At 41.7% G+C, this 72,089-nt stretch overlaps 2 protein-coding genes across 2 annotated transcripts; one reads left to right on the top strand and one right to left on the bottom strand.

Moving 5' to 3' along the window:
- Nucleotides 1-29,905: 29,905 nt before the first annotated feature.
- nmd3 (NMD3 ribosome export adaptor) lies at nucleotides 29,906-53,492 on the bottom strand. Its single transcript, XM_081369796.1, has 16 exons — nucleotides 53,313-53,492; nucleotides 53,061-53,109; nucleotides 52,719-52,853; nucleotides 51,635-51,731; nucleotides 51,475-51,555; nucleotides 49,878-50,006; nucleotides 47,755-47,845; nucleotides 47,597-47,675; nucleotides 46,358-46,454; nucleotides 40,046-40,163; nucleotides 38,399-38,544; nucleotides 33,014-33,126; nucleotides 32,860-32,932; nucleotides 31,142-31,248; nucleotides 30,258-30,328; nucleotides 29,906-30,174 (listed from the first exon to the last, which is right to left on the bottom strand). Exons 2-16 carry the CDS (start codon nucleotides 53,102-53,104, stop codon nucleotides 30,038-30,040), a joined length of 1,518 nt encoding a protein of 505 aa, XP_081225922.1. The 5' UTR covers nucleotides 53,105-53,109; nucleotides 53,313-53,492; the 3' UTR covers nucleotides 29,906-30,037.
- Nucleotides 53,493-55,523: 2,031 nt separating this feature from the next.
- On the top strand, nucleotides 55,524-57,122 carry LOC308693854 (SCAN domain-containing protein 3-like; the record flags this gene model as incomplete). The annotated part of the gene is made up of 1 exon (XM_081370946.1): nucleotides 55,524-57,122. One exon carries the CDS (start codon nucleotides 55,524-55,526, stop codon nucleotides 57,120-57,122), a length of 1,599 nt encoding a protein of 532 aa, XP_081227072.1.
- Nucleotides 57,123-72,089: the final 14,967 nt, after the last annotated feature.

The following is a 72,089-nucleotide window of genomic DNA, read 5'->3' as shown; positions in this document are numbered from 1 at the left end:
CAGAAAATTAATTCAAACTTTCCACTTCCTGCCGAACAAAGGGGAAGATTTGGTCAGGACTTCGTATCCTCATCAATCTTGTCATGGGGTCCAGGCACCACCGGTCTGACTAATTAAAAGAGTCCCCAGCACTAACGAAATAACTGGTCAATGCTAGCTTTGTTGCCAAAACACTGACTCGTTAAGAGAAAGACAGAGACCAAGGTCCCACACAGAGTTCTCACATTCCAGGCTCAAATCACCCAGGCTCCAGAGAGTCTGCAACCAAAGACTTTTATTGGTTAACTTTAAGGAAGAACGTTGTCAACGTTTGATGGTTTTTAAAAGAATGATCGGTTCAGAGAATGGTACTGCTCAGGGCCCTAACAAGAGGTCACATGACCCCTGCGACTAACAGACCCCGTCTTTCTTAAGGACCAAGGAGATGAACAAAACAGACGTCAGCAGGAACTATACATGACCTCAGAATGGAATTTCTTAAACCCCATAAACTTTACACACCAACACACTTTACATATCAAAATAAATAAAATCATCTCAGAACAAGTTTCGATGAACATCATGCAACTACATAATCCTGTGTTGTTTTCTACCACATATGTGCATTTTTAATAAGTTTAAATCCCATGTAAGTCATTTAATGGTTATAACTGTTAGATGTTTGAATGGTTATAACTGTTAGATGTTTGAATGAAAGTGTGTTGTGTTTCATATCAGTATGATCGTATGCTCGGGATTCAAAAGATGGCTTGATTGAAATCTGTGTAAAATGTTTTGTATTCTTATAATAGTAATGATGTCTAAACTGTGGCCTCTGTACTCTCTGCTAGAGCTTGGAAAGTAAGGAGATCCCAGATAACGCATGATTTACGATGAGACAAATAAAGCCAGTGTCTAATTGGTCCGATCTCTTCAGAAGGTGGGACAAACTTTTGAGTTTAAAATCTTAGACCCGAAACAAAGCTCTCTCTCTATCTCCGTGCTCTCTATCTCTATGCTCTCGCTCTCTGGGTTCACCCTCAAGAAACGCTCTGCTATCACTCTCAAGAGAGTTGGGCAGAAAAAGATGAAGATCTCAACCAGACTAGCAACCATGTAGACCGCAGAGACAAAGAACCCAAATTAAGATCAGAAGAACGGGTTCAACAGCTTTATTCAAGCCATCTTACTACTCTCGTCTAGCCTGGGAAAACCCAGACTACTTCCGGCGAATTTTAATTCTCTCTTCAGGATAGTCTGGAGAAGAGCCCATTCAAACTCATTACTGTGCCGCTGAAATCGCGGCACCAATCAGAAACGTTTGGGGAGGGATTTACATGCAACGCATTCTCATCCTAGGGCGTCATAATACTGACGCTTTTGAAATTTCTTTAATATCCGACGCAAAGGGCACCCTTTAGCATCAACATGTGACGCCGGTTGCCGCCGTGAAACATCACTCGTTTGAATCATAGACAGTATATAAACGAATCAATTATCGCGTCTGTTTTGAGCGATTTAAACTTACCGTTTTCGTTAAAATCGGAGCAAAGAACAACACTCGAAGCATACGTCATCCCCTTCATCGATCTGATTGGTTTTAAGACTATACAACAGCGCCCAGATGAATTTGAGCTACGTCAGTTGGTGACGCCCCTTTGGAAATGATTTGTATACATAGCTTCCCCAGACCCTATACTCAGTTTCAACTGAGAAGGGTCTGGTTTTAACCAGGCTAACTCTCATCTAAATTTTCTTTTCTTTTCTAAGTTTTCCTTTATTTTCCGTTGTGAGTCTCGGTTCTAAGTTAAGTTTTGCGACAAGATTTCGAGCCACGTTTCTTCTGCAAAGCCAGCTTCAAACAAAGACTTTCATTCCGCCAGCACACCACGTGACTGGCCGCCGCAGACCCAGGCACAAGGAGACCAGCCAACGAACCCGGGGAAACCCCATTTTATGCAACGAAGGGAATTCCCAAAAAGGAACGCAAAGACAAGCAAGTACCTCCAGACTAAAAGCTGAACTGGTGTATTGATATAAATTTAATAACCTGTCTAAGAAACGATAGAAGGGTTAAATTAATGATTGATGGTTCGTTCCAGGTCATGTCTTATAAGTGCATATAGAAACTTGGGATTTCATCATCTCACTCTTAAAACTTAATCTTTCCTCTCTCTCTCTTTCTCTCTGCAACTCGTGTGTATGCGTGTGTGTGTGTTTGTGTTAGATATTAGCTTTATGTGTTAGTAGATAATCAATAAAGTATTGTTTGTATTTGAAAAGAGAAGTATTACTTGTTATGTGCGTACGAATTTATTGTCTTGAACTTCGATCTAAGTTAACTTGCTAACTATAGTGTTTCACTATAGTTCGGATATTTATATCCATTGCAGAGTTGATAGTTACAGCCAGTTCAAATGAACCGCGAACGAGTCATTTGCTCGGTTGTAATAAGTGACTCTTTCGAATTCCCTATAAATTAATTAATAATTCCTTTGAGCTAAATTGACGAACCACTACAATTACAAATATCTTACAGCGACTAAAACGTCATTTTTTCCTCTCGCGATGAGTCATTCCAAAAATCATGGCAACGGACATTGGTAAGTTTATATATATCACAGCCATGTACCGCACTAGACATTATTATTATTAATGGAAGGAAACGTAGGCGTGTTATCCAAGCATTAATGGCAAGGAAAGACCCTTACACTGTGAGCGGCACATATGAGGTGTTTCTGGGTGTTTCTCCCTCATATCTGCTTCGAGGTCTTGATTGTGGCATTTATTTGAGGTTTAGAATCCAGTATTTCTGTCATTCTTTTGTCTTTTATGAATTTAATAAAGAACTCTGTCTCGTATTCTGTCCAAACACACCGCGTCGTCTACGTCAGGTGACTGTAAATGCGCAAAAACTGTTTCCATTGCAGTTTTGCCAAATATTCCTTTTTCGAATTGCCTGAAAAACCCCCTCATGCGAGCGGAAAAACATTTTTGCGATAAATGGGAGTTTTCACGAAATTGGCGTGTTTCCATTGGGTGTATTTTCAATTCGCAATTTCAATTTGCGCAATTTGAAGGGTAATGGAAACGCGGCTAGTGTCCCTTTTAGCGCCCTCAGTACAACCACAGCCCAGAAGACCTTCAGAAGACCTTCAGCAGCCTCCCCAGTTCCTCTTGAAAAAGCCAAGCATAAAAGGAGCAAAATGAAGAGTATTGAAAATAAGTTGTAAGCCCCACAAAACCATACTCTTACTTTGTGTAATGTGAAACTGTAAAGAAATTCAGTGTCCAGAAACATTTATTATTATTATTATAATCCTAAAAAAAAAATGTCCAACACAACTGTTTTCAACATTGATAATAATAATAATAAATGACACAGTGTGTCCGTGAGCAAGGCAGTGAAGGCGCTTTACTCCAGGGGGATCGTCCCTGTAAGTGCACTGTAAGTGGCTTCGGATAAAAGCTTCTGCCAAATGCATATATAAATGTTTCTTGAGCATCAAATCCTCATATTAGAGTGATTTCTGAAGCATCATGTGACACTGAAGACTGGAGTAATGATGCTGGAAATTCAGCTTTGATCACAGGAATAAATTACATTTAAAAATATAGAAAACAGTTTTAATATTTCACAATATTACTGTTTTTGCTGTATTTTGGATCAAATAAATCCTTGGAGCCTTGGAGATCGGAAGTCTTCTTTTAAAACATTAAAAAATCTAACCGTTCTAATGATTTTGGCCACCACTGTATATACATTTTAAAACGATTATATGATTAGAAGAACCTCTCATCAAATTCCATGAACTTCTGCTGTTGTCATTACTTCAATAATGCCTGTGTTTGCCCATATTTAGGACATGGTTTGGGTGTCTTTCTATTGGTTCACACTGGTACTGGCAGAATGTGTATTCCATGAAGCTTCTTTGTAATACGTTGTAGCCACAACGACATCTGCTTTTCGCATTAAGTAGATCATGTGATGGCAAAACACATGGTCTTTGTGTTTGCTGGTTAATAATTGCCCCACGAGGACCAATTTGCCAGCGCCAGTTTGGCTGGTACACCCATGTGACTCGTATCCCCCGACTTTACAACCTCATGACCCACGCACACACACACACTCACCCCCACACACACAAAACCTCCTTGAGTACAATTTCAGGTAGAGATATGGCTCTTGAGTGTATACCTGCTGATATGTATTTGTGATTAACTTTGAGTAATAATAGAAGTGTGGTTTGCTAGAATATAGGTTGGAATCCTATAGACTTATGTTCCTTGAAAGGAATTCCTCAGTCATGTCCTGTTGTAATCCTCCCCCAGACCATAAAACTTTATGACCCAGAGCTGCATCTCATCCAGTTCCTGCAAGCCCACATTCCATACACTTCCACATAGTACATTACCAAAATGTTGATATGTATTCCTATGTTTCTCAAGTGTCTTCACATGCCGTAACGGAAACACTGACAATTTTATTGTATGTTTAATCGAGCTTTATTTGTGTGTAATGATGCATATGAACGTAACGTTATGTGTGTCCAAAGTCTACCTGTAATTCTTGGTATCTGTCTGACCGTCCTGTTTTAATTCAATCAGTCCCACCTAAGTTATATAAGTAACATCTTTAGTTCAGTATGTATAATCCTAAGATGAAATATGAATTATTTCGTTCAGGAGACATATGGTGAAAGTAGGCGTTTTCTCCTTCACACAAAGAGAATTCTCCCGCCTCAGAAAAGACAATCTGATTCGCTGTCGTTCCAAGAGAAGGCGTAAACAGATGTTTGCTTAAAAGGAAGAAACCCCCTCATCACACTCTCTTCCTGCCTCTTCCTGCCTCTTTCCGGATCTCTCTTCATCCTCTTCTCCACGGCTCCAAGAAACATCTGAAAGGCTCCGGCCTTCTCCTCGCTCGAACACATGTTCGAGCCATAGCAGCCGTTCTTTGCAACTAAGTTATATCTTGCCTCTTCCTTCACGGAAGACGAAGACGAACTTTCTCGGTAACGTTACATTTCAGTGAGCCTTTTCAAGCTTCGCGCGACACCGGAAGACGCAGCAGAACAGGACACGCGCGCCCCCTCTTCTTCAGCCAGACCAGAAAGAGCACAGAAACTTGCAAGTAGGCTACATTGTCTGATAAAAGCTGTTTTCCCGGTGTCTCGTGAACCTAGGTTTCTGTATGTAATAATTACTAGCTTTTCCCTTCTCTATATTTCTTTCTTGCTTTCTTTATTTCATTGCATTCTGATCACTTATGTTCTTGTTTGTTTAAATGTTTGTTTGTTTGTTTATTGTTTGCATTTTTACGTACGTTTTATATTCGTAGCTCATAATCTCTAGTTTTGCATTTATTAAAATTCATAAATACTTTTCACTGCCTCTGTGTTTGAAGAATCCACTTTTTATGAAGTCAATGAAATCAAAGATCTTATTTAAGCTACCAGCTCGATATTGGACTACATTCAGTAGTTTTAATTTATAAACTCAGAAAGTTGGGTGTCCGTGGCCAGGACATGAAACTCTCTTGAAGTTTGTGAATAAGTTACCTCTTCTTGACTGTAATGATTTTACATTTGTTTCGCTGGACGAATTAAATGTTGGTCAGATAGTTATAGAACAAGGTAAGCTCGATAATTGATAAAATAAATGTACATGCGACTTATGAATTATGACCATGAGTCATAAATATTAATATTCACAAGATTCCCCATATTCTTGAGCTAATTCATATTTACCCCGAGTCGTACGTTACATGTTTTGGTGGAGTTATTTTAGGCAGTTTCAAACTTTATTTGGTGGGAACAAATTCAGTTTCAGTGAATGTGTATTATTGGTATTAATAATTGTAACGTTACACGCGCGTTTTGAATTGTGAGGTAAAGTCTAAGCATTTTTAATCACTGTTAAGAGCTAAAACTGCAGTTCATGACATTACATTGTGTCTCTGTAAAGACGAAGCAAAACTCTTTACAGTTAGTACATGTAATATGATTTAAACCGACTAAATGAAGACGGAGGATCTCTTTTAGGACGAAGACGTAAATCTGATAGTTTTTCAGTCGTAATAGGCCTTATTATATATAATACGTTAACGATAAACTCCTGGTCAGAAATTGGCGTCGCGATCCAATTTCGTAAACCTACGCAAAAATCATAAAAGTGCTATTTTTGATTTAATGCTTATGGGAGAGGAGCAGATGCAATAATTCCTGTTCCTGTAATGAACAGAAGATAATACCTGTTCAGAGCTGTAGTAATAAAACAGAAGATAATGCCTGTTTGCTCACAGTTTCTAATTAATTAAAACAAGAAGTTTTAATACCTGTTTTTATTGTAAACCATTTCATATATAATGTGTAATTGGAGACCAGTTTTATGAATTAAAACAGATGATAATCCCTGTTATTATTCTAAACCGTCTCAATGTGTAATGTAAAATGTGTAATTTAATAGATGTGTAATTCCTATTAGTCACATGTTATGAAACTCGTGTAATTTTCCGCATGCAACAGAGCGCGAAATACTCGTGATCCCACAGAAAAAAATCTGCTGAATCACGCCACTGACCGACACTAGAGGGCAGCCTCTAGGTGTGTGGCAGTTCTCAAATCACGCGCCCCACACCGACGTCATCCTGCGTAAGCGTCGCTTCCCCCGGACGTCAGCCTGCACGAGCGCAACTACGCCATCTCGTGGCGTTCTAAGATAATACCTGCTTTCAATTTCTTTTTCTCTCTGCATTCATTTTCTCTCTCAAATACTTAACTGCATTCAAAGCTTAGCTTATGCTGATATTATTTGGAGTTAGACAATTCCTTTTTCTGTTTTTGACTGTCACACTTTAAGTGAAGTTCTAAAAAACTTTTTGAGTTAAAGCTTAGACAGTCTCAGTCTGCATTGGTGTCTCATTGCTACCCTCTTCGTTTGATTATTTTTATAAGCAATACTAATAACTTCAGTGTTATTGTAAGGATTATAGGAAGTCATTCTGAATTTCAGTTTTAATTATTTTAGTATTGATACATCACTGTATCATTCTAATTTTCTTTCCTTCCTTATTATTATTACTTTGGACATCTCCTTGCATGCTTAGTTGAATTTCAATCTAAACTAGTTTGAATTTGAATTTAAAATTTTGTTTACTCAACCAGGTAGACCACTGAGAGGACATACGCCCCTCACCTTTGTGGCACAAACCCACTGCCGGGGCCTATCCCTCTGCCTGCGTCTCAAGCCTGTGTTGTTTATTCAAAATTTATTTCATTGATAATTATTTTTTTTTTCTCTTCTCCAGTCTCTCCAAGGGGGGGTAGGTTATTCTGATAAATCACTATCAGTTATCATAATTTCCCTTTTTGTTGTATCACTATTTTATTTTTATTTTATTTTTTTTTCTTTGTAAAGCCTTTACCTCTGACTCCTGCATACATAGTTACTCAATTTGATGAAACCAGAAAGCCTTAATTTACATTGAGTCTAACCTCGTAATCCCTTATTGTGTATCTATTGGCAGGACTCAGTCAGTGTTTATAGGCTTAGGCCTCTTTATTTTTATTTTATAACACTCCCCGTGTTATTGTTTGTGACATTTCATTGCAGACCAATTCACTTCCTTGTGTTGTGTTTCCCTTTTCTTCCCTACCTCTAACTTTGCCTTTCTCCATTCTGTTGTGATTTGTTTCTCTCATTTCACTCACAGACAGAACCTAAGAGAGACCCCAGGAAAGCGAATAGAGTAACGATCAGAGCCGGCGTCATTAGACGACCCCCAGGCTACCGCCTGTCAAAATCTCTATTGTGGGTTTATCCATACCCACAAAATTGGCTCCGCTAACTGTCGGCATCAGTTAGCCCCGAAATTCTCATAGACGGCATAGCCGTATGAGTATAGCTCATTTGACCCTAAAACAAACTTGCATTTTGTCTCTTTTTTTTTGTGTGCTGTGCTTCTCTCACCACAGTAAGCAGAGATGTCGAGCTCACCCAGTTCCACAGAAGACCTGGAGGACCGAGCACACACACAGAACCGTCTAGACCAGCTACTCTTCCTGACCGAGGAAGAGGACGAGACGGACACGACGCTGCAACAGGAAGTTGAAAGACTTCAAAATGCCCTAGATGATCTTCATCGGCACACAGAACAAAGGCAGCAGTCGGAGGAACTCACCCGGAAGGAACTCAACGAAAGGCTCCAACAGGCTGAAGCTCTCCTTGAGAGAGCAGAGACTAAAATCCATCAGCTCACTCAGCAGAGACACGAGCTCCAAGATGAACTTGACACTGTTCATGCAGAACTAAAACATGCTTACAGACTGCAGAGTGTCTGGAATGGAGAAACACACATCACAGAGTTTCTCCCGGTCAGCCAAACACCAAAAGCTGAGGGGGGCGGAGCTGTAAAGGGTCAGAATCCTCTCCAGACGGATTGGGCCCCCAGCAACAGCTCTCCTCCCAAAAGCCTTGATAAACTAGCCCGCAACATCCCTACGTTTGCCGGAGACCACAGTGTCAATTCGTACCTTCAAGACATTGACTTTCACCTGCAAACTGTCGCCAACCTGACAGCTTGGGACAAATTCTACCTGTTACGAATCACCGCAAGTAGAGATGTGCGTAGTTTTCTGGACCGCCAACCACAGGCGGTCAAAGCAGATTACAAGCAACTGCGACAAGCTTTGATCCGCGAATTCTCTGATCCAGAGGCAGACCAAGGGTTTATCGCGGCCTTTGACGTAAAGCAGGGCCGACTTGAGCCCCCACACTCCTATTATGACCGACTCCGACAAACGTTCTTCGGAGCAACCAACTCCCCAGGTATGGAAGAGGATGTGAATTTCAGAACATTGTTTCTGCGAAATCTACATAGCAGCGTGAGTGGACATCTTGACGTGCTTGTCTGCCCACGAACAATGTCCACTCGAAAACTCAGAGACTTAGTCCACAAGGCTTACACCAAGCAAAGGGCTATGGATGAAAAGACTGTAAAAACACACACAATCTACTCCGTCTCTGAACACTGCTCCGAGCCAGACAGCAGGTGGCAGCACGACTGTGACGGTACTCGTCCAAAGCGTCGGACCCAGCGCTCCGAAAGATTCTGGAACCAGCATCACCCGCCGTCCAGAACTCCAAGCCCTGACCGTCAAACCTGTAGCCACTCTCTCCAGAACCCTGATGAGCCTGAGTCGTCTTACACAACAGATGAAGACAGTGCAGCCACGTCTGACACCGACACAGAAAACGAACACTGACCCCTACTGCTTCGAGGTCATCTCTGACCTGCAGTGAGTAACCAGACTGATGTCTGCGCCACATACATACCACCATCACGATTGCAGTGATTACACAGCACGAACAAACTTTACCAACTACACTGCACGCCTCAGAGCCGCTTACGACACCTCAGCTGTGTACAAAGAAGGTCATGCGGGCCTCTGATGAACAGACCTTTCCTATGCCAACAATGATGCCCCAACGCCACTCGTGAGACATCGAAGCATGTGGCATACCAACCTCAGCGAAGCAACAAGACTGTCCTAGTCAACCAAGGACATCCATCGCTGAAATTTTTCCTCCCTTTCTCTCTCTCTCTCTTTTTCCTCCAACAGGATGCTGTGGTGGTTCGTGAGGAAGCAGCCACAATCGGACATCACCAGGCCCGGCATCCGGCATCGCATTAAGAGAGAACACCCCCGGCTCCTGATCCCCAAGGCAGGACTCACAGTCAGGAAGTCTAACACTGTGATGGGCATCTCCACGGTCATCGACCACCTCAACCTCACTTGAGCTGAGTCATCAGCCTAACAACCACCTGCTAGTTTTCCATCATGATCCACCTGCCATCCATTGTGCCTATTTGTTGTTCAACGAATTCCATCCTGAATTTCTTTTAACAAAAAGGGGGACTGTAGCCACAACGACATCTGCTTTTCGCATTAAGTAGATCATGTGATGGCAAAACACATGGTCTTTGTGTTTGCTGGTTAATAATTGCCCCACGAGGACCAATTTGCCAGCGCCAGTTTGGCTGGTACACCCATGTGACTCGTATCCCCCGACTTTACAACCTCATGACCCACGCACACACACACACTCACCCCCACACACACAAAACCTCCTTGAGTACAATTTCAGGTAGAGATATGGCTCTTGAGTGTATACCTGCTGATATGTATTTGTGATTAACTTTGAGTAATAATAGAAGTGTGGTTTGCTAGAATATAGGTTGGAATCCTATAGACTTATGTTCCTTGAAAGGAATTCCTCAGTCATGTCCTGTTGTAATCCTCCCCCAGACCATAAAACTTTATGACCCAGAGCTGCATCTCATCCAGTTCCTGCAAGCCCACATTCCATACACTTCCACATAGTACATTACCAAAATGTTGATATGTATTCCTATGTTTCTCAAGTGTCTTCACATGCCGTAACGGAAACACTGACAATTTTATTGTATGTTTAATCGAGCTTTATTTGTGTGTAATGATGCATATGAACGTAACGTTATGTGTGTCCAAAGTCTACCTGTAATTCTTGGTATCTGTCTGACCGTCCTGTTTTAATTCAATCAGTCCCACCTAAGTTATATAAGTAACATCTTTAGTTCAGTATGTATAATCCTAAGATGAAATATGAATTATTTCGTTCAGGAGACATATGGTGAAAGTAGGCGTTTTCTCCTTCACACAAAGAGAATTCTCCCGCCTCAGAAAAGACAATCTGATTCGCTGTCGTTCCAAGAGAAGGCGTAAACAGATGTTTGCTTAAAAGGAAGAAACCCCCTCATCACACTCTCTTCCTGCCTCTTCCTGCCTCTTTCCGGATCTCTCTTCATCCTCTTCTCCACGGCTCCAAGAAACATCTGAAAGGCTCCGGCCTTCTCCTCGCTCGAACACATGTTCGAGCCATAGCAGCCGTTCTTTGCAACTAAGTTATATCTTGCCTCTTCCTTCACGGAAGACGAAGACGAACTTTCTCGGTAACGTTACATTTCAGTGAGCCTTTTCAAGCTTCGCGCGACACCGGAAGACGCAGCAGAACAGGACACGCGCGCCCCCTCTTCTTCAGCCAGACCAGAAAGAGCACAGAAACTTGCAAGTAGGCTACATTGTCTGATAAAAGCTGTTTTCCCGGTGTCTCGTGAACCTAGGTTTCTGTATGTAATAATTACTAGCTTTTCCCTTCTCTATATTTCTTTCTTGCTTTCTTTATTTCATTGCATTCTGATCACTTATGTTCTTGTTTGTTTAAATGTTTGTTTGTTTGTTTATTGTTTGCATTTTTACGTACGTTTTATATTCGTAGCTCATAATCTCTAGTTTTGCATTTATTAAAATTCATAAATACTTTTCACTGCCTCTGTGTTTGAAGAATCCACTTTTTATGAAGTCAATGAAATCAAAGATCTTATTTAAGCTACCAGCTCGATATTGGACTACATTCAGTAGTTTTAATTTATAAACTCAGAAAGTTGGGTGTCCGTGGCCAGGACATGAAACTCTCTTGAAGTTTGTGAATAAGTTACCTCTTCTTGACTGTAATGATTTTACATTTGTTTCGCTGGACGAATTAAATGTTGGTCAGATAGTTATAGAACAAGGTAAGCTCGATAATTGATAAAATAAATGTACATGCGACTTATGAATTATGACCATGAGTCATAAATATTAATATTCACAAGATTCCCCATATTCTTGAGCTAATTCATATTTACCCCGAGTCGTACGTTACAACGTCTCCATGTATTTTCCCAGCCTGTCCATTCGATTAGTAGAGTAAAATGAATATTCTCTCATCTCTACTTGAGGCAACTTTGATCTACACTGATCTTACCTTTCCAAAGAGACAGGTCCTCCTCTCCAACATCCGCAGAAAACCTTGTCTCGATAAACCTGGTGCAACAGTTTTCATGTCTTCAAATGAGCTGAAGACATCTACGGAAACAGTGTGTCAGCATTCACAGATGCTGGACAATACCCACTGCTTATTGGGTCGCTCATGTCAGGTGTCCAATGTGCCAGACAACAAGCAAGTTTGGCAAGTGCAAATCATACCGACCTAAAATCAAAACGTAGAGCATAGTAACACACAAAGGGACAAGAATAATTTAAAAATATAAACCATAATTCATACCATTTATGCAAACCAAAATGATTGCTCTGCCAGCGGATTCTGTGACATTTGAAGGGTCGCAAGTGCATAACTGGACAGGTCTCACTGTAGGCAATAAACATAATGTCTATGGTGATACCGGGTTGGGTAATCAGACATCGCAGTTTTTAAACTTGGATCCTCCACACATTCGTGACTATTTTTCATGAGGTAACGCATACATGCACAACTACACTGTGCTATACAGGCCTATGTATAAATAAATAAATACAAATAAATATAACAGTATACAAACACACAATATAAAAACAAAATTGTATTTAAAAAGAACGAAACATTTTATAATAACAATATACATAAAGTATAGGCTACTAACAATTTAATGTTGACAGATTTATATTTCAATATTAATAGAAGGATTTATACATTGGAATGTTTTTAATTTGCAAAAGAATAAAATAATAATTTCTTTGACAAACTTTCAATGAGGCTAAGTAACGCTTGCCCTTGCTGTTGCTGAAGTAGCATAGCCTGCATTTGCTGTTGCTGCATTAGTTGCATCATGTCACTCATCTGCTTTTGAGTCTGTTGTGCTGCCTTTTCTTGCTCTTCAACCTGTATTTTTTTCAATTCCAATTAATTTTCCCTTAGAACCCTCTCAGTCTCAGAAATGGACTCTTGGACATGGATTATCGTGATGATAACCATAGATATCATATAATAAAGGCTAGATGTCTCGTCTGCGCTGCTGGCCAATGGAGGTCGACGTCCACACACGGCGGCCATCTTGCCACAGGGAGCTCGCTCACTCGTAACATTGTGTTTTAATGGTGCATGTACTTTTAAATAACCATAACTTGCTACATTTTTAACCGATTTTCAAATGGTTTGGTTTGTTATAAACGTCAGAGATATAGTTAAGACACTGCAGGGCTCGAGACTAACGGCGTCCTATCGTCCTGGGGATGATAGAAAATGTGTTTAGGACGAACAGAAATATTCTCCAGGACGCCTTCAGGACGAAAGACATTTTTGTATGCGTGTTCATTTATTACTAGCCTATTAGGGTAACGTTAACTTACTTAGAAAATGCCAAAATTAACCGACCAAGTGCTGACTACAACGGAGCGCGTCTTCTCATGCTGTTACTAGACTACTCACCCGGACACTTGTTTCGCGGTACATCTATCACATGGCTTATTTTCACAGACGAAAATGAGACGATAACTAAATAAAAACTAGTTTTGAATGACAAAAACTATGACGAAAATCTATTGACATTTTCGTCAACGAATAAAAACTAGACAAAAATGTTAGATAGTGACGATTTGTGAAGCGATCCAGTCAGAACGGATGTCCTGCGTTTGTGGTAGATGTGCACATTTGTACTGTAACGTGCTGATCTACCCAGCGGCACACGGGTTGACATGCGCTGCATGTGTCATAAAACGTTAAAAAATGTAAACGACTGGGAGAATGAGTAGAGCAGACATAGTAGGGCTGGGCGATATATCGCATGACATTGTTAGGCGCATCTCGCCAGTAAAGCCAGTTCCTTGATTAGTAGTAAATCGCCATCACCTGTCTTCAGATGGAGCGGCATTTACTACACATTTACTACAGCCGTAGTTCACTGACAAGCTGAGCCATATCGCATTAATTATTGTGGACGCATCGGCTGCGATAATTAATACAATATGGCTCAGCTTGTCAGTTAACTACGGCTCTGTGTAGTAAATGCCGCTCCATCTGAAGACAGGAGATGGCGATTTACTACTTATCAAGGAACCGGCTTTACTGGCGAGATGCGCCTAGTATAGATGCTATATATGCGACATATAGATCTGAATAAGAGTGACGGCGCAAAAAAAGAGCTCTATTCGGTACAGTTTTCTGTGCGCACACACCCGACCCGAAGCGTGCAGCCATGCACATAGACACCTATACAGCGTGCGAGTACTGAATTGAGCTCTCTTTCGTGTCTGAATGGAGAAATACACACAACATTATGTCGAATTCGAAATGTCCGTTTTGGAGAGTATTAAATGATGTTTTATAAACAAAGTTCGGGAGGAGCACATTCAAATAATCAATCCAATCTACTCGTCATCAAACAATTATGTCTACCCTAATCAGCATGACAAGAAGTATATATATCCACTCTGTCAACTCACCTAATACTCCGTGACAGTTTTCCAGCATCCCTCCACCACCCCGACTCCTCACTCTTGGCTCAATCTTTTACAGCCAGGAATACGGGGGGAGTACTCTGGGTTCGGGCCGAATACCGAGCCCGGAGCCCTCTCCTCGGACAGCACGCCAAATACGCATCTATTTCTATCTGACTTATTTGTAAGTGTGAACTAGTGAAACAGTTTTGAGTGTATTGGATGTGCATCAGTGCAATTGGATCCGCATGTCATTGGACATGATCTGATGTCTTATGCCTGGTTCAGATTACACGATTTTATCCCGATTTTGGCACAATCCGTTTGACGTAGGGTGTCGTGGGGATTCGCAAACGACAACGGGCATCGGGACGCAAGATTCGATCGTTTCATCTCGTATAGTGTGTCATAGTGGGCGACAACCTACGTCGCGTCTGCGATGCTTCATGACATCACGACAGAAAGACTAGAATGTTTAATTTTTTAACGGTCCTCCACGACAACAGCGCGCGAGTGAGTGAGGTAGAGTGAGTGAGAGTCTGTGTTCGCGAATGAGTGAGCGAGTGTGTGACTGTGTGTGTGTGCGAAAGTGAGTGTGTGTGTGTGTGTGTGTGTGTGCGAGTGAGTGAGTGAGTGTGTATGTGCGAGTGAGTGAGCGTGTGTGTGTGTGAGTGAGTGCGTGTAGGCTATGTGAGTGAGCGTGTGTATATGTGCGAGTGAATGAGTGTGTGAGACGGCTCGCGATGTCCACGACATGACAAGATTTTTAGGAGTCAAAATCGTTTAATCTGACACAGTGACTATCGTAACAGACAAAAAAATTGTGTAATCTGAACCAGGCATTAAAGTGACAGTGGGTAATAAACCTAATGCGGCCTGTGTCCTTAATATTGATCAAACAAACAAAATAAAAAGAGAAAAGCATTCACTGCTCGTTAATAGCTTTAATAAGGATTCATATGGAGTCAATATAATGCCACATAGTTTTGCAAAAGAATAAAGTATTGCAAAAGAAAATAAAGTTTTGCTCACAAAAATAAAGTATTGAGCAAAAAAAAAAAATGTTTTGCTCACAAAAATAAAGAATGGCAAAGGGGGAAAAAAGTATTGAGAAAAAAATAATTTTTGCAAAGAAAAATTAAGATTTGCAAAATAAAATAAAGTACTGCGAAAACAAAGATATAATTAACTGCAAAAATCAATGACAGCTGTTATCCTATTTTTTCTCTGCAACATATTTTCCATGCTCACACCTACTAAGTTATTTGCAACGCTGCTTTTATTCTGCGTTTCAGTTAAGTGTGTGCTCGCAATACCATTTTTCTTTTGCGCTTCACTTTTCTGCGTTTCTTATCATGGCGCTGTTTTAACGTGGGGGTGGAGTCAAGAAACCCCTTGAAGTCACGTCATCAGCAGGAGACGCAGATCGCAACAGTTCAAGTCACCATGGCAGAGCAGAGGCATGCAGGTGGATTCCAGGTATGCACAGTTGATTGTTTCCCTTTATTTCATTAACATTAAAATGTGCATTGTTTTTTGTTTTTGTTTAACTTAATGCAATTAGTATTACCTAGGGTAACGGTTGTCAAACTGGGGTACGTGGACTGATTTCAGGGGGTACGCGAAAAAAGATCTAAGTCATATGCCTTTTCAAACGTTTTCTCTGTCCCACGGTGGTAACTTAACTTCCACATTTGCACTGCACATTAAAAACGTATTTTCTTCGCATTAACAAAATATTCGAGAGTGGAGACAGAGGGTAAAAGTAGACCTTTTATGATGATCTTTGCAGCCTGCTGCAGTGCTGATTACAGCTCTACGTCATAATAAACGCGCAAATGTCGCGCGCAAATGAAAAAAAAAATCCTGTCAGCAATCATCTCAGTTATGTCTATTTGATAAAAAAATGATTTCAATCAATGGATAAATGGCTGAAACGGGTTCAGGCCATACCCAGAACGACAACAGAAACTTCAAAGGAGTCACCTGCTGTCGGGACAAGCTTCTCAGGTCAAGACACTATCATAGCAAATCCTAACTCTGACGAGAGGCCTGATGCTAGCCAAACCATTAACATGGACAGTGATGGAGACGGGGAGACACAGACTCTTCCCTCGAGACAACAAGAAGATGGTAGGGAGGCACACTCAAAGATAAGAAGATATAACGAAGATTATATAACTCTGGGCTTCACATACACAGGCAATGCGAATTTCCCTCAGCCACAGTGTGTCATATGTGCGCAGGTTCTGTCTAATAACTCGTTGAAGCCTTCACTCTTACAAAGACATTTAGAAACGAAACATGGCAATTTGAAAAATAAGCCACGGGAGTTTTTTGAGCGACAATTGAGACTGCTTTCTAACACCAAGAAATGTCTGATCGCGCCAGATGCTGTAAATAAGGCAGTAGTAGGAGCGTCTTACATGGTCAGTTACAGAGTGGCTAAGGCAGGCAAGCCTCATACTATTGTGGAGGAACTGATTGTCCCTGCTGCTATGGACATGGCTGAGAAAATGTTGGGGGAAAAGGCTAAACATACTTTCCAGAAAATGCCTTCATCAGACAATACCGTGTCCCGACGGATCAGTGATATGTCAGCAGACGTTTTGAGACAGTTACTATGTCGCATACATGCCAGTGAATTCTATGCATTACAGCTAGATGAGTCAACAGATGTAGCAGGCCTGGCTCAGTTGTTGGTGTACGTCAGGTACATATATGGAGGGTCAATCCATGAGGACATCCTCTTTTGCAAACCGTTACCGACGAGGACAACGGGGCAGGATATTTTTGGACTCATAGACAGTTTCATACGATTACATGGAATAACCTGGACTAAATGTGTTGGTATATGCACAGATGGTGCCAAAGCAATGACGTGGAGGCACAGCGGAGTGGTCACCCGTGTACAAGCAGTGGCTCCAGATGAAACTGCTTTTCATCGACAATCCTTTTCGCTTGTCAGATAGGTTGCATGACGATGAGTGGCTCACAAGACTGGCCTATTTGGGAGATATCTTTGGTCGTCTAAATGAGCTCAATCTCGGGCTGCAAGGTCGCTCTGTGACAATATTCGATGTGTGAGACAAGGTAGAGGCCACCATTAAAAAGATGAACTTCTGGTCTGACTGTGTCAAAGACAACGACATTGGCGCATTCCCATCACTGCAGGATTTTCTGTGTGAAAACGAACTACGGCTTGCCGACAGTGTCAGATGTGACATACGGAAACACCTTGGTGACTTGGTAGCACAATTACGCAATATACCGTGAGGAAAATAAGTATTTGAACACCCTGCTATTTTGCAAGTTCTCCCACTTAGAAATCATGGAGGGGTCTGAAATTGTCATAGTAGGTGCATGTCCACTGTGAGAGACAATCTAAAAAAAAAAAAATCCAGAAATCACAATGTATGATTTTTTAACTATTTATTTGTATGATACAGCTGCAAATAAGTATTTGAACACCTGAGAAAATCATTGTTAATATTTGGTACAGTAGCCTTTGTTTGCAATTACAGAGGTCAAACGTTTCCTGTAGTTTTTCACCAGGTTTGCACACACTGCAGGAGGGATTTTGGCCCACTCCTCCACACAGATCTTCTCTAGATCAGTCAGGTTTCTGGGCTGTCGCTGAGAAACACGGAGTTTGAGCTCCCTCCAAAGATTCTCTATTGGGTTTAGGTCTGGAGACTGGCTAGGCCACGCCAGAACCTTGATATGCTTCTTACAGAGCCACTCCTTGGTTATCCTGGCTGTGTGCTTCGGGTCATTGTCATGTTGGAAGACCCAGCCTCGACCCATCTTCAATGCTCTAACTGAGGGAAGGAGGTTGTTCCCCAAAATCTCGCAATACATGGCCCCGGTCATCCTCTCCTTAATACAGTGCAGTCGCCCTGTCCCATGTGCAGAAAAACACCCCCAAAGCATGATGCTACCACCCCCATGCTTCACAGTAGGGATGGTGTTCTTGGGATGGTACTCATCATTCTTCTTCCTCCAAACACGTTTAGTGGAATTATGACCAAAAAGTTCTATTTTGGTCTCATCTGACGACATGACTTTCTCCCATGACTCCTCTGGATCATCCAAATTGTCATTGGCAAACTTAAAGGGTACATAACATGCACAGTTTCACCTAATCTCATGTTAATCTTGAGTACCTATAGAGTAGTAGTGCATCTTTAATATCTCCAAAAAGTGTTTAGTTTTATTATATTTATAAAAGAAAAATACAGCTTTCCGATTCTCTCCGGAAAAAGCCGAGGTCCTGGAGGCGGAGCTATAGAGTCAAGCGGTAGTGCTTGATTTCCAGCAAAAGACAGAAATCTGATCCAGTTGTACTTACATGAATGGGGTCTTTTATCACTGGGACTGCTCCACGTTTTAATAACAAACGAATTGCAAATCCAGCGTCGACCTGGGCATTGTTAATAAAACATTCGTCACTGAAATGACCAGAACACACAACACACTTGGTACACTCCGTTGCTGCCCCGGAAAAACAAACTGCATCCACTGTTCCAGTAACACTGGGTTCTTTGGAAAGCTAAACACGGTAAGCTTTCCCTCACATCCAAAAACACACTTTTTTGGAGACATTCTTGAACAAATCCTATGCAGCGCTGCCGATGATTTCCTGTTGAAGCGCGTTGATGTGCGCGATCTCGCTCTCCTCTGGTCGACGTGTGCGCGGGCGAGCTTTTCCGAGAGAAATGCTCATATAAGGAGTTCCACTCTGATCTACGTCATTAGATCCACGATCGAAAAAAAACAGCCGAAACTTGTACCAACTCGGAAGTAAGATTTTCGGCACAGAAATTCTCTGTTATTCGTCCAAAATATTTTTTTTAAACTTTGCCCATGTTTAGCATGAGAATCCATCTCTTTAACACTGTAAACAACTCTGAATACATGAAACACCATTGTACCCCCCCTTTAAGACGGGCCTTGACATGTGCTGGTTTAAGCAGGGGAACCTTCCGTGCCATGCATGATTTCAAACCATGACGTCTTAGTGTATTACCAACAGTAACCTTGGAAACGGTGGTCCCAGCTCTTTTCAGGTCATTGACCAGCTCCTCCCGTGTAGTTCTGGGCTGATTTCTCACCTTTCTTAGGATCATTGAGACCCCACGAGGTGAGATCTTGCATGGAGCCCCAGTCCGAGGGAGATTGACAGTCATGTTTAGCTTCTTCCATTTTCTAATGATTGCTCCAACAGTGGACCTTTTTTCACCAAGCTGCTTGGCAATTTCCCCATAGCCCTTGTGATTTTGGACAGTGTCTTTGGACAGCTCTTTGGTCTTGGCCATGTTAGTAGTTGGATTCTTACTGATTGTATGGGGTGGACAGGTGTCTTTATGCAGCTAACGACCTCAAACAGGTGCATCTAATTTAGGATAATAAATGGAGTGGAGGTGGACATTTTAAAGGCAGACTAACAGGTCTTTGAGGGTCAGAATTCTAGCTGATAAACAGGTGTTCAAATACTTATTTGCAGCTGTATCATACAAATAAATAGTTAAAAAATCATATATTGTGATTTCTTGTTTTTTTTGTTTTTTCTTAGATTATGTCTCATGCACCTACGATGACAATTTCAGACCCCTCCATGATTTCCAAGTGGGAGAACTTGCAAAATAGCAGGGTGTTCAAATACTTATTTTCCTCACTGTATTTGCGTAATTGTGCTACCAAGTCGCCAAGGTGTTGGATTCGTAATCCTTTTTCGCCACCCAACACATGCCAGCTTCCTATGCTCGAGAGAGAGCCTCATTGAAATATCCACGAACGGGTCGGTCAGAATCCAGTTCGGTCAGAAGACACTGACAGATTTCTGGATTAGTTTGCGGGCAGAGTATCCGGACCTGGCAAACCGAGCGATTAAGACGTTGATGCCATTTGCTACAACGTATTTATGTGAGACTAGATTCTCAGCTTTGGTCTGCCTTAAGACCAAGTATAGGTACAGACTGTTTGTGGAAAATGATCTAAGACTGAAACTGTCCCCAATTCGGCCTAACATCGCAGCATTATGTAAGAACATCCAGGCACATCCCTCACATTGATTAAACTGGTGATGTGGATGGAGAGGTGGTAGGACTATTCTGTGTGGTTTACTACAATTTAGTTTACTGTTTATTATTTAGTTTACTATTGTTAATATGTTCTCTTTTTTATTATTATTTTACAGCAGAGAAGTTAAGAAAATATACAATGTTATCATATGTGAAAAGCAATACTTATCAGTATGTGAAAAGTTAACAATAGCTTTAATGAGATGTTGGATATGTGTTGTAGGCCTATTGTGTGTGAGATTGGGTGCATATCTGTTTAAAATCATTATATTCAGCACATTTGTATCATATGTTGACTTTTGATAAGATTTGTATCATATGTTTATGATTCTATTCACTATTCTCGACAAAATTGATAAAAATAAATATTAATAAAAAAAAAAAACCTTGTTGTTAACAATTGGTGGTGTTGGGGGTACTCCGGAAGATCTATAATGTCTCAGGGGGTACATGCCTGTTAAAAGTTTGGGAACCACTGACCATACGTCCTCTTTTTCCCGCCCAAAATGTCCGGGATTCGGCTTTTGAATGAATGAATGACTGGCGACTGTAGAAAGCAAAAGCCGAATCCCGGATATTTTGGGCAATCTCGAAATCCGCCACAGGGTGACCATACGTCCGCTTTTTCCCGGACATGTCCGGCCGGGATTTCAATCAACTGTACATACCTGGAATCCACCTGCATGCCTCTGCTCTGCCATGGTGACTTGAACTGTTGCGATCTGCGTCTCCTGCTGATGAAGTGACTTCGCAGGGTTTCTTGACTCCACCCCCACGTTAAACAGTCCCTTCAGGATTTCACGATTTTTTTAATGTGATTTTTACGATCAAAATGACGGTGGAAATTTGTGGTGGTAATTTCCAGAAATGTGTAAAAAAAATATATTTTTATATTTTATAATTAGGACATCACATTTACCATAATAGTATTATGTCAGATGCACAACAGTCATACATGACACAAATCAGAAACATAATGCATAAAGCGCGTTTATTTTGGTCTAATCAAATTCTCATCAAATTAACTTTTAAAACAACCTATGGGCAATTTTTCTACCTGACCTATGTAAATATTAACAGCAGGTGTAGTAATTTATACTGTAGAACTGTGTGTAAATCCTGAGTTGAGGGGTCCTGAACTGCAGAAGGCAACCAGTTACTTACAGTGCGGCGTTTTGCATGGCGTCCCCACTGCGTATAGCAACGCAATACGAAGTGACCGTTCGAAAGGGAACTACTAGGTTACTATCATAACCTCAGTTCCCTGAGAGTAGGGAACGAGTATTTCGTAGCCGACCGCACTATAGTAACCTGGCAAGTTGTCGCTTCAGTCGTTAAACCTGCTAAAATGGCGTTTTTTGGGGACTAATATCATAGACAGTAAAAGAATAATATAGGCTAAGGCCGCGCCCCCTTGGCGGGCTCTGACGTGTAATGGCGTGATGCTAGCTCATTGGCGCACACCTCAGAGGCGCCCGCGCCATTGGATGTGCAGTTGCCGCAGGACAGCCAATGAGTGAGCCAGACACTCACTGTGCTAGCTGTGCAGCTGCAAAATGCGTTTTACATTATAGGCTTCAGTAAATCGAGGAAAAGGAGTTTCCCCTTTTCCCGCAACATCTGTATCCACGTAAAAATGCATTGAAACTTTAATTAAACTAGAGATATTTCAATTGGGTGATTATAATTTAATGTTTTGTGAGGTCTTTTTCATTTTTGTGATTGTTTTGCGGTTAAATTAGGAATTATGCAGGATCGCAAAAAAATGCGACATTTTGTTGATTTTGCGTTGTATTCAGCGATCGCGGAATCGTGAAAAACTGGAGGGACTGGTTAAAATAGCGCCATGAAGAGAAACGCAGAGAAAAGTGAAGCGCAAAGGAAAAACGGTATTGCGAGCACACACTTGACTGAAACGCAGAATAAAAGCAACATTTTTGCAATTAATTATATCTTTCTTTTTGCAGTACATTATTTTGCAAATCTTTTTTTTGTTTGCAAAACTTAATTGTTTTTCTCAATACTTTTTTCCCCCTTTGCCATTTTTTATTTTTGTGAGCAAAAAATATATTTTTTTTCCTCAATACTTTATTTTTGTTTTGTAAAACTTTACTTTCTTTTGCAATACTTTATTCTTTTGCAAACCTATGTGGCATTATATTGACTCCATAGATTCATTATATTTAATTCATACAAATAAATATGTCTGCTGCTTGAAAGAATAATGATGATATTTTTGATATAGGTATTTAATTGTTATTTTTTAATCCAACCAACTCAACCAACTCAAAAACGTTTTGAGCTGTATGTATTTTTCTCTTAATTTTCGTATATGTAAAAAAAGAAAAAAAAAAAAAAAAAAGAAGATTTGTTCTGCATGAATACAAAAAAGCATTTAACTCCTGTTATTTTTTATTAAATCTGTTTTTTTTTTTTTACCTGTTTACAGATAACTACTTTGAATGGAGCTAAATAAATATAATAATATATATCATAAACATTTTAATGGTGTTTTTATTATGTGACTAATAACTATAGATGATAATAACAAAGTACAGAAAATACATGTTTATTTTGGGACGGTTGACATTCACTTCAGGACGGTTCCAAGACGGAGGTGAAAAAAGTTAGTCTGGAGCCCTGCACTGCATACATATGAATAATTATAACAATAGACTTCCATATACAAGAATTATAGCCACGTTAATAACGTTTGTAATGTAGCAGTAGGGGATTTCCCTGTTTCTCTTTGCGTCATTAACCTTATATGGAAATGGGAGGATGAGGTAATTAGTACCGGTATATTTAAATGCGTAGACTGGGATCTCTAGGATGTAGGCTTCGTCATCCCCGCCCCTCTTCCGGTTTCATTAGAGTCAAGGTAAGCGACGGAGGTCATACACTGTTTCATGGAATTGCAAAGTGTTTAGAGAATGTGTTTTTATCTTTGAAGGATTCCTGTAACGTGTTTGGCAGAATGCCCTGGAGTTGCGTTAAGCGCTCATTGGAAGCGTTAAGCTGGACATTCGTGAATGTACCCTGGCTTCGTGATAACGTGATGTGTGTATGATTCTCGTCTGGTACGTATGATTAGTAGTCTAAGTGTTGTTGCGAAGTGGGTTTTATGGGGTTAGTTGAGTTTAACGGGGTTTATTGTGTTTTAGCTGGACATTCAATGAGTGCATCCTGATGTCGTGAAAGTATTATGTGTGGTTCGTGAGGTGCGTGTGTGTGATTTTCATGTGGTACGTATGATTTAGTACATGTTCTATATTCTTTGGAGTAACGTTAGACTCTGATCTAAGTGTTATGTTTTGTTTTGCAGTCTCCCGTGAACAACGCGATTAATTCAGGTCGTGCTGCTGTTTTTCATGACTCGATTAGTTTCCTTATCTTTTTGTGGACGGACCGTTCTATAATTTAATTATTGCCGTGTTTGGTTCTGTTTTTATTTTATGGTTTGGGTTATCTTTGTTGCGTTCTTATTGAGGGTGGTTTAACCGGTGTGATTTGGGCCGTCGGCCGTGGGGTGTAGCTAATTACATTACATCATATGATATCAGCGCCTCTCTAATGATCACCTGTTGAGACTATTAATTATTGCTTTGGTTAACCTTTCTCTTTGTTTGATGTGATTGTTGTGATTTTTGTATTTGTATCGTTCCCACTAATTTTTCTTATTTTTGTTTCTTTTTGTTTGAGTCAAGGCTGAGTGCGCCAAAGGGGAGGCTAGTCACCTTGGGTGAACACATTTGCTGTGAGGTTGGAGCACCAGGGTTGAGCACCTCGACTTATTTGGTTTGCCGTGCACACATAAATGGTTGAGCGCACAGTTGTTTATAGCTAGTTTGCCCCCCCCCCCCAAAGTAAACTTTAGCCTTGTTCTTATATATAATTTTTCTTATTTATTCTTTTTTTTATTATTTGGTGGAGACGATACAATTATTGGTTTCTTCTTTTTGTTTGTGATGTTTGCTGATGTGATAATTTGCTGAATCATGTACACCTGGAAGAATGTTCTTTTAGCATTGTTACAATAAAACTTGCCAGTGATTTATACTATTTAAAGATACAAATAGAGTATTTTCCTCACAAATAAAGTTATTTATTTGTTTGCTGAATTACACGACTCTGACTTTTCTCTGCACCACCGAACCTGGGTTCCTTTTTTATATTTCCTTGGGTGTAATTCCCAAGGTGGCGTAGTCAGGCTATCTGTGTAGAGTTGCATCACCAAAAATACTGCTCCGGTCACAATCTGGCGTAGTCGGCAGGGTGGTTGCACTGTAAAAGCAGAGACGTGGATTCTGTAAGCTTATATTGACCCACATTTTGTTTTGTAGTTAGTTTTCTTTGTGTATTTTTATTTTTTTTGAAAAACAGCAGCCGACTCTGACTCTGAGGTGACGCCCAAGCCCTGGACTAATAGAGGTCCCTTCTGAACGAACATCTTCCCTGAGTTTTCTGTGTAGTTTTGTTTTCTCTTGTTTTGTCCTGTTTTACAGTCATGGAGGATGAATTGATACGACTTAGAGACACTGTGCTACAACTGAAGGCTGAAAATGATCATTTGTGCCAGGGGCCGACGGCAACTGTGTCAGTGGACTTTATTCCGGCCCTCTGTGACAATACTGCAGCAAGGCCATCTACCAGTGTGGCTGCGGAAGGTGAGGCCAGGGATGAAATTAAATGTCGTTCAGATGCAGAGCGGGGAGACCCGGAAATCTTTTACAGGAAACAGCAAGAGGGGGAGAGTCTTCACGAGTTTTCTTTGGCTCGGATGTGTCTTCTGGACCTGGTGAAACGTGTTGCACCAGCGGGCATGTTGAACTTTGAGTACGATGATGCCTACCCATTGTTCTCCGTTAATGTTTTGAGTACGATGATGCCTATCCATTGTTCTCTGTAACTGCTTTGAGTACGATGATGCCTATCCATTGTTCTCCGTAAATGTTTTGAGTACGATGATGCCTATCCATTGTTCTCTGTAACTGCTTTGAGTACGATGATGCCTATCCATTGTTCTCCGTAAACGTTTTGAGTACGATGATGCCTATCCATTGTTCTCTGTAACTGCTTTGAGTACGATGATGCCTACCCATTGTTCTCCGTAGATGCTTCGAGTACGATGATGCCTATCCATTGCTCTCTGAATTTTGTAGACGATTTTAAGTATGATGTCGCTATGGTGGCTCCTGTCTAATTTTTGTCTGCCCACTTTAGGCCCTGGCACTAGCCTGGTGGCAAGAGTTGTAAAAGCTGTTTTTAATGTTCACATTTGTTGACTTATCGTCGGGGCGCCGATAAAAGAAGGGGGGGGGTGGAATGTAGCAGTAGGGGATTTCCCTGTTTCTCTTTGCGTCATTAACCTTATATGGAAATGGGAGGATGAGGTAATTAGTACCGGTATATTTAAATGCGTAGACTGGGATCTCTAGGATGTAGGCTTCGTCATCCCCGCCCCTCTTCCGGTTTCATTAGAGTCAAGGTAAGCGACGGAGGTCATACACTGTTTCATGGAATTGCAAAGTGTTTAGAGAATGTGTTTTTATCTTTGAAGGATTCCTGTAACGTGTTTGGCAGAATGCCCTGGAGTTGCGTTAAGCGCTCATTGGAAGCGTTAAGCTGGACATTCGTGAATGTACCCTGGCTTCGTGATAACGTGATGTGTGTATGATTCTCGTCTGGTACGTATGATTAGTAGTCTAAGTGTTGTTGCGAAGTGGGTTTTATGGGGTTAGTTGAGTTTAACGAGGTTTATTGTGTTTTAGCTGGACATTCAATGAGTGCATCCTGATGTCGTGAAAGTATTATGTGTGGTTCGTGAGGTGCGTGTGTGTGATTTTCATGTGGTACGTATGATTTAGTACATGTTCTATATTCTTTGGAGTAACGTTAGACTCTGATCTAAGTGTTATGTTTTGTTTTGCAGTCTCCCGTGAACAACGCGATTAATTCAGGTCGTGCTGCTGTTTTTCATGACTCGATTAGTTTCCTTATCTTTTTGTGGACGGACCGTTCTATAATTTAATTATTGCCGTGTTTGGTTCTGTTTTTATTTTATGGTTTGGGTTATCTTTGTTGCGTTCTTATTGAGGGTGGTTTAACCGGTGTGATTTGGGCCGTCGGCCGTGGGGTGTAGCTAATTACATTACATCATATGATATCAGCGCCTCTCTAATGATCACCTGTTGAGACTATTAATTATTGCTTTGGTTAACCTTTCTCTTTGTTTGATGTGATTGTTGTGATTTTTGTATTTGTATCGTTCCCACTAATTTTTCTTATTTTTGTTTCTTTTTGTTTGAGTCAAGGCTGAGTGCGCCAAAGGGGAGGCTAGTCACCTTGGGTGAACACATTTGCTGTGAGGTTGGAGCACCAGGGTTGAGCACCTCGACTTATTTGGTTTGCCGTGCACACATAAATGGTTGAGCGCACAGTTGTTTATAGCTAGTTTGCCCCCCCCCCCCCCCAAAGTAAACTTTAGCCTTGTTCTTATATATAATTTTTCTTATTTATTCTTTTTTTTATTATTTGGTGGAGACGATACAATTATTGGTTTCTTCTTTTTGTTTGTGATGTTTGCTGATGTGATAATTTGCTGAATCATGTACACCTGGAAGAATGTTCTTTTAGCATTGTTACAATAAAACTTGCCAGTGATTTATACTATTTAAAGATACAAATAGAGTATTTTCCTCACAAATAAAGTTATTTATTTGTTTGCTGAATTACACGACTCTGACTTTTCTCTGCACCACCGAACCTGGGTTCCTTTTTTATATTTCCTTGGGTGTAATTCCCAAGGTGGCGTAGTCAGGCTATCTGTGTAGAGTTGCATCACCAAAAATACTGCTCCGGTCACAGTAAGAAACCAAACCGTTTGTAAATCCGTCAAGATTTCAGGGAGATAAGAGGATTTGTGTGCGTGCTAATCACTCACCTTAATTCAGATACCACAGAGCTCGCCAGAAAGCTTCCCTGTGACAAGATGGCCGCCGGTGATGCCGTTCGAGACTCCGCCTTAAGACATCTAGCCTTATATGGATAAGACCAGGGGTCTCATTTATAAAACTTAAAGTGTACGTTGGCCCGAACATAGATATCATATAAAGGCTAGATGGCTCAAGGCGGAGTCACTTCCGGCATCACCGGCGGCCATCTTAGGACAGGGCTCTGTGAATTAAGGTGAGTGAGCAGCACGCACACAAATCCTCTTATCTCGCTGAAATCTGGACGGATTTACAAACGGTTTGGTTTCTTACAAACGTTATTAACGTGGCTATAATTCTGAATGCTTAAACATTTTGAACATAATTATTCATATGTATGCAGTATAATAGCTACATCTCTGACGTTTATAACAAACCAAACCGTTTGAAAATCGGTAGAAAATTGAGCAAGTTATGGTTATTTAAAAGTACATGCACCATGTTATGAGTGAGCGAGCACCCTGTCGTAAGATGGCCGCCGTGTGCGGATGTCGAGCTCCATTGGCCAGCAGCGCGGACGAGCCATCTAGCCTTTATATGATATCTATGCGCCCGAAAGCCAAAAAAGGCGTACGCAAAAAAATATTGAGACTTATAAAACCGTTTGTACGCCAGAAACTGCGCAGAATTCACTTTGTAAATCCCAGTCAGCGGAAGATTGTGCGCACATGCGTCTCCTCCCCGAAATAACCATATATGGAGCTTACAACGCCTAGTTTTACTATGCAGATCCTCATCTGCATATCATTTGCATATGATTATTAATCCATGTGATAACGTTTAACGGTACAAGACATATTACATTAATAAAAATCATGTAGTTGCCTATCCTTGCCTTATTTTTGAATACATAAATCAAATAGTGTATAAAATACATTTCAGAGAAAGTTTTTCTCACTCTTTCCCACTGGCCGAATTGTATTTATTGAAACATAGGCCAAACTATTTTCTCAGACAATCTGGTATTATCATGATAAGCAATTATCTCTGTGGTTAAAACAGTAAAACAGCACGCCACAGGAAAAGTGTTCAAAAACATTGCATCTGCAACAAATATTTCTATTGATTGAATTTGAATATAAAATTTTTTGTAACTTCTCAGTAATGATTTCATGTTTAAGTGTTTAACTCCATTAATTTGAATGGCATATTTAATCAAAATGTTTATATCAGAAGTAAAACATAGTTTAAATCATTATTTTATTTATTTAAACTGGTATTTGCGTCAGTTTCACTAAACGGCCGAACGCGCTCGTTGGCGCGGATATTTAAGAAGGGATGGATATTTGCTTCAAGTGTCATGCTTGGTGATTGAAAGTATATTTGTATTATCTTTCTGTTTAATGTTTAATTTTCTTTAGATTTTCTGTCTAAAAATGACCAAAAAGACACTTAACTCCAGCTCACCATCGGTGTCGCCAAACTGCTCCGTCTCCAAAACGTTCGTACGCACGGGTCAGAGTTTGCGTGCAGGTGCGCACATTTTCCCGTCAAGTTTGTTTTAATAAATCACAACTTATGCGTCGGAAGTGGCGTACGCCTCTTTCAGAGCCTGTTTTGTGCGTACGCAACGGTTATAAATGAGGCCCCTGGTCCGGGGCGGGCGGGGATAAAGGCTTTAAGCAAGCGAACATGACAGAGAGTGATGAGTGGACAGAGTGATGATGACATGACATTCAGTCAAAGTGAGCCCCCTCGTGGCTGGCTATTATGGCTACAGGTCATAAGTCCAGCACTTTTCATAAAAGTGACACTATACTCTTCAAAGACAGTTTCTCCTAACGTGTTTATTATTTTAGGTAGTTATTATCGCGATAGTAACTGAGTCCATTTCCTCGGATGAGATGGTTTTTATTCGTTATTTGACACTATAAACCATGCTATAAACACACACTGAGCTCCTCCAGATTTTATTTTGGCACTTCCGGTTACCGGCATTTTGAATTTGCATATTAGTTAAATATTTAGTTTCACCCGAAACATTTAGATTCAACATTTAGGTGTAACATTTAATATTTAGATTTAACTTTTTAAAATATCTCTAAGTTGACAAATATTGTTGTAAATGTGCTAAAAAGTGACCGTCAAAAATTCATACCAGTTTTTTAAACATTGTTTGAAGCTAAATGTGACTAAATGTTGTTGTTATAATCAGCGTGAGCCGCTTTACAAACGGCGCCCCATATACGTGCTCTCGAGTTTTGCTACTCTTTTTTTCCTTCATAATAGTCATTTGATTTTTCCCGTATCACTTTACAATAAGGTTCGTTGGTTAACATTAGTTAACTACATTAGTTAGCATGAACTAATAATGAACGGCACTTACACAGCATTTAATAAGCTTTGTTAATGTTAATTTCAACACTAACTGTAACAAATACAGTAACACATGTATTGCTCATGTTAGTTAATACATTAACCAATGTTCACTAATGAACTAAATGAACATTATTGTAAAGTGTTACCAGTTTTGAATGACAAAGTAAACAACAGCATTTTCATTTCTGGGTCAGCCATCCCTCTTATTTCTCAAGCACTGGTCATATAGACACACACACTGGGTTAAGATGTTTTATTGACTGTGGGACTTCATGACTGCGCCAGTTTATTAGGAAATGCACTTCTCTTGAAGACAGTGAGCACTGCTCCTTCACAGCCGTCTGACGTGTGGTGATGCTAGCTCATACGTTCATGAATCCGTCATCATGTCGGCCCCCTCTCCACCGGTGGCGTCACTCAGGCTCAGCTCCTCCAACATCTCGGCCAGAGAGATCCTGGGAGCGCCGTCGTCCTCCGTGTCGCTTTCCACAGGGATCTTTGAAGCATCTGTACAGGGAACATGACTGACATGAGTACAGTGAGAACATGACTTCAGGAGACGTACGCTCAGGGCTGACGGGGTTCATCACCTCTGAAGATGTTGACGTTCTTCCTCAGGATCTCGTCCTCCTCCAGGTCCTCCAGGAATTCATTGTATTGTCTATGAGAAACAAACATCATCAGGCGGGCAACAAAAGATGATCTGGAAAGAATAATGACTGAATGACACTCCTCCACGGGTTAGTGACATCACCAACCCTAAAATTTACATAAACCCCGCCCCCGGGAACACGATTTATAGATTATCAAGACAGAATATGCTAATCAATGACTAAGACGATAACTACACATCAGCAACAAAAATTCATCAACTAACCATTCAGAAATGTTGTCACTTCTTGAGTCTCTCCATCTTTGTTTGAACATGAAAGGCTAAAGTTCTTGAAATTGTCAGTGTGTGTGTGTGTGTGTGTGAGGTAATCGAAGCTGCTAAGAATGAGCTCTTGAAGCTCCGCCCCCTGTGCCGGGAGCAGCAGCTCATTTGCATTTAAAGGAACAGACACAAAAACTGTGTTTTTGCTCACCCTCAAAAAGTGACAATTTTGACGTGCTATATATAAATATCTGTGGGGTATTTTGTGCTAAAACTTCACACACACACTCTGGGGACATCAGAGACTTATTTTACATCTTGTGAAAAGGGGCATTATTCCACCGCTTTAAGGCTACATGCCAGTAAATAATTAAGTAAAATAAAAATTATTTTGTCAGTATCTTAAAGTTCCTGAAGTTATCAAGACAACAAGTGATTTTCTCTATTTCTTGTCAATACTGCAGATTAACTTTTAGGCAGTAAGGTGTCATTTGGTAATACAAGTTAATGCATAATCTAACATGAACTAACAGTGAGCGCTCTTAGCCTGATTGTGCGTGTGTTCCTGTAAATGTGTTAACCCGTGTGCCTGTGTCTGACCTCTCGTCATCTGTGTCTGCGGCGTCTCTCTCGCGCTCCAGCTCCCTCAGCTTCCACACGCGGTTCCTCGCTCTCCTCATGCGGTCGTAGCTCTTCTTTATCAGCACCTGCACACCGGCACACATGTTCATGTTCTCCTGCCGCTCAAACAGCACAGCTCAGCACACACACCAGTTCATGCAGATCTTCAATGCAACGCAACTCACTTTGGGTTAAAGCATGATAAAGTGACTGAAAACGTACGTTATGTTCAGATTTCAAGTGTGAGGTTTTTTTTTTATATTTTACAGCACATAGTGGAGGTTTCACTTCTGCTCACCAAAGCTGCATTCATTTGATCAGAAATACAGCTGTTTTCTGTGTGAATATACAGTGAATAATTTATTCCTGTGATCAAAACTGAATGTTCAGCATCATTATTCCAGTCTTCAGTGTCACATGATCCTTCAGAAATCACTCTAATATGATGATTTGATGATCAAGAAACATTTATGATTATTAGGGCTGGGTAAAAAAATATTGATTTCTCGATTTTAATTGATCCTCATTTTTACGAACCGATATCGATTCTTAAATCCCAAGAGTCGATTAGTCATCCTGTTTTCAGCTGATGAATGAATGTAACATGTAGCGCGTATCCCATCCAATAAATCGCAATAATCTTTGTGCTTCGTTATAAATGATATGAAACAAAGTCTCAGATTTCAAATTACGTCCATTTTCTTACGAAACTCAAAAACATAAATATCGTTTTGTTGCTGTGGCGTGAGATCGCTCTGGCTCAGCTCAAGAGAAGCACATGATCTTCTCTTCCGCATTAATAACACCAGTGACAGCGCGAGATAAACATGAATGAGCTTCTGGAAGTGTGTTAAAAGAGAGTACAACAATCCGTATCATGTGACATGGAGTCGCCCAATCAGTGTTTCAGCCGTGGAAAGACGTCAGTAAAACAGCTTGTAAACAATGTCATGTGACCATAAACTCGTTAGTCAGCGAGAACAATTAACTCTAGAGAGGAGCATTCTGCTGAATATATGCACCATATTACATATTCATTATAATTTTTAATGTTCTTCAATATTTAATGCATGTTTGAATAAATCTGGCAAGTTTTTATGACAGCCACCATTTAAATGTTTATATTTCATATAACTGTATTATAAAAATAAATAAATGTATTTTAAGTGTTTGTATACAAATCAGTTCATTTGTACCTTCAATATAATAGTGGGCTAATGAAGCCTGTAGGCGACAGCTGACTCCCATAGTTTACAGCATTAGTGAAGAGATTTGAAATATGCCATGTATTGTCCCTGATATCCAAAATAATCAACATTGAATCGAATCAGAATCGAAATTGAATTGAATTGCAAGCTTGTGAATCGAAATCAAATCGAATTGTGAAATTTGTGTCAATACCCAGCCCTACTGATCATTATCAGTGATGAAAACGGTTGAGCTGCTTCATAAGTTTGTGGAAACCGTCATTCATTTAATTCTTCAGGATTCTTTTATGAACAAACATTCAATAGAACAGCACTTACTTGAAATAGAATCTTTTGTACTAACATTATAAATGTCTTTACTGTCACTTTTGATACATTTAATGCATCCTTTGATGAATAAAAGTGTTAATTTCTTTCTTTTCACTTTCTGAGTTGTGATGAAGAGTTGTGATGAAGAGTTGTGATGAAGAGTTGTGAAGACTGTCTTACCACATCAGGAACATGGTGAGGGTTCATTTTGTTGAGGAACTCATCGTTGATATTGGCATTGGCAAAATCAAAGCTGAGGTATAAGAACAAAAGCGTGTTACGATCGACGCATTGGGTGTTGTGTGTGTGAAATCAGTGCAGTGTGTGTACGGACCCCATGACCAGGTCTCCGATGTTCAGCAGGTGACCCAGGAACGTCCTGCAGTGATACTGCTGACCCGAGTCCATCTCTGACGTCTTCTGGACCCAGACCTCAGCCAGCGTGTGCTGCAAACACACACACACACACACACACACACACACACACACACACACACACACACACACACACACACACACACACACACAACACACACACATCACTGCATCTTCATGCATTTTTTATTCTATTTACTAACCCAAGTCTCTAAATCTTAATCGTTTTCATATGTGAAATACTTAACAGAGGTGTGTGTGGGAGATCTCACCTTATTGAAGGTGTGTGTGGGAGATCTCACCTTATTGAAGGTGTGTGTGGGAGATCTCACCTTATTGAAGGTGTGTGTGGGAGATCTCACCTTATTGAAGGTGTGTGTGGGAGATCTCACCTTATTGAAGGTGTGTGTGGGAGATCTCACCTAATTGAAGGTGTGTGTGGGAGATCTCACCTTGTTGGAGGTGTGTGTGGGAGATCTCACCTTGTTGAAGGTGTGTGTGGGAGATCTCACCTAATTGAAGGTGTGTGTGGGAGATCTCACCTTGTTGAAGGTGTGTGTGGGAGATCTCACCTTATTGAAGGTGTGTGTGGGAGATCTCACCTTGTTGAAGGTGTGTGTGGGAGATCTCACCTTATTGAAGGTGTGTGTGGGAGATCTCACCTTATTGAAGGTGTGTGTGGGAGATCTCACCTTATTGAAGGTGTGTGTGGGAGATCTCACCTAATTGAAGGTGTGTGTGGGAGATCTCACCTTGTTGGAGGTGTGTGTGGGAGATCTCACCTTGTTGAAGGTGTGTGTGGGAGATCTCACCTTGTTGGAGGTGTGTGTGGGAGATCTCACCTTGTTGAAGGTGTGTGTGGGAGATCTCACCTTATTGAAGGTGTGTGTGGGAGATCTCACCTTGTTGGAGGTGTGTGTGGGAGATCTCACCTAATTGAAGGTGTGTGTGGGAGATCTCACCTTGTTGGAGGTGTGTGTGGGAGATCTCACCTTGTTGGAGGTGTGTGTGGGAGATCTCACCTTATTGGAGGTGTGTGTGGGAGATCTCACCTTGTTGAAGGTGTGTGTGGGAGATCTCACCTTATTGAAGGTGTGTGTGGGAGATCTCACCTTGTTGGAGGTGTGTGTGGGAGATCTCACCTAATTGAAGGTGTGTGTGGGAGATCTCACCTAATTGAAGGTGTGTGTGGGAGATCTCACCTTGTTGAAGGTGTGTGTGGGAGATCTCACCTTATTGAAGGTGTGTGTGGGAGATCTCACCTTGTTGGAGGTGTGTGTGGGAGATCTCACCTTGTTGAAGGTGTGTGTGGGAGATCTCACCTTATTGAAGGTGTGTGTGGGAGATCTCACCTTGTTGGAGGTGTGTGTGGGAGATCTCACCTTGTTGAAGGTGTGTGTGGGAGATCTCACCTAATTGAAGGTGTGTGTGGGAGATCTCACCTTGTTGGAGGTGTGTGTGGGAGATCTCACCTTGTTGGAGGTGTGTGTGGGAGATCTCACCTTATTGGAGGTGTGTGTGGGAGATCTCACCTTGTTGAAGGTGTGTGTGGGAGATCTCACCTTATTGAAGGTGTGTGTGGGAGATCTCACCTTGTTGGAGGTGTGTGTGGGAGATCTCACCTAATTGAAGGTGTGTGTGGGAGATCTCACCTTGTTGAAGGTGTGTGTGGGAGATCTCACCTTGTTGAAGGTGTGTGTGGGAGATCTCACCTAATTGAAGGTGTGTGTGGGAGATCTCACCTTGTTGGAGGTGTGTGTGGGAGATCTCACCTTGTTGGAGGTGTGTGTGGGAGATCTCACCTTGTTGAAGGTGTGTGTGGGAGATCTCACCTAATTGAAGGTGTGTGTGGGAGATCTCACCTTGTTGAAGGTGTGTGTGGGAGATCTCACCTTGTTGAAGGTGTGTGTGGGAGATCTCACCTTATTGAAGGTGTGTGTGGGAGATCTCACCTTGTTGAAGGTGTGTGTGGGAGATCTCACCTTGTTGAAGGTGTGTGTGGGAGATCTCACCTTGTTGAAGGTGTGTGTGGGAGATCTCACCTTATTGAAGGTGTGTGTGGGAGATCTCACCTTGTTGAAGGTGTGTGTGGGAGATCTCACCTTGTTGAAGGTGTGTGTGGGAGATCTCACCTTATTGGAGGTGTGTGTGGGAGATCTCACCTTGTTGAAGGTGTGTGTGGGAGATCTCACCTTATTGAAGGTGTGTGTGGGAGATCTCACCTAATTGAAGGTGTGTGTGGGAGATCTCACCTTGTTGAAGGTGTGTGTGGGAGATCTCACCTTGTTGAAGGTGTGTGTGGGAGATCTCACCTTATTGGAGGTGTGTGTGGGAGATCTCACCTTGTTGGAGGTGTGTGTGGGAGATCTCACCTTGTTGAAGGTGTGTGTGGGAGATCTCACCTTATTGAAGGTGTGTGTGGGAGATCTCACCTTGTTGGAGGTGTGTGTGGGAGATCTCACCTTATTGAAGGTGTGTGTGGGAGATCTCACCTAATTGAAGGTGTGTGTGGGAGATCTCACCTAATTGAAGGTGTGTGTGGGAGATCTCACCTTGTTGGAGGTGTGTGTGGGAGATCTCACCTTGTTGGAGGTGTGTGTGGGAGATCTCACCTTGTTGAAGGTGTGTGTGGGAGATCTCACCTTATTGAAGGTGTGTGTGGGAGATCTCACCTTGTTGGAGGTGTGTGTGGGAGATCTCACCTAATTGAAGGTGTGTGTGGGAGATCTCACCTTGTTGGAGGTGTGTGTGGGAGATCTCACCTTGTTGGAGGTGTGTGTGGGAGATCTCACCTTATTGGAGGTGTGTGTGGGAGATCTCACCTTGTTGAAGGTGTGTGTGGGAGATCTCACCTTATTGAAGGTGTGTGTGGGAGATCTCACCTTGTTGGAGGTGTGTGTGGGAGATCTCACCTTCTTGAAGGTGTGTGTGGGAGATCTCACCTAATTGAAGGTGTGTGTGGGAGATCTCACCTAATTGAAGGTGTGTGTGGGAGATCTCACCTTGTTGAAGGTGTGTGTGGGAGATCTCACCTTGTTGGAGGTGTGTGTGGGAGATCTCACCTAATTGAAGGTGTGTGTGGGAGATCTCACCTTGTTGAAGGTGTGTGTGGGAGATCTCACCTTGTTGGAGGTGTGTGTGGGAGATCTCACCTTGTTGGAGGTGTGTGTGGGAGATCTCACCTTGTTGAAGGTGTGTGTGGGAGATCTCACCTTATTGAAGGTGTGTGTGGGAGATCTCACCTTGTTGGAGGTGTGTGTGGGAGATCTCACCTAATTGAAGGTGTGTGTGGGAGATCTCACCTTGTTGGAGGTGTGTGTGGGAGATCTCACCTTGTTGGAGGTGTGTGTGGGAGATCTCACCTTATTGGAGGTGTGTGTGGGAGATCTCACCTTGTTGAAGGTGTGTGTGGGAGATCTCACCTTATTGAAGGTGTGTGTGGGAGATCTCACCTTGTTGGAGGTGTGTGTGGGAGATCTCACCTTCTTGAAGGTGTGTGTGGGAGATCTCACCTAATTGAAGGTGTGTGTGGGAGATCTCACCTAATTGAAGGTGTGTGTGGGAGATCTCACCTTGTTGGAGGTGTGTGTGGGAGATCTCACCTTGTTGGAGGTGTGTGTGGGAGATCTCACCTTGTTGAAGGTGTGTGTGGGAGATCTCACCTTATTGAAGGTGTGTGTGGGAGATCTCACCTTGTTGGAGGTGTGTGTGGGAGATCTCACCTTGTTGAAGGTGTGTGTGGGAGATCTCACCTTGTTGAAGGTGTGTGTGGGAGATCTCACCTTGTTGGAGGTGTGTGTGGGAGATCTCACCTTGTTGGAGGTGTGTGTGGGAGATCTCACCTTATTGAAGGTGTGTGTGGGAGATCTCACCTTGTTGAAGGTGTGTGTGGGAGATCTCACCTTGTTGAAGGTGTGTGTGGGAGATCTCACCTTGTTGAAGGTGTGTGTGGGAGATCTCACCTTGTTGGAGGTGTGTGTGGGAGATCTCACCTTGTTGAAGGTGTGTGTGGGAGATCTCACCTTGTTGAAGGTGTGTGTGGGAGATCTCACCTTGTTGAAGGTGTGTGTGGGAGATCTCACCTTGTTGAAGGTGTGTGTGGGAGATCTCACCTAATTGAAGGTGTGTGTGGGAGATCTCACCTTGTTGGAGGTGTGTGTGGGAGATCTCACCTTGTTGAAGGTGTGTGTGGGAGATCTCACCTTGTTGGAGGTGTGTGTGGGAGATCTCACCTTGTTGAAGGTGTGTGTGGGAGATCTCACCTTGTTGAAGGTGTGTGTGGGAGATCTCACCTAATTGAAGGTGTGTGTGGGAGATCTCACCTTGTTGAAGGTGTGTGTGGGAGATCTCACCTAATTGAAGGTGTGTGTGGGAGATCTCACCTTATTGAAGGTGTGTGTGGGAGATCTCACCTTGTTGGAGGTGTGTGTGGGAGATCTCACCTTGTTGGAGGTGTGTGTGGGAGATCTCACCTTGTTGAAGGTGTTTGTGGGAGATCTCACCTTGTTGAAGGTGTGTGTGGGAGATCTCACCTTATTGAAGGTGTGTGTGTGGGAGATCTCACCTTGTTGGAGGTGTGTGTGGGAGATCTCACCTAATTGAAGGTGTGTGTGGGAGATCTCACCTTGTTGAAGGTGTGTGTGGGAGATCTCACCTTGTTGAAGGTGTGTGTGGGAGATCTCACCTTATTGAAGGTGTGTGTGGGAGATCTCACCTTGTTGAAGGTGTGTGTGGGAGATCTCACCTTGTTGAAGGTGTGTGTGGGAGATCTCACCTAATTGAAGGTGTGTGTGGGAGATCTCACCTAATTGAAGGTGTGTGTGGGAGATCTCACCTTGTTGAAGGTGTGTGTGGGAGATCTCACCTTATTGAAGGTGTGTGTGGGAGATCTCACCTTGTTGAAGGTGTGTGTGGGAGATCTCACCTTGTTGAATGTGTGTGGGAGATCTCACCTAATTGAAGGTGTGTGTGGGAGATCTCACCTAATTGAAGGTGTGTGTGGGAGATCTCACCTTGTTGAAGGTGTGTGTGGGAGATCTCACCTTATTGAAGGTGTGTGTGTGGGAGATCTCACCTTGTTGGAGGTGTGTGTGGGAGATCTCACCTAATTGAAGGTGTGTGTGGGAGATCTCACCTTGTTGAAGGTGTGTGTGGGAGATCTCACCTTGTTGAAGGTGTGTGTGGGAGATCTCACCTTATTGAAGGTGTGTGTGGGAGATCTCACCTTGTTGAAGGTGTGTGTGGGAGATCTCACCTTGTTGAAGGTGTGTGTGGGAGATCTCACCTAATTGAAGGTGTGTGTGGGAGATCTCACCTAATTGAAGGTGTGTGTGGGAGATCTCACCTTGTTGGAGGTGAGGCCAGCGCCAGCCCCTAGCCTCTGGTCTCTGATGACGTCGATGTCCATGACGAGGAACTCCTCGAGCTGACGAGGGCTGCACAGGCTGTTGAACGGGTGACGCCAGTACGTGCTCCCGTCCACCTCGGCCACTGAAAACCACACGTCACACACTAATGAATACAGCGCATGTGACTCCATCCTCAACAGAACTGGCCATCATGCCTCAGTTTGATTACAACCATATTTCTGTCACGATCTTATATCCATTAACATGCTAAAACAATGCTAATATATCTGGTGTCGATTAGATCTGCTACACACGCTGCCGCCGCAGAGACTCTCCATACACGTAATGGGTTTCATACTGTACAAACTGTATATTCTCTCTCGTACACTAACCCTACCCATCTCAGTTTTACATGTAAAAAAAAAAAAAAAAAAGTTTAGTACGTTGTCATTTAATAACATTTTTTTTTTAATTTAAGCAATTTAATAAAAATAATAATTTAAAAACAAATTTTAAAAAAAAGTGTACGTTGTAATACCCATGTGATTATACACATTTGAGTCATTATAAACCACATATACAAGCACGCTCACATTTGCTCTGACTCACGCTCACACTCTCGTTTCCAACCGTTTAGAGTCGGGAATATTTATCTGAGTCTCTTCTGCCCACCAAGAGCTGCATTTAATTGATCAAAAATACAGTAAGAACAGTGAAATATTATTCTAATGTAAATCATCTGTTTTCTATGTGAATATACAGTAAAGTGTAATTTATTCCTGTGATCAAAGATCATTTTCAGCATCATTACTCCATCATTACGTCTTCAGTGTCACATGATCCTTCAGAAATCACATTAATATGATGATTTTAAGAAACATCATATTAATGCATCTTTGCTAAATAAAACTTAACTTTTCAAAAGAAGAAAATCGTACTGACCCCAAACTGTTGACCGATACTGCACAGATGCATTTCTGCTGCACACATATGGATACGTTAATATTTTTAACATAAATACTATAATGGGTCAAACTGAATCAAAAAGTTGCCATCTAAAGCATAACTTATTTACTCTACAGATTTATCTAGTTCACATAATCTTTCCCATATAATTAATTTTCAAATTATTTATTTCAAAATGAATAACGATGATGTAAAATTAATATAAATTTAATTTCTGCAATTTTTAGGAAGGCGATTTATTATCGCAAAGAAAAAAAAAATGAAATAGCGTGATTCACACAATCTGCTTCATATCGGCCATTCTGTTTTCTAAGATATCGGCATTGGCTATATATATAGTCGACCGCTAGTCTTGTCGATTGAACGAGTGTGTATTTTCTAACTCTAAGCATTGCTTATGTGCTCATTACTGGTGAAGTCATGAACAGGGAAGACTGGAGTGACACGCAACACAATCAACAGCGGATTCATTTACATCTGCATTTACTGTACGACGAGCATTATAATGAGACAAATATTATAATATTGACAAATCGATGTAATATGTATTTGGCTTATTTGTAAAGTACAGTAACAGTGTTATTAGTAGCATCTGTCGTTACAGAGCCCCCCCGGAGTCAGCACACTACACGAGGAGTGCTGTGAGGCGAACGGGGTGTGTGTGGGCTGGAGCTCACCCTGCAGGGTGTTGGGGTCCATCAGGTGTATGGAGCTGGAGACCCGGATACACACACACACCTGACCCATGTTACCCAGACTCTGGGCAAGCCGCGGAGACAGACACACCACACTGTCCTGCAACACACACCAAACACACTCAAGTTATGCACAACGTGTGTGTGTGTGTGTGTGTGTGTGTGTGTGTGTGTGTGTGTGTGTGTGTGTGTGTGTGTGTGTGTGTGTGTGTGTGTGTGTGTGTGTGTGTGTGTGTGTGTGTGTGTGTGTGTGTGTGTGTGTGTGTGTGTGTGTGTGTGTGTGTGTGTGTGTGTGTGTGTGTGTGTGTGTGTGTGTGTGTGTGTAGAGCTGAACCTACAGGACAGAGTAATGTGAAATATTCTAATGGCTATACTAGGGCTGTGGAACGATTAATCAAAATAAATGCAATTTATTTGCATACTGTGTGCGTACTGTGTTAGTGTATATTTAATTTGTATACATAAATACACACACATGTTTCGAATGCGCATGCGTCGCGTCTGAGCGCGTTGTTGTCTTTGGAGCTCCATCGATTGATTTATAATTCTTGTTTTCTCTTTAAACTCACTTACAACGAACATTTTCTACTTTTCCTCACCTCATAGTTATAACGCGGATTGTTGAGCAGACGCGTCTCAAGCCTTGTGATCCAACGCTGGATACTCTTATAGGTTACGTCCGTGGATCACGGCTGAACGCGTCTTCTCCGCACTCATTTAAGTTACAAACAAACATTTTTCACCTATCGTGCGTCTACTCTACACCCGTACCACTGAAAAGACGGATTATATCCAAGACTTAAGCCATAAATTAGTATTAATATTGATAGCACCACTGGTAGCGTCGTTGTAACTTAACTTACTGTCCATCTGTTAAAATGGCGAATATATCAAATGTAAGTAGTCTACCTTTTGGTGCAGGTGAGGACACATTTGAGCTGCACGCGGTGCAGTCTGAGCTGGAAGCTGTTGAGAAACAGATCCACGACCTTTTAGTAAGAAAAGCCGAGCTGATAGACCGGCGTTTGGCTCTCGAAACATCGCGCGCCGAGGCACACAAATCAGAGATTAATGTTACTAACCCGCTGACTCCGACCTCGTCTACTCCGTGCGTTCCTCAACATCGGTCCCGAACGTCGAGGTCGCGATCAGCCATGGTCTCGTTCACTCCGGCTCCAACATGCCATCACGAAGCCTGGATTTTTCCGCAGCGGAAGTCGCGAGTCAGGTCTAGACCAAGAAAACTCTCTCCGACCCTCCCGGTTTTCGAGATATCCACACAAAACCGCTTCTCCCCTCTTCGCGAAACAGAACGCGATGCTGTGATCATCGGCGATTCCATCGTTCGACACGTACACGTTACGTTAAATAAAAGTAAGGTGCATAGTCACTGCTTTCCTGGTGCTCGTGTTTCTGAAGTCGCTGCTCACGTTCCCGAGATTCTGAACGAGCGCGTCGGAACCGTTGTCCTGCACGCGGGAGGGGCCGACATCAGACTGCGCCAGACGGAAGTTTTGAAGAAAGACTTCAGGAATCTGATCGATACGGTACGCAGCACATCGCCTGATATAACGATTATTGTGTCAGGACCGCTTCCCACGTACCGACTAGGTCATGAAAAGTTTAGTAGTTTATTTGCGCTAAATGAATGGTTAATGTCATGGTGCAATGAGCAGAAACTTCTCTTTGTAAATAATTGGAATCTGTTTTGGGAGCGTCCTAGGCTTTACCGTGCTGATGGCTTACACCCAAACAGATTCGGATCGGATCTTCTGTCAGATAACATCTCCAAAATGTTAAATACCTTTTGACTAGTAAACAAAAGTCCAAATCATAGTCTCTGCTGCACCAATTTAACTGATATAAATAGTGTAGAACATTGCATAGAAACTGTGTCTATTCCTCGTTTAGTGAGATCAAATCATAAATCTACTGCAGGATCTAGAAAAAATCTAATTGTTATTAAACCAGAAAATGTTGCTATTGGTAATCAAAAACAATTTTTAAAGCTAGGTCTTCTAAACATTAGATCACTCACACCTAAGGCAGTTATTGTAAATGAAATAGTCACAGATAATAGCTTCGATGTACTTTGCCTTACTGAAACCTGGCTTAAATCAAATGATTAATTTGGTTTAAATGAGTCTACTCCTCCTGGATACTTCTATAAGCATGAGCCCCGTCTGAATGGTCGTGGCGGCGGTGTTGCAACAATCTATAGAGATTTTCTCAATGTTACTCAGAAAACGGGTTATAAGTTTATTTCATTTGAAGTACTTGTACTAAATGTTACGCTCTTAGATGATAGAAAAACATCCCTATTATCTCTAGCCTTGGCTACCGTATATAGACCGCCTGGGCCTTACGCTGATTTCCTAAAAGAGTTTGCAGATTTTCTCTCAGACCTATTAGTTAACTTCGATAAAGCATTAATTGTTGGAGACTTTAATATCCATGTAGATAATCAAAATGATGCGTTAGGGGCTGCGTTTACTGATTTATTAAACTCCTTTGGGGTCAAGCAAAACATTACCGGACCGACTCATCGATTTAATCATACACTCGATTTAATTATATCACATGGAACCGATCCAACCGATATAGATATCATTCCACAAAGTGACGATGTCACTGACCATTACATGGTAACTTGCATATTACGTACTCCTGTAATATATCATGCTGCGCCGCGTTATCGATTAGGCAGAACAATCCTTCCATCCACCATAGATAATTTTTCAAACAGCTTATCGGATCTGTCTCAGCTGCTCAGTGAACCCAAACAAACAGATGAACTTGAGGAATTAACTAGCACTATGAGCACCATTCTCTCTGGATCATTGGATATTGTTGCGCCCATTAGATTAAAAAAGGTCAGAGAGAAAAGTAAAGCACCATGGTACAACAGTACTACGCGTGTTCTAAAGAGAGAAACCCGTAATTTAGAGCGTAAATGGAAACAAACCAACTTAGAGGTCTTTAGAATCGCATGGAAAGACAGTATGTCACGTTATAAAAAGGCCCTAAAAGCGGCCAGGGCTGAGCATCTACGCAAACTAATAGAAAACAACCATAACAATCCTAAGTTCTTATTTAACACCGTGGCGAGACTAACAAATAAACAGATGTCTCCTGAACAAAGTATTCCATTACAGTTTAGTAGTAATGATTTCATGAAGTTCTTCACTGAGAAAATAGAAAACATCAGAACCACAATTGTAAACGTTCAATCCTCAATCGCGCCTTATAATTCAGCCTCAATTATCACGCCGCAAGAACAATTACAGTGCTTTTCAACTATAGAACAAAAAGAGTTAAATGAATTTATCATTTCCTCTAAAACAACAACATGTTTATTAGATCCCATACCAACTAAACTATTGAAAGAAGTGTTACCTGTAGTGGAAGAGCCTCTCCTCAATATTATTAACTCGTCTTTATCTTTAGGTCATGTTCCAAGAACATTTAAATTGGCAGTTATAAAACCTCTCATTAAGAAACCACAATTAGATCCGAATAATCTAGTAAATTATAGACCCATTTCAAATCTACCTTTTATGTCTAAAATACTAGAAAAAGTTGTGTCCGCTCAACTGGGCTCTTTCTTACAAGAAAATGACACCTATGAAAAGTTTCAGTCTGGATTCAGGCCGCATCATAGCACTGAAACTGCGCTCGTTAAAATCACAAATGATTTACTTTTAGCTTCTGACCAAGGCTGTATCTCAATATTAGTTTTACTTGATCTTAGTGCTGCGTTCGATACTATAGATCATACAATACTCTTAGATCGACTACAAAATTATACTGGTGTTCAAGGACAAGCATTAAGCTGGTTTAGATCGTATTTATCTGACCGCTACCATTTTGTTTATTTAAATGGAGAAAAATCTATCATAACTCCAGTAAACTATGGAGTGCCGCAGGGATCTGTGTTAGGCCCTCTATTATTCTCAATATATATGCTGCCACTTGGAAATATTATAAGGAAACATGGAATTAGTTTCCATTGTTATGCTGATGACACTCAAATCTATATTTCATCACGGCCAGATGAAAACGCTAAATTATCCAAATTGACAGAGTGTGTTAAAGATATAAAAGATTGGATGACGCATAATTTTCTTTTATTAAATCCAGACAAGACAGAGGTACTACTTATCGGTTCAAAAAACCACCCACAAAACCTCTCACAATACAACTTTAACATAGTAGGATGTCCTGTTACTTCATCCTCTACAGTAAAAGACCTGGGTGTTATATTAGACTGCAACCTGTCTTTTGAAAATCATATTTCATATGTTACAAGAACAGCCTTTTTCCACCTTAGAAACATTGCTAAGCTACGTAATATGCTATCAGTTTCTGACGCAGAAAAGTTAGTTCATGCATTCATGACCTCGAGACTAGATTACTGTAATGCGTTATTAGCCGGTTGTCCTGCATCCTTAATAAACAAGCTACAGTTAGTTCAAAATGCCGCCGCTAGAGTTCTAACTAGATCAAGAAAATATGATCATATAACACCGATTTTATCATCCCTACATTGGTTACCTATAAAGTCCCGTATTAATTACAAGGTATTGCTACTGACTTATAAAGCCCTAAACGGCTTAGCTCCAGTCTATTTAACCGATCTTCTATCGCCCTATAATCCATCGCGCTCTTTAAGGTCACTAAATTCGAGGCTTTTGGTCATACCTAGGATATCCAGATCCACCAAAGGAGGGAGAGCATTTTCACATTTAGCACCAAAACTCTGGAATAGTCTTCCGGATACTGTTCGTTGCTCAGACTCACTCTCCCAGTTTAAAACTAGATTAAAGACGCATCTCTTCAGCCAGGCATTCATATAATACTTTTAATCTTACAGTTAAATCCGACCTCTAGCATATAAACGCCAGAGGAGAACTGGCCCCCGACTGAGCCCGGGTTCTCCCAAGGTTTTTTTTTCTCCATTAGGTCACCTGATGGAGTTTTTCGGTTCCTTGCCACTGTTGCCTTTGGCTTGCTCAGTTGGGGATATTTGGGGATATTTAATTGAATTAATCAATCAACGATACTATTGATCAGCATTACCGAACGTAGACGTTCCACTAGAAACAAACATTGATGTATTGTTCTAATTTATTACTGTGAAGCTGCTTTGATACAACCTGTGTTGTGAAAAGCGCTATATAAATAAACTTGACTTGACTTGACTTGACTTGACATGCATGTATATATTTAAGAAAAATTTATATATTTTACATACATATATGTAATATATAAAAATACACAGTATACACACAAATATTTCTTAAATATACAGTATACATGCATGTGTGTGTATTTATGTAACAAAATAATTATACACAGTACACACACATATATTATGAAAAACGAACTGTTTGGATGCGATTGATCGTTCCACAGCCCTGGATTATACTGCACTACTTTAAAGACTTCATATTTACGAGAGATGTGCACTCGTATTAATTATGAATGAGAGAAAGAAATATGGTGGAATAAGTCCCGCCTTCTAAATAAAACAGCCAATCGCTGATTGGTAAAGCCATCACGCATGTTCACTGGCCAGAGGACAGACTTTCCTTGAAAGCGACTTTATCTACACGCATACAGTCTCTTCAGCACGACACATCATTCCAGGTTTGGTCAAACGGCTCAGAGGCTGTAGTGTTTCAGGACTCTGCTAGCCAAGCTCAGCTCGCTCCACTGAGAACAGCCTCATTCAGATCCTCTCTGACCCAAACTACTGCAAGAGCCACGTAAACCCAGCGCCTCCACGTGAGTGCAGCGACACACACCTCTTTCTCAACGTTACTCTGATAACTGGGAGTGTGTTCATTCACAGGCAGTCCTGCCACAGTGACAGAGAGCTTTAGTTACTGTATAGTGTGTGTGTGTTAATGTCCTCCTCCTTCCGCCAGTAAATAACATCCGCACTCTGACGTCAAACCCGGTCCTGATCCCGGGACTGAATTTCCCAGCATTCTGGCTCTGGCTTGCGTTCACACAGAAGGCTCTCCGACATTCATTCAGGAATTAAGGTCCAGTTTGAGTGCATCTTAAAATTACTGGATGCACATTTTCCTAAAATAAGCAGACAAAACTTCTTAAATACCGAAATGAACTGTAAGCGACCCCTGAACTCCCTCAAACCCATACGAGGGTGTGTAAAAACTGACAAACTATAAAACTGAAGTGCAATATGTTTGTGTGGACGTCAGTGTGATTTCCAGAATCGGACTCATTGACCGACGGCTGTGTCCGTGAGTCCGGGGCGAACCCCACCTTGCACACGGGAACGATCTCCACGGAGAAGGTGCTCTTGTAGTTGTAGGTGTTGGAGTGAACATCATGAGAGATCAGCCGCTGAGACGCCTTCGCCCTGCAGAGACAACACTCACCGTCAGATCTCAACGAGAACCTCACAATAAGGGTTTGATGCAAGCCATCAGCTCTCTCTCAACTCCCATAATGCTTCACTTCTATCCTGATTTTGCCGAGTCAACCACTCATTTGGAATTTAAATCACTGCATTTAAAGGTTCACTTGAGAGTTAAAATTTCCTGATGTTTACTCTCCTCCACGTCATCCGAGATGATCATGTCTTTCTTTCTTCAGTGGAGAAGAAATGAAGGTTTCTGAGGAAAACACTCCAGGATGTTCCTCCATATAGTGTCTTCAATGGGGTCCAACGGGTCGAAGGTCCAGATGTGAGTTTCAGTGCAGCTTCAAAGTCTCGACACGATCCAGCCGAGGAATAAGAGTCTCATCTAGACAAACCAGCGGACATTTTCTAAAAAAACATTTATATACTTTTAACCTCAAATGCTCGTCTTGCACAAGCTGTGATGCGCCACACATTACATAATCACGCTGAAAGTACAGACATAGTGTTTACAAAGCGAACATACAAAGACTAAATCAAAAGCCATTTACAATCAAAATAAATCAATAAAAGGTAAAACAACGATTGTCGGATGATTTTGAAGTTGGAGTTTTTTTGCCCTACCCAAACTTTTTGAACCGAAACAAGCGTGACCTTTCAGCGTGATTATGTAATGTGTGGCGCATCACAGCTTGTGCAAGACAAGGACTTGTGGTTAAAAGTATATACATGTTTTTTTAGAAAATGTCCGCTGGTTTGTCTAGATGAGACTCTTATTCCTCGGCTGGATCGTGTCGAGACTTTGAAGCTGCACTGAAACTCACATCTGGACCTTCGACCCGTTGGACCCCATTGAAGACACTATATGGAGGAACATCCTGGAGTGTTTTCCTCAGAAACCTTCATTTCTTCTCCACTGAAGAAAGAAAGACATGAACATCTCGGATGACGTGGAGGAGAGTAAATGACCAGGACGATGTAACTCTGAAGTGAACTCACCCTTTAAACCACTAAAGTGACATGAAATTGTGTGTATCGTGTTTAGGCTCAAATGCTTAGGAAACAGAAAACAGACAAACAACATCAGTGAGTGAGTGAATGTGACTGAACTGCGGTGTGTGTGTGTGTGTGTGTCAGACCTGCAGGGAACGGTGCACTGAAGGAAGTCCACCATCTTCTGGCCGTGCTGCTTGGAGCCGTAGTAGAAGTCGATGCCCTCTGAAACATGAATAAGAGATGAATACAGAGCCAGTCACGCGTCACACACACACAGCACTGAGCATGATGGGAAACGCACCGTGAATCTCCTTGATGCGCACGGTGTTCTGGTGCAGCTTGTGCTTCAGGATCAGCTGCTCCAGGTAGTAGAACGTCTTCTTGTGGACCGTCTGAGGGAACATCACAGGTCAAACCATTTAATACTGAATCCCTGCTACCAATTTTAATACTAGCGATGGGCATTTTTCTAAAATAATGTATTTGAATATTCAGGCTCATAAAATTTGTTTATTTAAATGACGTTTAACAAGTAAGACGTTATTTTTTAAGTTTGTTATTTTATTTTTTGTCACCTTTTCTGCACAAGCTCACGGTTAGGCAATACACACAAGCTTACAATATAAGGTTTTCTTTTAGTTGGACAATATGTGCTAACAAAAACCATAAAGAACAAAAGCATTTAAGCTCAAGCAGCGCAAACTAATAAAGCAGATTCAGCCAGTTATCGTCCACTCGAGTCCTGGTTATCGTGTTTATATTGTTTCACGTTCATGTTGAGAAAAACAGTAATATCCACACGCTGGAGTGAGAACGCTGCGCTGACAGACGCTGCGGAGACTCAGAGATGGCGGTGTGTGGAGCGAAGTTTCTAACAGCACACAGTGTTTTCTGTTGTTAAAGCAGGGTCAGTTTCACAAAGATAGACTTTGACTATGGCTTAGATATAGTAGATAGTCAGACTTCAGATAGACATCTAAATCAGACCGCTGCACAAAGCACTTAAGACTCTGACTATCTTAAGTAGGACTACACTGCAAAGCATTCTGGGTAAAATAAGACACTTTTCAAAACAAAAAACATGGCGGATGAAGTAAGCACATTCAACCGCTCAGTGCAGTTTACCCCAGTGGAAAATATGTGTTTGTTGGAGGAGTATAACAGTTACAAGGACATTTTACTTGGGAAATTTAGCGGAGAATGTAGTAACAAGAAGAAATGTTTAAATTATGAGCCATTTTCCCTTGTCTTTTGGCTGTTTGTAATGTAACTGATTGTTACTGCTGGTTGCCAAGGTAACATAGAGTCTTAGACCCAAGTTAGCCTGGGGGTAAGGTGTCTGATTTGTTAGGTCTAAATTAAGCCCGTCTTTATTTTTGTGAAACAGTCTAACTTGCATTAGACTAGTCTATGAGCACATTTTAGACTTGTCTAAGACTATAGACCGGTCTAAAATAGCTTTGTGAAACCGGCCCCAGGTCTCCCTCAACGAAACTTAAAGGAAGCATAATCATTCTGCTATCAGAAGTTATCATCTCTTAACAGTAATTCCATTTTTTAATATCATTATTATATAAGATGAGTCATCTAATAATTCCAAACTTCGTGAGGCGGAGTTAAACACGCTCCACAGCGCCACCCAGTGCATTAAGCTGTACCTGCGAGTTAGCGCTGGGGTTTATCATGGATCCACTGCATTTACGGCCAGCAAAGAGACATAGTAAAATTCTGATAGTATTTTATTTTTCAAAAAATAATTCCAATTTGAATATTCGTGCACAGCCTTATTTAACACCACAGCAAACCTCAGTTAGGCTAGCGTTGCTTCAAGTATAGTTCATAGCTTACTCACTCACGCCTGTTTCTGTTTATCTGTAGTCACAGGACAGTGTGTTTATATCACATTTAGAAAGAATGATCACTTCCTCCACAAACACGACCTGAGGAGCTTTAGCACTCTCTCCAGTGACGGTCCCAATACAGGGATATCTTCAGTCAGAGAAACAGAGGAAGCTCCCGGAGAACCAGAGGTGCTTTATTTTATGACATACGCTGAGCTAAATCTGGATATCAGACGAGACGCACCGACAGATCAAATAGAAACATGATTGTGATTGCCTATATGATGTGTCTGATGTCTTCAAGCTGTCGTATTTACCATGTTTACTACGGTAATGGATATTTCAAAGACTCACTGCGGTCTGAAAGTGAGTTTTGAGCTAAAAGGATCGTAAAAGTCTTTAATGCTGATGTCAGCTGGTATATGAAATCATCCGGACCGACAGTGGAAACACAGACACAGAGTTTGGACAGTTGGTGGATCTTCTCCTGATATTAGAAGCTAGAGTCATCCTGGAACGGCCTAGTCTACAATACTAGCAACCCGGTCCCGTCGGGTCGAGAGTCGATGTAAAGCTCACGCACCTTCTGCCTGACTTGCACCACTGCTTTCCAGAAGTCCTTGGCCTCGACCCGATGGCAGTCGTCACACATCTGATGCAGGATGACGAACTCCACCACGAACACCTGCTGCAGGATGGCCCCGTTCAGCACCTGCGGGACACGCGCTCACTCAAACACAGCTCTGACTGGGATATAACCTCAGACTCACACACACACTAGGGCTCAGCGATATTCTGATTTAACATCGACATCGCGATGTGCGCATGAGCGATAGTCACATCACCGGAAACATGTGATGTGAAGGGTAGTAGCACCCATGGTGTATTAAGAGAACGGTAGCACACAGTAAACACGAGCTTGTTGTATGGCTTGTTGCTGGGGTGACATGCACGTTCTGCATTCTGCATTCACTGGCAATCCTATTGCTAAAAATGGGCGACGAAGAGGATCCGCCGCAAAAAAATTATGATTTCGTACCAAAAAGAAAGTCAAAAACAGCTATTTGGGACTATTTCAGCTACAAAAGGAGGATGCTGACCAAAAAGAGGTACTTTGCCTGGAGTGTTATAAAGTTGTGGATGGTTGTCTTTTTTAAAAAGTCTTTTGTCTTTTATTTTTCGTGTTCGCATTTATGAGGAAAAAACAATGTTACGTGACAGTTCTCCATTACGGACGCAACCGTTATGAAAGCGCCACTAAAAGACTGCTTTAAAACTTTCACAGAGACCTCAAACAGAAAGCACAAAGCCTTTCTTTAAAGCGAATTTAGTTTTGTATTAATTGTATCTTAATTTTAATCAATGTTTCCTGAACCAATTGCCTGGATTTAATAAATAAAATATAGCAGACAATGGATAATAACGACAGAGGCGCCGGCGCGTGAACTGGAGCTTAAGCTATCATCCATGAACCGAAACTCAGCGTATAACGTAGCCTACTCGCCTCACACACCTAAAAAAAAATATATATATATATCTATTATCTACAGAAATCTCTACTTTTAAACAGAACCATTCAAAACAAAATAAAACTATGTAATCCGTATGAAATGTGCATTTCTCTCCGGCGCGTTCACTACTGTGAAGATGACGAGTCATTATCGTCAACTTCATCTTTGCAGCCGACACAGAAAACACTTGTTTATTAATAAACAATTAAAATGTCTCATTGCAATATTTTACATATTCATAATCATTACTTTTGCTGGTTCTTTGTAACAGCTTTTAGGTGCCGTTTACATGAACGCGTCACTGCATCAGCACCGAAAACAGAGAGAGCGAGAGAGAGAGAATACGATTTTTTTTACTTATCTTGAGGGATTATAGCCTAATGAACAAACAAACATCTGTTAAGAGCGCCGCCACGTTGGATTGCGTAACGTTCACCGAATTCTGACAGAAATATGTTCTAATTTTGGAATAAAATATTAAGTGACCTTTCTGTCACTTGTACTGAAGCTTGCTTATTAGTGAAATTATTAATATCATGGAATGGTAATTATTGACTTTAGCCTGGATTGATGGCTCGCAATATCGTAATATATATCGTTGGGAAACAAATATCGCAATGTAATTTTTTTTCCAATATCGTGCAGCCCTAACACACACACACACTGTACCTCTTTCTGGATGGTCAGCTTCAGCTTGATGCGTTTAGAGTGGGGTTCTGTCCACAAGAAGCCAGCATCGATGAGCCTCACCTGGGTGGGGATGAAGCACAGCGTGAACTCGGCGTCAGCTTCAGCCGTTCCTGACGGGACGAGTGTGTAAGTCACCAACCTTAGTCATGGAGGCCTTCAGCTTCTTGAGGCACAGCGCCAGAAGCTCCCGGGACTCCAGAGCGCACTGCATCCAGGTGCCCGGCGGCTGCAGGTACCTGAGCACACAGGAGAACACTACTTACACACACACACACAGGGCCTAAAACTAACTTTCTGCCACACCTGCCAATGACCATAAATATTTAATACCGGCCATGAAACCACTGAAAATTCACAATTCTCTATTTCAATGTTCTACACCACAGCTCTAGCCTAACTATTATACATTTAAAACATTATTAAAGACTAGCAAATAATCAGTAATGAAATAAGAACAAATAATCAAATTACAAGCAAAAGCACAGATAAATACAATATAACAAAGATACAAGCAGTGCTCTTCAGGAAGGTCTTCAAGTACCGAAATGTAATAAAGTAAGCAAGTGTAAAATAACAATGCATAGTCCTCACTGTACAAGTTAAACATCCTTATTAATTAATCCTTATTAAAGTTTTTAAAAAATAGTTATTCAGTCAACAGCAGTGAGATTTTTTCTTTGTCCTTTGTTTAACACTGAAAACACAGACAGTAGCAGGAATATGAGGATACTGTCGCTTTAAGAGCGAATGCACTGATCCAATACACGGATACACGTGCGTTTGCGTTCACTTAAGACATAATCTACTGTGTTTACTGGGATACTCAGTAAATAATAATAAAATTCATAATTTTATGTGAATTTGTCCGCTCAAGTGCAAGACGACGTGAAAGAGAGTTTAGTATCCGCACGCAAGTATGTATTTAGTATTTACATATTTACATGTATATAAATTTCTGATGATGATTTATTTATTTTTTTATTTAAGTGTGTGTAACATTTTGTCTTAACACGTTTAAAAGGACTATGTGATTTCAGTTGTCTGCTTTTTAATGATCTCAAGGAATAGTTCACCCAAAAACTTCTACCATCATTTACACCTAATGTCATTCCAAACTGTGGCATTTATCCGATATATATATAGATAGATAGATAGATAGATATAGATATTATATGTGTGTGTGTGTGTCTCAGCTGTGAAGGTGAAGACTGGTGTTGTCGTACCGTTCACACTGCCTGCAGAAGTGGACTGACACCTGTTTGGGAATGCCTTCGGAGATGTCCACTTGAGTCCTCAGGCAGGACACACACATGTTGGCAGGGTTTGGAGGAATGGGAACACCACATGTACAGCAGAGACTGCAGAGGAGACACAGAGATTATACACACTTCTCCAACAGGCTTGACGAGTTGGAGCGTCTCTAAAGTCATACATTCGTATACACGTTTCTCAAGGGGAAAAACACTGTTATAAGGTGTCGCTATATGAACACTGTTATAAGTTATCACTGTTATTACAGTTTTATATTATTTATGAGATGTGAAGAGGACACGTGTAATACTCACATGTTGCCGTGGCTGCTCGATGGCGGGGCCTGCATGTACTCCATGATGACTACAATAACAGTGAAATCACTTTAATAGACCAAACTCTGTTCGGCTCTGCTGTCATTCATAAAGCTTAAAATATAGATGACAATATGATCTTCCCTATTGCGTCTGATTCCGTCACTGTGCCACAGTGCTGTTTAGAAGGGTGGCTATCAGTATAAACCGCTAACTTACACACACACACACACACACTGTGTCAATACTCACTGTGTTGGAGAATCAGCGCTAACCAACTCAATAAATTATATCAATATTTCCTCGCGAACATCACATACACATGTGTCTGCGACTGCTGATGACGTCACCACGCGTGGTCACTCAGAATGACAGGACCCAGAAAGCTGCCCGTCATAGGCCTGAATGTAATGCGAGTAACATGAGTAACATGGTAACATGGTACACTGGCACCGTTCTTCAGAAAGTCTATGGGTGACGTCACAGACGCTTTGTCCATATTTTTTACAGTCTATGCTGGCACCCGGCACCGCGTTGTTGTTTTTTGTTGGTGAATGTGAAAAATTTTATTAGAAGGAAAACAAAAGCAACTCGATGAAATGAACACATAGAGCTCACTAGGGATGGGCAAATGAAGCCTCATGAAGCACTGAGGCTTTCCCCTGAATGTTTCGGGAAAAGATTAGAAGCATCAAGAGTGTGGAAAGCAGCGCCATCTTGTGTCAGGTCAGATTTACAGCAGCCATGTTTATGAGCAGCTGAGTGCGCGGCGCCGTTGTTTTATCCATCAAGCACAAATAAAAGCCTGACAACGCTAAATATTCAGTTTTCTGATAATATAATTCACATATTAAAGTGTGGCAATAAAATAAATAACAATTATATTACTATCCAGAAATAAAAAGAGTTGCTTGATGCAAGTAAATGTTGGTCTAATTATGTAATGCTTTCTGTGCTGTTTATGTGTCAGAAGATCATGTAACATAGGCTGTAGGCTTAATTATATTTAAAAAATAAAATAAAATAAAAATGTTAGTAAATGGACTTAAACTTCCAAAAAAAAGTAGTGGTCTGGGTTCAAACATACATGTGACTGGAAAGAAAGTGAGGCTTCGTTTTTCGTTGATCACGTGTTTCTCTGAAAACAAAACGCTTTGAAGCTTCAGTGTCAAATGTAACATCGCTAATATAAACAAAGCGCATATTTGACAATTTGATTAGCCGCGTTCGCCGTCAGCGGGCGTTCAGTGCTCATGTACCCGCAGAGAACAGCTTCATCTCGGCCAGTCCTTCGGGAATTAGCCGCTGGCTCTTATGAAGAAAGTGGTTAAACATGAGATATAATTCATTTGGGGTATATCAAACGGGCAATCTTTGGTCTTATTGATCTATTAGGCCTACATTTTCCAGAGCAAATCAATTAAGTTTCATAACTTTACATTTAACTGAAACCTGTAGGCTACTATTACGAAGTTAGCGCTGCTGTTGTAGCCTACTTTTGACTGAACTTTTTGTTTGTGTATATTTAATGTTGTACAAACCTCTTATACATTTATAATGGTTAATATTGTTTATTTAAATATTATTTTTTAATGAATAATATTATAAATAACTAACGTGCCGTATTTGGTATTGAGAAAGGGCCCGTTATAATTGTGATTTCAACATCAGTGAACATTACATTATTACACCGTTAGATGGCAGCAAAGAGTCAGGAGCAAAGACCTTTATATTGAAAGAGACTGAAAAAAGGAAACAAGGCCATTGTTTTTACTTCAAACAGCATCTTATAAGACGCAACTTACTTTGCATTGACCAGCAAGCGCTGTCATGAGAAATCCCTTTAACTGTTAAAAGGACAAAGACATAGATATCCCCAGTGCACATTCAAACTGATTTTGTGATTATGAATATAAGTTTGATCTGAAGAATATCAGCTAGACGCTGGTAATGCACTCGTTTAATAGATCTCTCTCATAATACTCTACATCAGGGCTATTCAATTGGCGGCCCGCGGGCCACATGCGGCCCGGAAGCAACCTCCAAATGGCCCAGCCCGTGGTCCCGCCAAAAACGCACATCCCTATGTAAACTCATACAGTAGTACAGACCACGTAGCCTAGCAACAACGCAAACAATGCAGAGCGCGTGCTGGTAATGTTAGTAGCCTAGATTACTATCAATATGTCTTTCTCAACACTGAAACATAAAATTGCCAATGAAAACCGCCAGTTTAACCCTGCCTGGACTGACAAATACTTGTTTATTTTACCGCCACATCCAAACGCCAAACCGATGTGTTTAATTTGTAACGAGTGCGTCGCAGTATTTAAAGATTACAATGTACGGAGGCACCACGTTGAGAAACACCAGACTTTCCGCACCAATTTTCCCGAGGGATCTCAAGAGAGGGCAGCAAAAGTGCAAAGTTTGATTGCATCTTACAACCGGAGCAGTACTACCATGGTGCGATCATTCACAGCCCAAGAGAGAGCTACCGCAGCATCCCTTCATGTTTCCTGGATTTTGGCAAAAAAGAAAAGGCCATTCACAGACTCTGAAACCGTGAAGGACTGTATGCTGGCTGTCGTGGATGAGGTGATAAATGACGATAAAATCAAAACGAGCGTGGTATCTGCTATAAAAAACGTACCCCTGTCAGATACTTCCAACATTCGTAGGGTTGAAATTCTTGCTGCAGATGTGTATGAAACACTGTTAGGAGACCTGGTGAAAGCTGATACTATGTCTATAGCAGTAGATGAGTCCACAGACAAAACTGATACTGCTCAGTTGTGCATATATGTCCGTTTTTTTGACAGCAAATGCTTCAGAGAGGAGCTGCTCTGCCTACTGCCTTTAGAAGGACACACAACGGGCGATATAGTCTTTGGGAAAATTTCTGCTTTTTTTAAAGACAATGGTCTGGATATGACGCGTGTGTGCATGCTTGTGACAGATGGGGCTCCATCCATGACAGGGAAAGTGAATGGTTTGGCAGCACGTTGGTCCGCTGTTGCACCTCAGTTGATCACGTTACACTGCATTGTGCATCAGGCGTTGTTGTGCGCAAAACTAAGCGGGACGCTCAAAACGATCATGGACAACGTGATGGCTACAATTAATTTTATTCGCTCCACATCAAGCCTCCAACACCGCTTGTTCCGCATGCTGCTGTCAGAAATGTCTGCTGAGCACCACGACCTGCTTTTGCATAATGACGTGAGGTGGCTGTCAAAAGGCAAAGCACTGGAGCGTTTCTGTGGTCTCAGAGAGGAGATCATAACTTTTCTCCGCAACAGCAAGCAAAAAAAGGCAGAAACGCACTTGAGTCGCATACTGGACGACAACTTCATGGCAGATGCCTGCTTTCTGAGCGACATATTCAAACACCTGAATGATCTCAATTTGGCACTACAAGGCAGAGACAAAACTGTAATCGACCTTGTGGAACAGATGCGCGCATTCCCAGTTAAACTGGACCTTTTCGCAACAGATTTGAGCACAGGCCGAATGCTGCATTTTCCGACACTCCGCAAATGCATCTCATCCCCCGCACAAATCACGGATGTGATGACAGAATTCATTGCGAGGTTGAAAATGAACTTTGCTGCTCGATTGGATGGACTTGTTCTGCCCACAGAGATGGCAGTTTTTGTCAGAGACCCGTTCACTGTTGCAATAGAAGGGGACTTATCCGCCAGAGCAAAGCAACTGGTTCCTTCCATTGACGAGGGGAAATTCACACTCGAACTTGTTGACATGCGGTCATCTGTAACCATGGCACAGGAGCTTTGCACTAACGGGCCTACAGTGTTTTGGACTAATGTCAACGTACATCAGTTCCCTAACGTTAAGAAAGTAGCGATCGTCATGCTCAGTATGTTTGGATCAACTTACACATGTGAGTCAAGTTTTTCACACATGAACTCCATAAAAAGCAACTCTCGTTGCTCCCTGACTGATCGTACTCTCCACCAATGCCTTCGGATTGCATTGACAACTTACGAGCCTAAAGTCACTGCTCTCGTTCAAAACAAAAAATGTCACTTCTCCCACTAAATTAGCTGGGTAATTGTAGCCTACTGTTACGACCCGGCTCAAAGTCATAACATAAAGAGGACAACTGACAAGATGAATTCCAAATAAAGAAATGGTAAATTTATTTAAGGTTAAACCAAATAATGTCTAGGGTTCAAACACAAGATAATTATAGTAAATATCAACACAAAATCAAATCAATAAACAGTTGGAAATGAGGTTGGTAGAGTTGTGGAAATCATATGGGAACACAAACTCAAGAACCCACTCTTCAAACAAAGTCACAAAACAAATGAGAGAGGCCTAGGCAAAATCCAGGAGCTCCTTAAATAGTTTGCCACAGGTGCAGCTGGTCTTCATTAGAGCAACCCCGCCCACCAAGGAGGAGTCAAACCTAGAACTCACAAAAGATAAGAGAAAAAAAAAAAACAAGGGCAGGGATGTAACACCTCCACCCACAAGACATTAAATAATCTGGATTATTTAATACAATTAATAAACATAACCCCAAAATTAGGAAAAATAAATCTACACCATATAAAAGAGAAAATGATTTACCTACCAGTAAATGGGAATTCAGTACACACAAAGGGCCACAGTTATGAAATAATTCATATTTAGAAATCTCCCAAAGGTCTCAGGCAGGAACATTACACACGAGACAAGGCGTCAGCTAAAACATTTTCCTTTCCTTTAATGTGATGAATTTGTAGAGGATATGATTGCAGAAACAAACTCCATCTCATCAAGCGCTGGTTGATGGTACAACTACGCTGTAAAAAAACTAAAGGATTGTGATCAGTCATCACCTTAATCGGACTGCCGCTGCCCAAATAAACCTCAAAATGTTGAATAGCCAAAATCAATGCCAAAGCTTTCTTTTCAATTACAGAATAGTTTCTTTGATGGATATTAAACTTTTTGGAAAAAAAACACACTGGATGTTCAACCCCACGATCATCGTCCTGCAAAAGAACTGCACCCACACCCTTTTTACTGGCATCTACCGCAAGTTTAAAAGGAGTCTTGAAATTTGGGGCTGACAAGACAGGAGCATTCACTAACAATGCCTTGGCGTTATCAAAGGCCTGCTGACAATCGGTCGTCCACACAAAATCTTTTTTTGGACTTACCAAGTCAGTAAGAGGACTCACTATACTCGCAAAATTTGGACAAAAAGCCTGATAATATCCAGTCATTCCCAGAAACCTTCTCAACTCCTTACGAGATTGAGGAACAGGAAAAAGGTCTATGGCTTCCACTTTAGCCCGAATTGTTCGTACCTGACCCTGCCCCACAATTTTGCCCAAATAAGTGATGGTGGCCTTGGCAAATTCACACTTGGCCAAGTTAACAGTCAGATTAGCAGCTAACAAACAATCTAATATGGCCTTTATTTGAGTTATATGACTACTCCAATCCGAACTATACACCACAATGTCGTCCAGATATGCCTCACAGTTGTTTAACCCTGATATCACTCGATTGACCAATCTCTGAAAAGTGGAAGCAGCATTTTGCATACCAAAAGCCATAACCTGATATTCCCATAACCCATCTGGGGTCACAAATGCAGAAATCTCTTTGGCTCTGTCAGAAAGAGGAACCTGCCAGTAGCCCTTCAACAGATCTAATTTGGTCACATATCTGGCAGGTCCTACCCGGTCAATGCAATCATCCAATCTGGGTAAAGGATAAGAATCTACTTTAGTTAGAGCATTAACTTTACGGAAGTCTGTACAGAACCTCTGAGAACCATCAGACTTGGGTACCAAAATACAAGGCGAACTCCAGGCACTTTGGCTTGGTACAGCAATTCCATGCTCAGTCATATAGGTCACCTCTTTGCTCAATAGTGCACGCTTTTCAGGACCAACCCGGTATGGATGTTGTTTCACAGGAGCAGCACCTGAAACATCAATATCATGCACCACAAGATTCGTTTGGTTAGGCACATCTTGAAACAAAGGAATATAGGAGCTAATCAATTCTACAAGAGTAGACCTTTCCATCTGAGGCAAATGAGAGAGATGAGCCTCAAGATTAAAAAGAATTTCAGAGTTATTTAAGCGAGGTTCAGGTACCTGCACTTCACCAAGTTCCTCTGAAAAAACGGGAACACACGGTAAAACGGCCACATTATTGGTTAATCCATCAGAGTTTCTGGCTCTAACAAAGTACTCCTTCAACATATTGATATGACACAAACGACTACGTTTACGTCGGCCTGGCGTAGAAATGACATAATCTAGATCACCAACCTTGCGTTCAATGGTGTAAGGCCCTGAAAACTGTGCCTGTAATGAAGAACCATGTATAGGAAGCAAAGCCAAAACTTGGTCTCCTACTGAAAAACAACGCTTCTTAGCCCGCTTGTCATACCAGGCCTTCATCTTTTTCTGTGAGCCAAACAGATTAGTACGAGCAATTGCACAGGCTTTACTAAGCCGATGTCGAAAATGACTAACATAGTCCAGTAGATTGGAAGAATCAGATGCCTCCGCCAGCCATTTCTCCTTTAACAATTTCAAAGGACCACGGACATTATGGCCAAAAACCAACTGAGCAGGACTAAACCCCAGAGAATCCTGTACAGCCTCTCTGGCTGCAAAAAGCATGAAATGCACCCCTTCATCCCAGTCCCTCTGGAACTCAAGACAGTAGGTTCTTAACATGGCTTTCAGGGTCTGATGAAACCTCTCAAGGGCTCCTTGGGACTCTGGATGGTAAGCACTAGAATGGCAAGATGAAATACCCAACTGATCCAGCACCTGTTTAAAAATCTTGGACATAAAATTGGACCCTTGATCGGACTGAACAGTTTTAGGAAGCCCGAATATTGAAAAGAATTTCAGCAAGGCCTGTACCACGGCGGGAGCTGTTATCTTCCTTAAAGGAATGGCCTCGGGGAAGCGAGTAGAAGTGTCACGGGGTGACAAACAGCCCCGGAACAATTCCCCTCTGGAGAATTGTTCCCGTCGGGACGTTTTCAGCGTAACACCATCCCCGGACCTGTATGAGTGTTTGTCGTCATGACAACTAAACGGCAGATTGGTGACAGGTGTAAGGGCTTCACGTTGAGTGTTTGATTGAGACCACTCCCGCTTCTTGACAGGATAAAAACACACAAGGAAGAGAAGGCTGGTTGTGCTGTGTGGTGCGGGGTTGTGCTGTGTGGTGCGGTGCCATGCGGTGCCATGCGGTGCCATGCGGTGCCATGCGGTGCCATGCGGTGCCATGCGGTGCCATGCGGTGCCATGCGGTGCCATGCCATGCTGTGGTGTTGCGCTGTTCTTCTGCCCCGTTGATCTGGATTGTTCTTCCCCCTGATCGTTGGTGGCTTCTCTCCCGTGGGGATTTGTTTATGGAACTGCAGTTGAGGGGTTGTCTTGAAGGAAAAGGAGTGTTATTCGAGAGGACTTGGGGACGGCCAAGAGGAATGAAATTCGCTGACTGAGCTGGGGAAGAGAGAGATGAGTAGTTATCAAACTGAATCTCATAACTGTATGTGTTTTACACTAAATTGGGTATTGGATTGAAGTGTTTGGAGCATGTGTACACCCTTCACCGAGTGAAATATTGATTCTTGTTGATTTCCTCATCTCCTCTCCCCGATTGGAGTCCAGCAGAGTGAAGTCCGTCTGTGACCTTGAAGACAAATCTCTGGAGTGTCCTGTCCGCCCCTGGCGATCATCAGTCCGGTAGACCAGGATCTGTGGGTGAGTGCTGGCCTTATGCGCACTAGAAGAGTGGAATTGCAGTGTGTAAATTGACGTTTCCCCTCACGAATACATGTTTAGAGTTGGATTGCAGTGTGTGTGTGTGGAAGAATACCTGTTATTGCCCCGCAACTGCCCATGTGCCCTGGGGATCTACTATTTACTGTGAGAGCTGAGTAAGATTGCTTACATCTATGTGCGGTGTCTAGAAAGAAGAACCTCTGCGAGACAACATCACCCCATTTGAGAACTGTATATTGCTGTTGAAGTTGATTCTGTCTGTCCTAGAGAAGCCCCGTTCAGCCTGCGACTGAGTCTGCTGCAGCCCTAAGCCTACCTGCATGGTGTGAAGTTATCTGTCCCCTGCAACACACGTGAGAACTGTATACTGCTGTTGAAGTTGATTCTGTCTGTCCTAGTGAAGCCCCGTTCCGCTTGCGACTTGGAGTCTGCTGCAGCCGAGCCTTGACCCCTCTACTCACCGGAGATACTCACCTGTCTAACGCTCTTCCACTGCTCTCCCACCATGAGTCTGGCATCCGTCTGTGAGGGAGCGAGCTGGGATTTCTCTACTCACCTGTGATATTCACCTGTCCAACGCTCCCCCACTGTGAGTCTGACGCCAGTCTGTGGAGAAAGTGGTCTCCGTTCTCTCTACTCACCTGTGATACTCACCTGTCCAACGCTCTCCCACTGTGAGTCTGACGGCAGTCAGTGAAGGAAGTGATCTCCGTTCTCTCTACTCACCTGTGATACTCACCTGTGATATTCACCTGTCTAACGCTCTCCCACTGTGAGTCTGACGCCAGTCTGTGAAGGAAGTGATCTCCGTTTCTCTACTCACCTGTGATACTCACCTGTCCAACGCTCTCCCACTGTGAGTCCGACGCCAGTCTGTGAAGGAAGTGGTTTCCGTTCTCTCTACTCACCTGTGATACTCACCTGTTCAACGCTTTCCCACTGTGAGTCCGACGCCAGTCTGTGGAGGAAGTGATCTCCGTCCTCCCTACTCACCCGTGATACCCCCCTGTCCAACGTTCTCCCATTGGGAGTCTCGCCGGTTCACACCCGCGGCGGTGCTGCTCTGGGTCCCTGGGAAGGAGAGGACAAGGAATTTTAGACTAGGACTTCTTAATTGCTTTTTAATACAAAATAAAGTTGTTATTCCTTTTACTCCTGCCTCCTGCCTCCTCCTTTGATACGCTCCTCTGGGTGATAGTGGGTTAGGGGTGGGGGCAGTCTGGTTTGGCCCACCCCGACCTGTGACAGAAGCACACATAACCGTCAACAGATACTGGTGGCCACTTTTGGTTTTAGGCAATGGACCAACACAATCCACTAAAACTCTACCAAAAGGCTCCTCAAAAGCTGGAATAGGATGCAAAGGAGCAACAGGTATACTTTGGTTGGGTTTACCCGCTACCTGGCAAATATGGCATGTCTTACAGTAAGAAACTACATCTCTTTTTAGACCAGGCCAATAAAAATTCTGCAATATACGATTATATGTCTTATTTATACCAAGATGTCCGGCCATGCTACAGTCATGCGCTAGTTTGAGAATTTCTTTACGAAAAACCTGAGGTACCACTATCTGAAAAACATTGCTCCAGTCATCTTGTCCAGACAAAGATTGGGGGCACCATTTTCTCATTAGTACCCCGTCCTTCTGGAAAAACCCAGATGACAACTCATTCACCTCTTGCTCCATACTCAGTTCATCTAACAGAGAAGATAAAGAAGAGTCTTTGCTCTGCTCTAAAATGAGTTGATCCCTTGTAATTAATGATTTTTTGTAAGGAATGTCTTGAGATGTTTCTAACCCTTCTTTACCGACCATTATCTGAGATTCAACAGACACATCTTTATCTCCACCCTTCCAATTACACTCTCCCAAAAAGGTATCGGCCAAATTAATATTCACACTCCCTTCATCGGTGGAACTAGAAGTCTGTTTAGACATAGCCCGTGTGACCGCACACACTGAAAAAACATCAGGAAAAGACTGAGACAACTCATCAAAGCTCTCACCTGGCACAGGCACTTCAGTAACTTGCGGGCTAGGTATAACTTTAACTCTTGCCAAATCATTGCCCAAAATGAAGGAAACCCCTTCAATTGGCAAAGAGGGTAGTACTCCTACTACTACCCGACCAGAGACCAAGGGTGACTTTATACCAATGTGATGTAAAGGGACAATAGTACAGCCCATTTCAACCCCTCTTACCAAAACTTGAGCACCTGTTTCAGTCTGGTCAGACAGAGGTAATACCCCCTTAAGAAGTAACGATTGTGCAGCTCCTGTGTCCCTGAGAATACGCACCGGAACACCACCGTCCTGTCCTGATAAAGAGACAACTCCAGTTGTTAGAAAAGGAGTATAATCAGTGGAACCATCACTACTTTCCATGTTTTCCCACTTCGGAGAGTGGCGCTCAAAACACTCATCACTTGTCAAAAGGGGCAATTGGCATGCAGTAGTTAACCCAACTGGCTTGGTAGATTTTGCTTTCTTATTGAGAACAAAGCACTCCGATATCTTATGACCTGGCTTTTTGCAATAGAAACAAATAATATTTGCCTTAACAGGAACTGCCTCAAGTTTACTAGGAGAAGTTGAACCAGAACTAGATCCGGCCATGACCGACTTACTTCGACTCTGATAGTAGTTTCTTTTTAAGTCACGATTTCCAAACAACCCTCTATGGGTTAGAGAAAATTCATCAGCCATAGTGGCTGCATCACACAATTTGGAAACCTTCTGTTCATTCAAGTAAGTAACTAGACCTTCTGGGACACAATTCTTAAACTCCTCTAAAAGAACCAAGTCCCTGAGCTGTTCCTTGGTCTCAACCTGCTTAGAAGCACACCACCTATCAAACATGTTCTCCTTTTCCCGAGCAAACTCTACAAACGTCTGCTTCTCAGCTTTAAAGTAATTTCGGAAACGTTGACGATATGCTTCGGGCACTAACTCGTAAGCATGGAGAATGGAGGTTTTAACAGTATCATATACAGCACCCTGTTCTAAACTAAGTGCTGAATAAACCTCTTGAGCCTTACCCGTAAGCACACATTGTAAAAGCAGCGTCCAAACCTCTTTAGGCCACTTCAGTGTAGTAGCAACTCTCTCAAAGTGGGAGAAATACTTCTCTACCTCTTTTTCAGAAAAAGGAGGAACCATCCTTATATGCTTCCCAATATCAAAAACTTGCTCTACCCTTTGAGGAATCTCGGAGGGATCAACAAAAGGTGAAACAGGTGGTTGGCCCTCAGGCCTCCGACCTGCCAACTCCAGCTCCATTTTTTTAAGGACAAAAGCATGCTCACGCTCCCTTTCCTGTCCCTCCAATTTCCTAATCTCAAGTTCTCCCTGCAGCTCTTTCTCTTTCAAAGCTAATTGGTCTTGTTCTAGACGACACCTCAGTAACTCCAAATCCAACTCTTTTTCCCGTAATGCCATCTCTTTCAGCTTGACTTCACTGCCAACAATGGGACCTGGCGCCTGCAATTTTCCACCAAAAACGTTCTTTTCCTCTAAAGTGCCCTTTAAACTTTTTAAGATCGACTCTTTAAGTTTCTTATCAGCACTAGTAAGCTCTATATCATAATGAGCAGCAACCAACAACAGCTGCTCTTTAGTGCACTTTTCAAGTGCTTCCTCAGAAGGCTCTTTCAAAAAAACTTCCACATTAGAAGCCATAGCTAAACTCTACACCTTCACAACAGTAGCCACTTTAGGAGTTCCCAAAAACACCACAGTATCCTTTCAAATATATTTCACAAAAAAAAGGATTTAAACTTTTGACCAACTCCATTTCCACAAAGCTACTAAAAAGTTAATTTAATCTGCACCAGTCAACAAGTCAATCACTTACCCGAACACTAAATAGGTTTACCAAACACCTCTCAACAGGTAACATGCTAACCCTATGGTAATCTACAAAAAAAGACCTCCTCATAAATCACCAAAATCATGCCTAAATTGCTGACCACATTCAACAACCTAGCATGCTACATCACAACTGCATGTTACCCAACACATTGACATACCAACAATTTTGGTTACTAGTGCAAAATTACTTACCAACTTAAAAAAAGTGGGGATGAGAAAAATTCCTGCTCTCTCAAACATAACAAAATTTCGCAAGTTCCCAACACTAAACAATGATGCTAAACAAAACACCACTGAATATGGATATCTTAGACAGCAACTCCGGTACACTATATAAATAAATAAAAATCCTCTCTAATCTTCAAAGGCTTACCAGGCTCGGGGACACTTTAAACGCTGAACTTCATGTCACCTGGCAAAAACCAGGCCCTGAATAGCGTACCCCCAACAGAGATTAAATCTCCACAAGGGATACCTTCAAAAATAACAAACTAACAAAACAAACTAACAAAACAAACAGTGTGCCGTTGGAAGGATTGACTAGCAACCCAGCTGGAACACTCTACCTAACCGGAGACTTCTAATAATCCAATATCCTTTTCCACACTCCACTCAAAAAATAAAACCTCAAATCCAAACCATCATTGATCCCGGACGAGGCTCCAATTTATGTTACGACCCGGCTCAAAGTCATAACATAAAGAAGACAACTGACAAGATGAATTCCAAATAAAGAAATGGTAAATTTATTTAAGGTTAAACCAAATAATGTCTAGGGTTCAAACACAAGATAATTATAGTAAATATCAACACAAAATCAAATCAATAAACAGTTGGAAATGAGGTTGGTAGAGTTGGAAATCATATGGGAACACAAACTCAAGAACCCACTCTTCAAACAAAGTCACAAAACAAATGAGAGAGGCCTAGGCAAAATCCAGGAGCTCCTTAAATAGTTTGCCACAGGTGCAGCTGGTCTTCATTAGAGCAACCCCGCCCACCAAGGAGGAGTCAAACCTAGAACTCACAAAAGATAAGAGGAAAAAAAAAAAAACAAGGGCAGGGATGTAACACCTACATTAATATAATGTTGGATGTGTAACAAATGCATGCCTAATCACAAATGTGGTGATTTAAAATATGTTCCCTCAGTATGTGCAATATGTGCAGTAGTCCACCTTGTATTCATGTGTTAGTTATAGCCTAGTTGTGAATACTGTGCACTTTTTATTTTATGCACTTTGAGATGTTCCTGGGTCAAATGTGAGCAAGATGAGTATTTTGTTTCAAAAGGAAACTTAATGTTATTGCTTATCTACTACTGTGCAGTTTTTTTTTTTTTTTTTTTTTTGCACTTTGTGATCAGATAGGTCAGATATGTAGCCTAGGTAGGCCAAGGCAAGAGATGCTTAGGTCAGTTTTTTTTTTTTTTTTTTTTTTTTGTAAGTGGAAAAATTAGGGGCTACCTCAGACAGATTCTGTTCCGTTAGCTCTTTTATTGTATTTGTATGCACCTTTTGATATGCAAACTGACCACAGTTAAAAGAGAAACAATGAATAAACCTTACATGTATTCAATACATTTGTTTGTGTTGGTTTTGAAATGTGTCATTACGAGTTTATTTCGCCGCTGAAATAACTGGCCCAGCTAACCTTCTTGGTTTGAAAATCTGGCCCAATTGAATTTGTAATTGAATAGCCCTGCTCTACATAGTACAATAATCTTCAATGAAACGATTCAGTGTTCCTTCATTTCTAGTTCTAAGTGATGTTTTAGAGTTAGTTACGGAGGCTAGGGCTCAACTGTGAAACTGGAAGGAAGTAGTTCTGCACAAAAGATGGTTTTTAAAGACACTCCGTTGTTGTTTCTTATTTATTTACACACTTGTGCCGTCAAACTGTCGTATAAACGCAATATCACACTCATGGCCATGCGATATGGCTCTATATCAGCTATTGCCTCACAGCCGTGCTGCTGATATACAGCCATATGGCACTGCTACTCGTGTGATATTACTCATATATTTTATTTTATGTATTAATATGGTTTCATTTTCCATGGTGGGGCTGATAACGGAGCTCTTTATGTAATACAGATGCATCAGTCGTTGCTCTGGTAATGCAAGAATTTACATATACGATATGAGATGTAAATAGCGACCGCATTATGGAGGATGATCAGATTATAGCAGTTTTTTTTATTATTATTATTGCAAATTTTAACAAACATAAGATACAAAGACAGACAAACTTTCAGACAATAAACAAGTTATAGTTCAATAATTAACGAGAAAAATAATATAAAAAAGCCTGATTCATCTATTGAAAATTATTTGCCAAGAGAAAAAAAAAAGAAAAGCGTATTATGAAAGAATATTAAACAGTACAAATTCTAGATGTTTTTATAGCTTTCTTATTTACAGATGTTGAGATTGCATTTATGTACAACTTCAGATCTTGTTTGAAGATGTCAAAGCGGGGTTTACTCTTTGTATATTTACATTTATGGATATAAAACTTTCCAATAAATAAAAGGAGGTTAATACAAAAACCTGCTTTGATTAGATAATTGTCATTAATATAAAAGCCAAAAAAAAAAAAAAAGTGTCTATACGATAAGGAAAAATCACAGAACACATTTTGGACAATCATGGCATTAATATTATTCCAGAAAGACTGAGCGAAAGGACACTCCCAAAACAAATGGCTCACAGTTTCAGGAGAAACTTCACAAAAAGAGCTGGATGTATCAGTGTTGCTTCTAAATTTTGCACAAAAAAAACCTTGAAAGTATAAAATCTGTAAATAATTTTATAAGAAATTTCTTTGATTTTATTTGTTAAGAAAAAATTCTGGGGGAGTGACCAGACAAACGACCACTTTATATCATCAAAAATGTTGTTCCAATAAGATATGATGGATGGAAAAGAGGTAATAAGGTAGCGCCGGATAGTTCACACACATGCAGTTGTGAAAAACTGCAGATGTGGGCGTTGTGGAGTGGAGGGGTGAGAGGGAAGACCGACAGCACAACAATCAGCAGTCTGAACTGAATCTGCAATTTGGACCTTCAACCCATTGGACCCCATAAAAGTCACTATATGGAGAAAAATCCTGGATTGTTTTTCTCAAAAACCTTCTTTTCCACTGAAGAAAGAAAGACATGAACATCTTGGATGACGTGGGGGGCTGAGTAAATCATCAGTAAATGTTCATTCTGATATGAACTAATCCTTTAACCCTAATCAAACACACCTAAACCAGCAAATAAAGGAGTTCAGGATTACTTGACAATCAGAGGCTGATGTGCCTGAACTGAAGTCTGTAAAGCAGCTCTCTAGAAAAAAGTGATGTCGAACTTGTTAGTCCAGCACATTCCAGATCTGGATTCAGATCTGGGGAATTTGGAGGCCAGGTCAACATCTTGAACTCTTCATCATGTCCTCAGACCATTCCTGGTCAATGTGTGTGGTGTGAATTATCCTGCCGAAAGAGCCACTTCCACCAGGGAACACCATTGTCAGGAAGGGCTGTAGGGCTCTGCAGTGATGTAAAGGTATGCAGCATGTGTTAGAGTGACGTCCACATTAATGTCCGGACCCAGGGTTTGCCAGCAGATCATTGTCCAATGCTTTACATTCCCCCGGCTCATTGTCCCACAGTGATCCTGCTGCCAGCAGGTAAAGGCAGGTTATGTCCCCAGGAAAAGGCGCACACATCCACAGCCATCCACGTGTTGTAAAAGAAAACGGGGTTCATTAGCATGATCCATGCTAATATCGTCTGCGGACACGACTGAACCGAGAAACGTGACAGATTCAGAATGAAATTCACATTTCTCGGCCTTGGCAAAGAGGCAATTCTCTAACAGCCGCTGTAACATGTGTTGATTTTATTGGCTGCTATGTGTGTATTATCACTCTCCTGTATCTTTGACATAAATGTCATTAAATAAAATAAAATTGAATGGTACAGGGTATTGGATATGGCATTTTCAAACCTGAAAAAGAAAGCATAAATCACTGCTTTCAGTGCTTTGAATGAGAAATGTTTCTCTTCTCTCTGCTTGAGAACCATTTGAAATTAAATTTCAACTTTATTGTCCAACTCAAGGCCAGAAAATAAACAGTGTAGGGTGTAACGGTTCACAAAATTCATGGTTCGGTTCAATACGATACACTTGTGTCACGGTTTGGTACGTTTTCGATACAGCAAAAAGAAAGAAATGCCAGAGAAATTTCCTTGATTTTTTTTTTTATTATTTTTTTATTAGAACTAACATCATAAAGTATGACATTTTTTCTTTGAGCAATGATGGAGCTATAATTGACTCTTCTTAGGAGCATATAAAACAAAACAGCTCCTTGGAAAATATTAAATGTAATATTTTGTGCTTATAAACAAATGTTTATTTTAGTTCAGATTAACATTTGAGGGCAGCAATGTTATTCATAATGTCGAAATAAATCCGACATAACGTTACTTGAAAGCATTATAGCCTACTATTCCTGCCAAACTTCCAAAGTTGCAGTTAGTGTTACTACAGTAAATCCATGGTGAATATTGCAGATCTGTGGACACTGGATAGTTCATTCATGTCACAATGTTTCTTCCTGGTTTCCACGTCAGCGCTGTTTGATCCGTTAATAACGGAGAAATGTGAATGTTTCTCACTAGATCTCGCAGCGATGTTATTACTTTAGTGGCGAGTTCAAATGCTTTCTTTACTGGATCTCTTAGCGCTGTGTAGTATAAGATCGGCTCGCGCTGCGTTGGTCCAAACTGATAAACAGTCCGTCACGAGTAGCTCAGTTTCGTTCCGCTTACATTGCGTTTGCCATTTGATGTTGTGGTCGCGCCAGCGTCTACATTATGAGCGCGCTCGCGACGCGCTTACATTTGAAATAACCGTTCGGTTTGAAAATGCGTGCCTTGTACCGAACGGTTTAGTACGAATACGCGTACCGTTACACCCCTAAAACAGTGACATAATCGATTATGGCACTTTGCCGCATCGATGCTGAATCGTGCATGCCCCGCATTGCGATGCATCACCGAATCGATTATTGTTGACACCACTAGTGTTGAACACGTTGGATGTGCTCCGGAAGCGAGGACGAGAATATCAGTATATCGTCTAGATACACAAAGACGAAGACATAAAGCATGTCCCTTAGGACGTCGTTAACGAGAGCCTGAAAGACAGCGGGAGCATTTACCAGCCCGAACGGTAAAACCTGGTATTCAAAGTGGCCTAGAGGCGTATTAAACGCAGTCTTCAACTCATCTTCCTCCTTGATGCGCACTAAATGGTATGCATTGCGGAGATCCAATTTCGCAATTTTCAAATCTTTGCTTCCTGCAAGATCTCAAAGGCTGAAGATATCAACGTCAAGGGAAACCAGTTCTTAACGGTTCAGCCTCCGATAGTCTATGCAGTGACACAGAGAACGTCTTTCTTTTTCACGAAAAAGAAACTTGCCCAAACGACTCGGACAAATACTGCTCAAGTGCCTGGCGCTCAGGCGTGGACAGGGAAAATAGCCTCCCGCAGGGTGGTGTCGTGCCCGGGAGAAGTTCGATGCCACAGTCGAATGGACGATGGGGAGGAACGATAGAACACCGCTCACAGATCGTGGTACTCCTCTGGGACATTAGACAGATCAATGGACTCCTCCTAAAAAACAGGGACAGAAGAGACATCAGGGACCACAGACACAAGACATTTGACATGACAAGGTAAACTCCAAGAAAAAATAGACCCCTGTGCCCAATTAATCTGAGGATTATGCTGCACTAACCACGGATGACCCAAAACAATAGGAACCAGAGGAGATTGAAAAATAAAAATAGTCTCTGGGTTGTTAACAGAGATGGTGAGGCCCACATCTATGGTGACTAGATGAATATTTGAGAGAACACGACCAACCATCTAAGGCAAAGACGGTGGAAGGATCACACAGTTCCTTAAGATGGATGCCATGCTCTTTAGCCCATGCCTCATCTATAAAATTCCCTTCAGCTCTAGAGCCCCGCCAGCTCACCAGGGGCTTGAATGTAGTACGGGTCTTGAATGGTGGGAAGATAGGGGTCGCGCTCGGCAGTATTCCCCTTACTGCTAGTGAGCTCTGGCTTTTACTGGACAGGGCGTAACATAGTGACCGGAACCGCCACAGTACAGGTAGAGCCCCTCCTGAATTCAGCGTTGGCGTTCGGTGAAGGAGATCCGGATTTTTCCCCAATTGCAAAGGCTCTACATAAGTGCATGATTCAGATGAGGAAGATACGGTGGAAGGATATGTCCTTTGTTCAGATATGCTACCGTGAGCTCGGAGATGGAGATCAAAACGCTTGGTGAGACGAATTGCCAGTTCCACCAGCTGGTTAAACCGGGAGGGAATTTCACAAGCAAAAACCTTGTCCTTGAGCTCGTCGTTCAATCCATCCAGAAAACGTGCAGTTAGAGCTGGCTCGTTTTACTTGCAGGTAGCAGCCTAAGTCTAAAACTCAATAACAAGGTTGGTAGTGGATCGCATACCCTGGCGCAAGGCAGCGAGTTGACAAGAAGCCTCCCGTCCGAAAACAGAGTGATCAAACAACCTTATTATCTCCTTCTTGAAAGAGGCGAACAGCTGGTAGCACTTGGAATCAGACTCCCACATGGCCGTTCCCCAATCGCGTGCACTCCCGGTGAGGAGGAACACAACGAATGGACAACTATGGACAACCTCTGCTGGGTCCATAGTTGGCCAAATTATTCTGTCAAAGATCGGAGAGAGGACCCTACAGCAAGAGCAGCCAGCAGCCATGTCACCCTGTAGCCCAAGGCTGGTCTCCCACTGAAGCTAAGCTGGGTTGAGCCTGTTCAGTACCTGGATGGGAGACCTCCTGGGAAAACCAGGTTGCTGCTGGAAGAGGTGTTAGTGAGGCCAGCAGGGGGCGCTCACTGTCGTCTGTGTGGGTCCTAACGCCCCAGTAAAGTGATGGGGACACTATACTGTCAAAGAGCACCGTCCATCGGATGAGACGTTAAACCGAGGTCCTGACTCTCTGTGGTCAATAAAAATCCCAGGATGTCCTTCGGAAAAAGAGAAGGAGTTTAACCCCGGCATACCGGGTAAATTTGCCCATTGGCCTCTGTCCACCATTTGCCTCCTAATCATCCCCATATACTGATTGGCTTCATCACTGTCTCCTCTCCACCAGTAAGTTGGTGTGTGGTGGGCGTTCTGGCGCAGTAAGGCTGCCATCGCATCATCCAGGTGATGCTGCACATCGGTGGTGGTTGAGGAGATTCCTCCTTCCATATGTAAGCAAACCTAAGTCATGACAATTATGCTATATAAATATTGATTTACATTCGTTGCCAAACTT

The sequence above is a fragment of the Scardinius erythrophthalmus genome (genome assembly GCF_964197995.2).
Source record: "Scardinius erythrophthalmus genome assembly, chromosome: 7".
NCBI classification, from domain to species: Eukaryota; Metazoa; Chordata; class Actinopteri; order Cypriniformes; family Leuciscidae; genus Scardinius; species Scardinius erythrophthalmus.
The sequence above is the reverse complement of the archived record's forward strand: the minus strand, read 5'-3'. Positions and strand labels throughout refer to the sequence as shown.

Coding starts and splice junctions, on each gene's coding strand:
- nmd3 (XM_081369796.1), bottom strand. CDS start 53,104: ATGGAGTACATGCAGGCCCCGCCATCGAGCAGCCACGGCAACAT. Junction 47,676..47,754: donor GCGCATCAAGGAGATTCACG/GTGCGTTTCCCA, acceptor TTCATGTTTCAG/AGGGCATCGACTTCTACTAC. Junction 40,164..46,357: donor AGATCGTTCCCGTGTGCAAG/GTGGGGTTCGCC, acceptor TGTGTGTTGCAG/GACAGTGTGGTGTGTCTGTC.